General features: G+C 39.9%; 2 protein-coding genes across 2 annotated transcripts; one reads left to right on the top strand and one right to left on the bottom strand.

Moving 5' to 3' along the window:
- Window positions 1–16,435: 16,435 nt before the first annotated feature.
- Window positions 16,436–18,325, top strand: LOC145990087 (zinc finger MYM-type protein 1-like). The gene has a single exon (XM_083125740.1). The coding sequence runs from the start codon at window positions 16,436–16,438 to the stop codon at window positions 18,323–18,325; it is 1,890 nt and encodes a 629-aa protein (XP_082981866.1).
- Window positions 18,326–41,119: 22,794 nt separating this feature from the next.
- LOC145990086 (pickpocket protein 28-like) lies at window positions 41,120–70,436 on the bottom strand. Its single transcript, XM_083125739.1, has 8 exons — window positions 70,405–70,436; window positions 64,030–64,224; window positions 59,453–59,656; window positions 57,582–57,750; window positions 49,506–49,651; window positions 47,689–47,833; window positions 42,637–42,916; window positions 41,120–41,259 (listed from the first exon to the last, which is right to left on the bottom strand). Exons 1-8 carry the CDS (start codon window positions 70,434–70,436, stop codon window positions 41,120–41,122), a joined length of 1,311 nt encoding a protein of 436 aa, XP_082981865.1.
- Window positions 70,437–72,089: the final 1,653 nt, after the last annotated feature.

Below are 72,089 nucleotides of genomic sequence, written 5' to 3'. Positions count from 1 at the left end.
CCTCGTTTGCGTCGATCCAACTTTTTTCCTCGAGTCCCAACCATTTCACCAACAGTTTGTCACCTTTTCTACGTAATACTTTTTCGATAAGATACGTATTGGGGTATTTTGTTTTGGAGAGTTCCTCCTCGTAGAATCGCCCTTTCAAAATTTCGTCGCGATTATCTTTTATTATATACGTGTGACGGTTACCGGGTAACAATCGAGCAACAGTGAAAAGTTCCGTAATCCAGTTTTTGGTAAAGCCTTTTTCAAACATGCGCTTAAATTTACTAATTCTTACTTGGTCTCCAATTTTGAATTTCGGTTTTTTGTTAGTGGACCGGTACTTGGGGCAATAAACAGTAGAGATCAGTCGTGCCTCATCAGACTTGCTGACATCGGCAGGCTTCATGCGTATCGTGCTATGCAAACTGTGATTATAGTCGTTTACGAGTTCCGGAAGCACATTGACCCACTTGTGGTTACCTTGAAGCGTGAATCGTTTCCACATGCGTGTTTTGAGAGTACGGTTAAAACGTTCCACTACGCTGGCTTTGATGTGACTGAAAGTCGAGTAATGTTGAATATTTTGCTTCTGAACAAACCGTTGAAATATCGAGTTGTAAAATTCCTTTCCGTTATCCGTTTGAAGAAATCGAGGTCGCCTGCCACTTTCATTGAAAATAGTTTTGAATGCTTCCATTACGCACACACCTGTTTTAGCCTTGAGGGGCAAAGCCCACGCAAATTTTGAAAATGTATCTATAACAGTAAGAAGATACTTGTATCCTTTGTTGATTTTATGTAAATTTTTTAGGTTGCCGCTACTCATTGCCGCTACTCAGCCTGCCAAAGGTCATCCACGCCTTTGGTCACCACCGCCAGTCGTTTGTAGTTTCGTCGTGCAGGTTTATGCAGCTCGTTCACGATACCCTGCCTAGACATGGCGCGAAAATAAGAATATAGCCTGGATGGGATTTCTGGCTGCAGACAATGCTGGGTTTTCTATATACAGCTTGTCACCTATTTCTATGTCGATAATTTGAGTGGCATCTTCGGCATAGGCAGTCTCGCGACTTTCAGGGTGTGTGAAATCGACCAGCTCAACTCCTCTTATTTTAGGCTCATCGCCAATGTTCGTCACGGTCATGATTGGGTAGTGGGTTGCGTGAGGCAAAGACCAGTAGGAAACCTTGACGAACTGAAGTGTGCCAGCGAGGAAAAATTGATGATAGGCTTTTGCAGGAGTCAACATGTAGAGTTTGTAACCTGGATTGAAAGGGGAGGAGAACTCTCTGTTTGGTATGCTGTACAGTTCGATGACAATCGTAGACTTGAGATTGTCGATGCTGGCATTTAGAGTGTTTACGTTGGTTCGAACCTCAGTCTCCACATCCTCCAATTTGCCATTCACCGATTCCAGGTGTTCCTCGATAGCATGAACAACAGTGTCGTAGTTTGGTTTGATCTTTACATCGACAATAAGGCTCTTGAATTTTTCATTTAAGTCATGTAGTTGTGTGCTGAAATTAGCTATAGTCGATTCCTGACTTGCCTCGATACTCCCAATTTGCTCTTTCACACTGGCAATAATCTGCTGCAGGCTTTCTACAAGCGTCAACTTGGAGCTCTGTATTACAAGGTCGTGGACCTGGGTTCTAATTTCCGCAAACAATTCATGCAGCTCGGTGATGTTCTGGTTGGTAGGTAAAGTCGCGACAGACCCCCGTATCGATTCAATTTCGGATTGGATGTTTTTGATGTCGTCGGATTTGAGTATTCGGTTGAGAGTTCTCTTCACGCTTTTCAGTTCCTGAGAGGTAGGCAGGGTGGCCACCGTGTTTTGGAGCGATTCCAAAGCTTTTTTCACCGCGTCCAACTCGGAGGCATCGGCAGCAGCACGTATGCCTTCTTGCAGTTGCGTTATGTCATCCTGGGTGGGGGTAGATTGTTGCAGGGTTTCCAACTTAGTCTGTATGTCGTCGATCAAGTGATGGAAATGAGACAACTCGGATTCTGCATTCAGATTTTCCAGTTTGGCGATTTGCTGTTGGACGTTGGCCAGTGTATCCCTGATGCCCGGCAGTTTGGTTTCCAGCTCATCGTGAACGTTCGCCAGATCATTTCTAATGACAGCAAGAGCATCCTCAATATGGGTTATGGTGCCTTGCAGCTTCCCGAAATCCTCGTAGGTCTCAAGTTGGAGTTTGATGTTGGCCACGCTACGGGCAATGGCGTTCAGTTCGCTGGACGACGGTAGATTGTTGATAAAATCCTCCAGCGTTTGGAGTTTAGTTTTTACTTCGTTGATGGCCGCATGCAAAGCATCTGTTTGAAGCTCAGCCTTGATGCTTTCCAACGTAGGGATTTCGAAAGATTGAAACTGTTCGCGCAATTTAGCAATACTAGCGTTCACGCGATCGTAGTCGTCTTGTGTTTTAATGCTTTGGATGATAGTTTGCAGTTCGGTCTGGATGTTGCTTGTTTGATCCTGCAAGCGTTGTTTCAGCTGTTCAACGTCTGAGGTTTGCGTTTGTTGCAGCTTCAGAAGTTTGTTCTGCAGATTGCCCACACTCAGTGCCAGCTTGTCGAGATTGTCTATCGACGCGAGGTCGGTGTATTTTTGCAGCAGCGATTTTAGCTCTGCATCAATCTTGAGTACAGGGTCCAAGCACTGAGACTGCAAGCTGGCTATCTCGGACTGGAGGCTGGAGTTGAGCGTGGACTGGAGGGCCTGCAGATCGCTTCGCAGCTTCTTGACCCTGACGTCGAGCATGAGAAGCTCGTCGCCATGGTCGTCGCGTTTTGTATGGCCAAAAATATCGTTAGGCATTATTGTTATTTATTATAGGATAGCTAATTTTCATTTCTATGAAAAGAGGAATGAGTTTGTCGTAGTCGTCCAAGAGCTCTATGTACAGGCGATCGCCAGCAGATACATCGTACGTGGTGGTACTGTTCATCCTATCGTGTTTGATGCGATAGATGTTCTTGCCGGAGGAAATTTTGGCCTCTCCTTTATTCTCGGGATTCATGTCAAACTGCAGTTTGCCGGAGATGGGGAATTGGTAATAATTCAAGTTGTTGTTGAATATGTAGAAAGTCTTGCCCACATCCTCGTCGTACTGGGTCAGGATGCTATTCAAGTGTATAATCAACAAACCGTTGAGTTTAGATAATAGGGAGGGTAACAGGTCCCAGCTTGCAGGTGGCGATGGTGCGCTTTGGGCGGATGCCTCCATAGCCTGCTTCCTGAAGCCAAACAGGTTCATAGGCATTGTTATTTTATTTTATATTTAGCAATTTGTTTCGAGCCTCAAATAATGATTCGAGCGTCAAATGATGATTCGAGCCTCAAATAATAATTCGAGCCTTGTCAGTGTTGCCAATTCCTATTTGTAGGTTAGCTTAGCCAGTGAAAGATCATATAGTGGAATTTTCTTCGGATGGGTTGCCAGACATAAACAGGGGACAATGGGCCCCCCTCATAAAAAGCTACAGTAACCCACAGAGTTTGCAACACTGGGCACACATAGGCCCCTCATAAAAGGCTACAGTAACACAGTGTTGCCAACTCTGTCCTCAAAATATACATCATAAAAAGCTACAGTAACACAGTGTTGCCAACTCTGTCCTCAAACCAACACTAGGCCCCCAACAGTGTTGCCAAACAGAGTACATGGGCCCCTCAGGCCCTTTGAAAGTTTACAGTGAACCCAACAACACTGTCACACGGCAGTGTTGCCAGACATAAACAGGGGGGCCATAGACCCCCCTCATAAAAGGCTACAGTAGCCCACAGTGTTGCCAACTCTGTGCCCTCAACAGTGTTGCCAAACAGGGTACATGGGCCCCTCAGGTCCTTTGAAAGTTTACAGTGAACCCAACAACACTGTCACACGGCAGTGTTGCCAGACATAAACAGAGGGCCATAGACCCCCTCATAAAAGGCTACAGTAACCCACAGTGTTGCCAACTCTGTCCTCAAAATATACATCATAAAAGGCTACAATAACACAGTGTTGCCAACTCTGTCCTCAAAATATACATCATAAAAGGCTTCGAAATATCAGTTGGTGAAATTTTCGTGGGGTGAGTTGGCAACACTGAGCCTCAAATGATGATTCGAGCCTCAAATGAGGGCTTAGAAATCTCTAAATGCTCCTACTAATTGAAGTGAGGATCTGAGCCCTGTGTCCCCCTCCGATTTCCATGATACTTGGCAGGTGTGTGTATAAACGGTCCCAAAGGAAGAAATACGTGTTTTTTTGTTTCGGCTAAAAAACTTTTAGGGGGCAACCCCCCTCAAATGTCAAGATGAGGACAAATTGAAGTGAGGATCTGACCCCTGTGTCCCTCCGATTTCCATGAAACTTGGCAGGTGTATAGTGGGGCCCAATGGAAGAAATACGTGTTTTTTTGTTTCAGCTAAAAAACTGTTTTAGGGGGCAAAACCCTCTCAAATGTCAAGATGAGGACAAATTGAAGTGAGGATCTGACCCCTGCGTCCCTCCGATTTCCATGAAACTTGGCAGGTGTATAGTGGAGCCCAATGGAAGAAATACGTGTTTTTTTGTTTCAGCTAAAAAACGGTTTTAGGGGGCAAAACCCTCTCAAATGTCAAGATGAGGACAAATTGAAATGAGGATCTAACCCCTGTGTCTCCCTCCGATTTCCATGATACTTGGCAGGTGTGTGTATAAACGGGCCCAATGGAAGAAATACGTGTTTTTTGTTTCGGCTAAAAATCTGTTCTAGGGGGCAACCTCCCCTCAAATGTCAAGATGAGGACAAATTAAAGTGGGGATCTGACCCCTGTGTTCCCCTCTGTTTTCCATGAAACTGGGCAGGTGTATAGAGGGGCCCAAAGGAAGAAATACGTGTTGTTTTTTTTTTGTTTCGGCTAAAATACTGTTTTAGAGGGCAAAACCCGCCTCAAATGTCAAGATGAGGACAAATTGGCGTGGGGATCATCTGACCCCTGTGTCCCCCTCCGATTCCCATGAAATTTGACAGGTGTATAGAGAGGACCTATGCCCCCTGTTTCTTCCTATGCCATATTTACGTGGTTTCGGGGTTAGATCCCCACTTCAATTTCTCCTCATCTTGACATTTGAGGGGGGGGGGCTCCTGTCAAGTTTCATGGAAATCAGAGGGGGAGACTTAGACCTCCCTTGTAAGTGTATTAATTAATTACAAATCTCGCACGCACGCACGCGCGCACACACACTATATATATATGTGTGTATGTATGTTTATTATATATATATATATGTATATTAGCAGGTAACAATATGTTATAAGCACATTCTTACATTTGCGCATGTGGGATGGCAAAACGGATCCGGATCCAAAAGTACCGGATACGGATCCGAAAATTCTGGATCCGGATCCGAAAGTTCTAGATCCGGACCCGAAAGTACCGGATCCGGATCCAGATCTGAAAATTCCGGATCCGCAGACCCGGATCCGAAAAATTTTAGGATCCGGAACCAACCGGATCCGGATTTCGGATCCGCGAGGATCCGGATCTGGCCATCCCTAGTTTACACCTTACAGTCCCGCAGAATTAACTTGAGACAAATGGCTGCCGGCGACGCTGCAGGAGTACAAACCTACAGCGAACGCTTGACTCTCACGCGAATCACGGGGAATCAGCGGACAACGGAAGATTTGAAAAATAATTAGGCTACATTGTGTAGTCAGAGTTTTATTTATAAACGAAACAACTGATGCAGTTTTATAGAGCCTAAAATAACCTATTTTGCTTGTTAGAACCTAAATGAAACCTTTTTTTAGGTTTATATATATATTTTACGGTTTTTCAGAATTTTTATGTCACACAGAGGTATTGCTCGGTTTGATACAAAAAAAATCAACGACTAACGTGTTTGAAACATATTTTCTGTCGATTTTCCTCCCTTTATTTTCCACGCATCTTTCTTTGTCTTTCCTTCTTCGATAAAAATAAAAGCTAATAAACTGTGAAAAGCGTTAGTGCATTTATAAATATGTATAAATTCAATGAGATTTGGATTAGTAAAAGTTTCAATTTTTCACGTCTATGCAGAAAAATTCAGGCAGAATGCCCGGAGCCAATAATTCATGGACAATTCCCGGAATTCCCAGTGACTAGACACCCTGGTGTTGTGCAGCAAATCATAAATACTTAATTCATTCTTCAGATCAACAACTAACTTTTGCTAACAATCCAAATATAGGATTACAATAATTTGTGGATATTTTAGAAAATGATGTATGCAAATGAAAATTTCGTTAGAAAATTAATATTTGGTTCTTACATATAGCTATTAAAATTTCTTACGGTTCTTTTGAAATTTTGTTTTTGAAGATGTACCAAATTAGTATTTTTCAGGAGTTTAGAAAGTTTTTAAGTTTCTTTTGGAAACTACTTCACGATTTTTCGTGCCAAATATAATATTTTTAGAACCTATTTTAGGATTTTTAGAGCCTATTTTAGGATTTTTAGAGCCTATTTTAGGATTTTTAGAACCTATTCTAGGATTTTTAGAGCCTATTTTAAGATTTTTAGAACCTATTCTAGGATTTTTAGAACCTATTTTAATATTTTTAGAGCCTATTTTAGGACTTTTAGAGCCTATTTTAGGATTTTTAGAGCCTATTTTAATATTTTAGAACCTATTCTAGGATATTTAGAACCTATTCTAGGATTTTTAGAGCCTATTTTAAGATTTTTAGAACCTATTCTAGGATTTTTAGAGCCTATTTTAGGATTTTTAGATCCTATTTTAGGATTTTTAGAACCTATTCTAGGATTTTTAGAACCTGTTTTAGGATTTTTAGAACCTATTCTAGAATTTTAGAGCCTATTTTAAGATTTTTAGAACCTATTCTAGGAATTTTTAGAACCTATTTTAGGATTTTTAGAGCCTCTTTTAGGAACCTAAAAGCACACTTTTTAGAACCTAAAAATCCGAGGTCTAATTAGAAATATTCTATCTTACACAATAAATGGGTAAACAGTTTATTCTTTACCTTTAATCCGTAATTTGAAAACACCGAGACTGCCCCTTCGCTTGCTTCACCAGTCACTGCACGTGAGTCATTTCAACAGTTGGTAACATATCGCGCGCCCGAACATTAGAGTTTCCGTTGGCCCGTTACAGCGGGAAGTCCCCCGCTCTAGCCAATTCGAGCGCAGTTGCATCACTCACACAGCGGCCATTTCTCTCAAGTTAATTCTGCGGGGCTGTAGACTTGTGGAGTTCGTCCTGAATATTTTCCAACACACTGCTGTAACTACTGTCGGATTAAAAATTATAGATACTTGAGTTTGGACTCCAATTAAAAATTAACCAGTAGACCTACCACACAGCGATGTCCGTTGAACAACGGAAACTGCCGGCGGGCGCTGCGAGTCAGCGCGTGCGGTCTTGCCATGTTCCACGTACAGCTTTACTACGCTGAATAAAAATCTACATAAAATACGTTTCGCTATGTGAATTGACAATCATAATGGATTTTAAAAACAGATGCAAGGAGCTTCAAAACAAGACCAATATTGTATTTGTAAGGCTACCCAATACCAAGAAAAAGTTGTTTCGCAAAATTGCTAAAAACTGTTTTTTTGAGAAATCTTGAAAACCTGAAAATTAATAGTTGTGTTTAAAATTGTTCTCCCTGCAACCTACTAAAATTTCATAACGTTCGGACAATCCGTTTTTGATTTACAGAATTTCAAAGAGAGCGATAGTCAGCAAAACACAAGAAAACGGCACTTTTTTCTTTTCACGACGATAAAAAATAGAAGGCATATTCGAAAAAATAAATGGTTAGCATAGATTAACGCAGAATTGAATGAGCTAAATTGTGATGTAATTCGTTTTTATGTTGGTCTACTTGTTAATTTTTAATTGGAGTCGAAAGTAGAGTATCTATAATTTATAATCCGATAGTAAGACCAGTAATCATCACCATAGACAAGCCTTCATTTCATCGTGCATTTGCCGGACACTGCAACCCTTCAAATGCAGGAACTTCTCCATCTTGCAGGTTACTGATATCCTGTCAAAAAAGTAAACGACACACTACGGACATTTTTACACCATCATGCACAGAAGAACCGGTGGTTATACCGGCGAAATTTCATTCACAGAGCTCAATAACTTCCGGATAATAATTAAAACTTTACGATACCCCCTCGTATATGTCCTTGGAAACCGAGAACGGGTCAGTTGTTTACAACCCTAGACGAAACAGTGCCAAGCTTCGAGTCATTACCATTCCTAATTCGAGAGGGAGAAAGAACTACTTTTTTTTGCCACTGCCGTTTCTCTTATTTCAACTTTTTCGGAGACTTTAGTTGTCTCCCTCGTTCTGGGTGAGGCAGGAGGGGAGTTATTGTGGACTATTTTTCCGAAATCAATATGCCTATTGTCTTTCGCAGCTGATGCTGCATATTGCTGGAACATTCCCTTCAGATGTTACTTCCTGCGTTACAAACAGATTCTTTAAAAAGGCCGAATGTACTACAGAATGAGCAGACGCAGTGTGTCACAACAACAGACTAGATTCTGCTTGCTTATTTATTTATTATGCTACGCACGATACGTGTATGTCTGATTTCAATGCATAGTTGCTAATTAAGTTCCATTTGGTGTCTATATACTCTGTGAACATTTTTTTCGCAAGATAAAACTACAGGGTGAGTCAGAAATATAGATACATGTTTGAAGTAAATGTAGTGTGTTACTGTACAATGTAGAGGGAAATGGTGAATGGTATATTCAATTTTCATTTTATCATTTCAGATAAGAGTCACACGTCCAACCTTACGTCATTAGCCAAGATGGCGCTGTACATGCAGCAGCAAGTTACAGTTGCGACATGGGCAATTCTATACCAGAATGATCGTGAGCCTGGCAAGACGTGATTTCAATCGCAACAATCTATAAAATCATTGGAAATATTAAGTACAAATAACTCCAAATCCAAGACATTTAGCCCTCAATTTTCCAGACAGAAAAAGCATCTGAGGAATGCCTTATCAGACATTGCCGAGCTTCCTTGATCGCCATCGTTGTAAACAGGTGTAAACAATTGCAATCAAGGAAGAGGCTACAGGTAACCGATTCGGTATTATTTAGTAAATTCGATTGGAATAAATGTCTGGGAGGACGGCGATGAGTGGTAAGTTACAAGCATTGCGGAGAGAGAGGCAGAAGTACGGTTTGGGGAAGGACGTGTTGGAGCGAGTCGCGAGTCACTCTTTTGTACGGTCACTGTCATAAGTGCTCACGGCGGAACTTCCATCTCCAAGCACAGACAGGTACACATTTCCAATTACCATGTTGATCTAGTCTTTGAGGGTATAAAACTCAAGTGTTGCGTTTTGCCATGTAAGTGTCTAATTGTTACCTCTCGCACGTTACCATCAAGCTTACCATAAACAGCGAGTATGCCATTAGTTGGGGATGAATGATGAATGAGCTACATCACCCAGATTCGATCCCACATACCGTAGGGTGTGTTACGCAATGTAACATTGTTGCCGTCGATTGTGGTAAAGTTGAGAAAAGAACTGCTTACATCAAATTGTTGTTTTGTTTAAGTCCATTTGTGTACACACGGCTCTCACAATTATTATTGTATGCAATTGCCCACCCTGCAACTGTAACTTGCTGCTGCATGATCAGCGCCAGCTTGGCTAATGACGTAAGCTCGAGCGCATGACTCTTTATCTGAAATGATAAAATGAAGCTTCGAGTTGAATATACCATTCACCATTTCTCTTTACATTGGACAGTAACATACTACATTTACTTGAGTGAAGCCACATTTATGACTCACCCTGTAGGGGGTTGCTCAAAGCCTTAAAAAATGCTCCATACTGGCTATGTGAAGTATCAAACAGTTTCACATATGAAGAGGTTTTTTCGGGATATCACTCTCATCTTCAGGGATTGCAGTTGTGTGAAATGTTGCTCTAACAACTGGGTCAATCCATATGAAGACATACAACATGGTTGCTTGACCATTTTTTGAAAAAGTTCATTTTTTGTATGGTGTGAACCTCATATGTTGACAGTTCAGAACCACTGTTATTTTATTTCTACTATCACCGATTTGAAGATGGCGGTCATTTTTTTTATCATGGCGCGCGTCATTTTCTCCATTCGTAAGCATCAGCGGCAACTATTTTATCTCAGCTCTGGTAAGTCCTACGACAGTGAGACAAAATCTGTGATGTTAAGCACATTATAGGCTACAATTATATTTCTGTGTAATTTTCTAAATATTATTCCTTCATAATAAATTTTAAGGTTGTGTATCTTAATCGCTGAAAATGACATTTTTGGACATTTGTTTTAGGGGGAAGGCAGTTTGTTTAACACTTGAATTTATTTGTGCAAGTACCTATGTACCAATAGAGTATGTCAAAATTATTTGAAGCTTGAGACTTTACTATTTTTTTTTCTACAGGGTCATAAACATGTACTTTTTGTTAAAAAATTCCAAGTTCAGGGTTAAATATCTCTGATGGGCAGTTGTTTAGAAATCTGAAATTTTTACACAATACAGTACTCCATGATAAGTAACTTCAGTAAAACGTTTGAGTTTGAGATTCAATTAGTTTAAGAGATACAAAACTCGTGAAAAATTCAATATTTTGCATTAAATATGGTATGCCTAATTTCATTTCTTATTAACATTTTGTGTTAAAATTTTGCAAACTGTAATTTGGAATGTCAATGAACAACATTAGAATACTGAAATGGATATACAATAAAGTGTATATACGAGGGCGTGCTGAAAAGTAAAGCTTCCTATGTTTTTATTTTCTTTGTTACCTTGTAAACGCATTTTGGATTTTGATCAACAATACATTGCACTTATAAGACTTTCCACCTTCTCCATTGAAGGTTTCAAACTTCTATCGCCAGGGGGTGCTGAACTATTGCGAGGAAAATGGCAGCATGTAACCATGTAATGTTGGTGAAGAGCCTGAAGTAGCGTGCAGTGATCGAGTTTCTAACCGCAGAAAATGTGCTACAAATTGACATTCATCTGAGACTGAAGGCATTTTATGGGGATGAATGTGTAGACATCAGTACTGTGCGATCTTGGCTGTTCATGCTCGTAAAGAAAACCCAAGCTGAACACGATTCCGATTACCTCCATCAGTTGCTGCAGTTCGCGGCCTTTCACTCCAATCTCTCACATAGCTGAGATTTCTTCATCTGGGGTTTTATTTAAGAGCATGATAAACTCAAGATCCGAATTTCCCTGCAATAGGGAAATTTCCCTTCATGTGGCAACACTGCTACAGCTTGACTGAGGCTGAGACAGTAGCCGTTCTTATGACGTTTCTGCGCATTATGACTTCTGGTGACTCGTCTACACTAGTGACCTCAAGTGTAGCAAAAAATCTCGGTGAAAATTTCTATTGACTGAACTTTATATTGATTGGTTCTTGTATTCGTTAATTCTCTATACTTTTATCCCGGACACACTGTATATATTTCATAGATACGATGTTCAGTCGTTAGCATGAGACGTGTGGAAAACAGTTTGGAGAAAACTTTTCCTCTTGATGAGGAAGTCCTTCAGGTGCCAGACAATGTTTGTAATTTGTTGCAATTAACGATAACTTGGTGTCTTCTTCTAATTAATGACTCTTCTGTGCAATTAAGGTTATTTATTAACTAACCGGGATGTGCAAAATACATTTTATGGAAACTTGTAGAACGGAGTTTGAAAGAAACAAGTTAAGAAATGTGTTGTCAGCAGGCTTCAGATAAATAATATAGTATCGATATCTTGACATTAAAAGTATTGGCAGGGCTTCATAGTATACAAATGCCTGCCTAATGTTTTGGTGTATAGTTTTCCTTAAGGTGTGATAATAATTTAATCATCCCTGAGTTTAGTTGAGAAATCATTTTCTGCATTCAAAAAACTATCCAAAAACGAAGTTTTGTTCAGAAAAGTTTGTTTCTGCATTCGAATATGTGAAATTTCTGTCAATGTTAATGAGAATAGCTCATTGTGATAAATTCCTGATGCATCGCATGGTTGCCAGGTGCATGTAAATAACACTATTTTCATGAAAATTTCCAAGTTCCTTTTTTATTGTTTTCAGTAATTACATGATGTATACAGTTTCGAAACACACCTTTTGTGGCACGGAAACATCAGCAGTGTTGCCAATGCACAGTCTTAATTTCTAAAAATCCTAGTTCCCCCTTAAAGACGCCTCATCCGATTGGCTATCGGTAGAAATTAACATTTCTTTTTTCACTGCCATAGATGCCGAGCTAGTCCACCTAACCAAACTGAAAATTACCGACGGAATGTCCGTACATGTGTGTTGTGTGCCATTTTTCATGCTTTGTAAAAAAAAATCATTTACACTTCCCGTTACATCTGGCAACACTGCGTGAGACCCAATGATCTCCTCAAGACTTTTCTTTCTAAACTATCTATCTTACATAGAATTCCTTCTGTAGCATTTCCATATAGCTATGCTGCATCCGTATTCTAGCTTAGGCCTAAAAAAGGTTTTGTAAAATAACAGAATAATTCTTGGGTGAGCACCTTAATTAATTAGTATTTGCTAAAATTTTCAACATGTTGAAAATTTTTTCACCTTTAGCTTGTAAATACCTTATATGATCCGTCCACGTTATTTTCTATCAAAATAAATTCCTAAATATTTTATTTTATTTTGAAATGTAATACCAGCAATTTGTGTCAACGTATTTGGAAATTTATGTTCACTTTTGTTATTAAAACATACAGCTGCTGACTTGTTCTGTGATATGATAAAGTTCATTCCCTCCAGCCAACATTTCACTTCATAAAAATTATTTTCTATTTTCTGAATACCTTCATATGGATTACAAAATGATCCTAATATACACAAGTCGTCTGCATACTGAATTATTTTTATTGTAGAATTATGAAATTGAATTATTCCTCTCATATATATATTAAATAATAATGGACTCAGTGGACTTCCCTGAGGTAATCCTTGGGAAGTAGTACGGAGCCCACTAAGTGTGTCCTGAAACCAAAACAATATTTTCCTATTTATCATCAAGTTCCATATTACACTGGGGAACAAAAAAAAGATTTTATTTTGCGGCATAAAGTTTAATAACAGTTTCAGCACACAAAACAGCTGTGATTGCCAATTGTATGATTGGTTTAGTTGAATTGACTCCAGTTATAAAAATAAACACACCATGGAAAATGTAGGAGGTAAAATTACTCTACGCTTTTCTCGGTAATATCAAAATTTATAATGGGCTGAAATTCCCATAAGAAACTTATTTATTTATTTGTAAATTGTTGCTAGGCAACTTATGAAGCATTGCTAGGCAATATATCGGACACTCAACAAACCTTAAGGAAGAATACCAAAACATAAAAATGGTTTTAGAAAAAAATTGAATATGCTGAACATAAGTGGCTCGTGTGTGTGGATTTGAAGATGGTGAATTTTTTACTAGGACAGCAAAGTGGGTACACAAAGTATCCCTGTTTCCTATGTTTGTGGGATAGTCGTGCTAGAGAAAAGCATTGGACGATAAAATTTTGGCCCCCAAGGAAAAATATTATCGGGAAAAGCTAATATCATTCATGAACCGCTGATAGATAGGGACAAAATCATCCTTCCGCCACTGCATATTAAACTTGGGTTGATAAAACAGTTTGTCAAGGCCTTACATACAAGTGGTGATTGTTTCAAATATATATGCCACACTATTCCAGGACTAAGTATTGTAAAATTGAATGCAGGAATCTTTGACGGACCACCACAAATTCGTACACTTATAAATGATGCCAATTTTACAACTTACATGTCTTACATCGAATCTGAGGCCTGGCTGAGCTTTGTGTCCGTCGTCAAAAACTTTTTGGGGAATCACAGCGCAGAAAAGTACCCCGATATAGTTGGAAATATGTTGTAAAAATTTGAGAAATTGGGAGCTAATATGAGTGTGAAGATACATTTTCTACACAGCCACATTGACAGATTCCCTGAGAACGTTGGTGATTTTAGTGAAGAACGGGGAGAAAGGTTCCATCAGGATATAAGGATAATGCAAGAAAGGTACCAGGGACGGTGGGATCGCCACGTGATGGCCGACTGCTGTTGGAGCTTACAGAGGGATTGTCCTCAAAAGCAATACAGCAGGAAATCGTATAGAAAACGTTTCACATAGTTTGTTACTTCATTGTGTACATATTTTCTTAATTATTTGGATCATAGGCCTATATACATTTATTTTTATAATAATGATTGTAATCACAAAAAGAAATATTAAATTGTTGTTGGAAGTTCATTTATATGTATATCTTATGTTTCCGCCATTTTGGCTTAGTTGCATTTATTTCATAAATTAGAGCCAATTCAGGAAATATATTATTATATAATTATTCAGCAGCATGAAATTGCCCTAAATTAGCTCTCAAACACTGTGCCGCAATTTCACTGTTCCCCAGTGTTATCTTCGTAATTATTTTCGGAGTATTTGTCTGATTTAATATATCAATTAATATATGAGGATTAACGGTATCATATGCACCTTGTATATCTATAAAGTGAGCAAATGTATATTGTTTCTTATACATTGAATTTTGAACATGCAATGTTAATGTTGCTAATGCATCAATACAACCCTTGTTTCAGAGGCGAAGATATAGTACAAGCAATGCAAGCACTGCTTGCATAATTCGAATATCATTTAATTTACTTAATGTTCTAACCGTATTTAGTTTCCATCGCACTCGATTTCGCGAAAAAATGCGGCCGCAAACTCCCCCAGCAGCTCTGTAGCAAGCACCAGCCTCAATGCTTGCAGCCGTTCTGCGGGAAAATAAGGCCTCCGAAGGAGTCACATGGCGAAGCGTGAAATTCTGGTGGAACCCGTCCACAAAGCTTCTACAAAAAGCTGTGCTTTCCGAGCTTGCGTGATTCCCGAAAATAGCCGAGTTCAACCGAAAGCAGAAGGATTCATCTATGGGTACGTTGCCAGCAAAAACTAGTAACGAATATTTGTCTTCATGAACACGTAAACAAGATCGCAAATATAATAATAATTGTTAGTCATAAAATAACTAAAATAAGTTATTATCACTGTTCTAAATTCCATATATATCATATTATATTACAAATTATTTTAGATTTCGCGAAATGTAAAACGCGTAAAAAAAGTTGACATTGGGAGTTGGGGCAGTGGAATTTCTGCATCCCCGTGAAGAGTTTTCTCAGGGAGGGAGGGAAGATTGGACGGACCTTGGTCCTGCACCCTGCTTCCTGGTCGGTCCAGCTCAAATTACGCCAGAAGTGTTGACCGCTACCAGTGTTTGCAACTGCCAAATTATTTACGCAGTAATTCAAGTGAGCTCTTTCACAAATTTTACAATCAATAAATTGACTGCTTTTGAATAAAACTTGGGGTGAAAATAAAGCTATCTGAGAAAGAACTATCTACTGATATTTGTACATGGCATAGAAGTAAATCGTATACATTCTGCATATTATGAGCACAAGAATATGTTTTAATGATTGATTGATTGATTTGTTGTTTTAAGTCCACTTTATGCACAGTAAGGCTAATCGGGACTGGACCTACAGTTTAAAATGGGATCTGAAACACTTGTGCCTCCACCGGGTATCGAACCCGGAACCCCTTGATTACAAGGCGACGACACTACCACTGCGCCATCGGGGAGGCCCGAATATGTTTTAAGTTCTATTATTATGACGCAAGTGGTGTTCCCAGGGTCTTTTTACGGTCCCCATTTTGTCATCTTTTCCTTCCTTTGACGTTTTTTCTAAAGTATATACTGGGCCAAAAGGGAGTTATGTCTACCATCCACCCCCCCCCCCCTTCGTCCCGGGCACGCCATTGAATGACACTTTATTACTTAAATATTAATGTACATACTCGTTCTGCTGAAATGATTCTGATTCCTCCGCGTAATTTTTATCTCCAAACTGATATATCTTTCCTTTGTGACGGATAAAATTAAGGAAATAGGTTGGTATAACTTTCTGTTGTTTCAGAGATTTTCAAAGTGATCTTGTGTGGATGCTTGCATTTGCAGTTGTGGAAAGCACGTGGGATAGTGTGAGTGTTTGTTGCTTCGTGTTTTGTGCTGTGAATTTATCGGAATGAACGCGTATTTAGGAACGGTTGATGTGAAGTGCGGGTGTATTATTGAGCAATTGAAAATTGCTTCGTTTAGCTCGAGAGAGATAAGTGTTAAAATGAAAATCGTGGAAGGGGGTCGACCAACACCGCATTTACCGGACTTAAAACAAGTTAGCCCAAGGGGCTTTGTGCGACATTTCCAAAGCAATTTGTATCACAAGTTTATTTGGCTAGCAGGTTGTGAAGCACGCAGTAGGTTGTACTGTTGGCCATGCGTATTGTTCGCCGTGCACAAGACGAACTCCATGTGGTCAAGTGAGGGATACTGTGATCTGAATAACGTGCACAATGCATTACAGAGACATGAAAAAGCAGAATCTCACATAAGGGCATTTTTAACTCTGAAGGAATTCGGAAAATCTCGTGTGGATTTTGCTCTGGATCACCACAGACTAGTAACAATCGAGCGCCATAACAAAGTTGTTCGTCAAAATCGCGATATTTTAAAGCGTCTTGAAAGTGTAACAACCTTTCTTGGTAGTCAAGAATTATCATTCCGGGGACACAATGAAAGTGAGGCATCATTGAACCGTGGAAATTATGTAGAACTTGTAAATATGTTGGCAGAATTTGATACTTTGCTGGCAAGTCATTTGGAGAATTCTACAACATTTACTGGCTTGTCAAGTGAGATTCAGAATGACCTTATTAAAAGCACGAGTGGTGTCATAACGGACGCAATTAAGGCCGAGGTAAGTGAAACCAAGTTCGTAGCTATTATGATCGATGAATCCTCGGACGTATCACGGAAATCGCAACTTTCGACGATGTTTCGTTACGTGACGAAGTCAGGAAAAATTGTTGAGCGTTTCTGGGGGTTTGAGGATGTCAGCAGGAACCGAACTGCAGCTGTAATTGCTGCCCACGTTGTTGAAACAATTCGAAAACTAGGCTGGGAATCAAAATTGGTGTGTCAAACATACGACGGGGCAGCCGTAATGGCAGGGGATCTCTCAGGGACACAAGCACGAGTCAGACAGATTTTCCCTAGTGCAATATTTGTTCACTGTTTTGCACATTTCTTTAATTTAGTACTTTCTCAAACAGTGAGCAACATTAGTGAATGCAAAGTGTTTTTCTCGACGCTAAGTGGCCTTGCTTCTTTCTTTTCGCATTCGACAAAAAGAAATGCTGCTCTCGACGATATAGTTAAAGCAAGGTTACCTGAAGTGGTTCAGACCAGGTGGAACTACAGTGAACGGCTTGTACAAAAAACGTCCGAAAATAGAGTGAAGATAATTGAAATGTTTGAGGACATTATTGGCAATGCACAAGACTGGGACAGTGAAACAATTTCTTCTGCGGGTGGTTTCTTGGCATTCCTGGATAGTTTCGAAACCAACTTTTTTCTTCTCTTGTTTGGGGAAATATTTTCCTTGACGGGATATTTATTTAATGTGCTGCAAACAAAAACTATGGATATTGGATTTTGCCTCAAAGAAATTGAAAGTGTCAAAAGTGACATTACCAAGAAACGAGAACAATTTGACATAATTTATACAAGGACAATAGATATTGCAGGAGTACCACAGCCGAGAAGGAAGAGGAACAATGTAGGCGACACAAAATCTCAGTACCAACGTATATATTGTGAAGTTATAGACAACATCATAAGCCAACTGTCTTCACGTTTTGAAAACCTTGAGGCCCTACGATTTGTTGAATTGCTCGATAGCGGGAAATTTCGCATGTATGCTGCTACATTTCCAGAAACTGCCTTCTCATCGCTTATGCAACTGTACATCCAGCATTTTGACAAAACCTTGTTGCACACCGAGCTCAGTATTGCCTATTCTCGGGATTGTTTCCGCAATAAGAGTGTAAAGGACATCTTGAAGTTCATTGTAAACAACGAATTACAACAAGTGATGCCCGAACTCCACAAACTGTGTCTGCTAGTACTGACTATACCAGCCACAACAGCGTCAGTTGAAAGATCGTTTTCAACGCTGAAACGTATCAAGACATTCGCCAGGAACAGCATGGGTCAGGAAAGGTTGTCAGCCCTTGCTCATTTGTCCATTGAGAAGGAACTATTAAAGGAACTCAAACTGGATGAAACTAAATTTTACGATTGTGTGCTTAAACATTTTCTAGAGAAGAAAAGAAGAATGGAGTATGAATATCGTCACTAAGGGTGGCATCCAATGGACCAAGAGTTTGAAATTTATTGTGGTGAGTACATCGTCTATGCATGTGTTTCTTTGCTTTGAAATGAATTTTTTATTGTTTGTGTTTAACTTTTTATTTAGTGTTTAAGTTACTCCAATGCGGTTTTTAGGGTGCCCAAAAATACTAAATTACATCATGCAGCGTAAAATAAACAAATGATTCCCATTTTTTTATCTAAATCGGTTTGGTCACCGTTTGACCATATTAAATAATAATGAACAAATAAAGGTACTAATAAGTAAGTAAGAAATTCCGTCTCCCTTTAGTCGTATGCGGAAAGTTCGCATATGCAAAACGTTTAATATCATATGAATAACGTTACCTGGATTTTTTTTAAAAAGTAAATGTGACGTTTGCGGATCATATGGTTTATTTTTAGTACAGTCACTTTATTACGATATTTTGACAAATCCAGCGACTGGGTAAATGAGGCTATAAACCTTGAATCTTTCCCCTCGGCATGTCGTTGTACTACATGTTTTGTTGTACTGAAACATTGCTTGCCTCTTTCGTAAGACTACGCTTCGCTACTGCCTTGTTTATCCTAAAACCGAACTGATATGGATAAAAATATTGTTCTTTCTCAAAATACCACTCTAATCTTTTTAATAATAATCTTTCAAATATCTTCTCAAATGTAGGAGCCAACGTAATAGGTCGATATGATTCAGCTTCTTTCGGATCTTTATTTGATTTAAGTATAGGTAGTATCAGATGTGTTTTCCAGTTTTGTGGTACATTTCCACTTCTCAGAAAATTATTATAATTATTTACAAGTACTTTTAATGCATTGTCCGGTTGATGTCCTATCATTTCATACGTTATTCCGTCGTATCCTAGGGCAGTTGATTTTATGTTATTTAGAGTTTCTCTTAGTTCTTGCAATGTTATTTTTGAATAAAATTCATCATTGGAACTTATATTATTTATAATCTCGTTTTTTTAAATTTTTTACATAACTAAGTGTAAACTTTTTTCAAAATGTTCTTGCCAAATTGTTGTTGTACGTGAAACTCTAGTTTTATGTCCTTTCCTAAGATAATTTATTTTTTTCAAATTGTGTTTGTTTTAACAGATGGTGATAATGATTCACAGAATTCTTCCCATGCTTGCCTTTTTGCTTTATTGAAGATACGTTTTGCTTTAGCTATTGCTTGTTTTAAATTTATCCAATTATTTGGCAAAGGTTGTTCAGCAAATATTTCAGACAATCTTATTCTTTCTTCTTTTGCATCTTGACACTCATAATTCTACCGACTTATAGTAGGAAAGTTATTTTTATTATTAATTTTCCTCCGTTTAGCTACAATATTCATTGCATACGTTATTAATTGTAAATAATGTTGACACGTTACCTATATCTTGTTCCTGTTTAATATCTTCCATTGAGATAAAAGAATCCAAAATTACAGAATATAATTCTCTATCGATGTTTTTAACCTGCCACCTTCTAATTGGTAATGAATATATTTTAGGTACTGAGTGTTCATCATTTAACAGTGAAATTAAAATTGGCAAATGATCACTACCCCTATTCACAAAATCTACTTCCCAAAACAATGTATTTATTATATTATTTGACACAATAGTTAAATATATGGCTGTTGGTGATTTACCATTCCATGGATAATGAGTAGCTGACCCATCGTTCATGAAATGTAATGATCGATCACCAACCCAGTCCAAAATACTACATCCTAATGCATCTCTATAATTACAACCTCATGCTTCATGATATTGTACTGTATCATTTAAATCACGAACTGATTCAATCATATCTGGTAAAAGGTCCAACAATGACTGGTATATTTCCTTTTGTCTACAAAAAACTGATTTACTATCTGAATATCTTCTGCCATTTATATTATCCATATTTTGTATTTGCTTACTAAAAGGGGATTCTCTTAAATGTAAGGAATATTTGTATTTTGTTTGTTCTTTTTTTATGTCTGATTAGGATGAAGAATCTACATTCACATCCTTTTTGTTTTCCCGTGGAAGTTGTACAATACGTCTTGTAGCCGTTTCCATAATCTTCTTTGGAGGCGATGTAACAACTTTGCTGTATTGTACTCTCATTTATCATTATGTACCATTATTCTCCCTTGATATTTTCTTTTGTTCCGCCATTTGAGTTACAGAACTCGCACAATAACTCTCATTTATTTCCTTGCAACTATCACTTGTTGGTACATTCTTCTCATTCACATAACTCTTTTTGATGGGAGGGAATTCCAATCCGTTTCTTCGAACAGTTTCATGTTGAAATTGATCCCTAAATAATTTAAATTTTTTTCACATGATATATTTCTTGAGTTATTTCCCGTCAACATACCTTTTGCTTCATAATATGAAATGTTTTTCTCGGCCGTAATAATTTGAATTTGCTTTTCATCCTGATATTTAGGGCATATTTTGTTGCAAGCGTTATGATCTCCTTTGCAATTTATACATGTTTCACTCAATTCGAAGTTTCCTTCGTGATAATCTTGGCCACATTTATAACACAAATTTTTACCCTTGCACTGTTGACCTGTGTGGGCAAATCTGAAACATCTATTACATTGCAACACTGGATTCACACGTGGCACTACCTCAACTATTTGTTTTCCAACTGCTATGTATTGTGGTAAAACTGTCCCCTTAAAAGTCAAACATAAGACTTGAGTAGTTTCAAGCTAAAATGATCCATCATTCCGCCATATTTTCTTCTTCATTCTTCCCAACTTAGTCACTAGCACTGGGCTTTCTATACTGCTTTCCAAATACTGCATTTCAAACTCTGTGGGTATTCCAAAAACAAGGCTTTCCTTCTCCACTAAAGATTTAGGAATTCTGGCATTTACTCCTAACTTGTCTAACAACACTTTATTTTTCACAAATTGATTAACTTCTTGTGACGGGTTCAATAATGCTCGAACTCTATTTCGTCCACTTTGATCTACATACCTTAATTTCACATTATTATCCATTAGCATATACCCAACTTTAACTGGATGCAAATTCCCTAACTGTTGGTTTCTACTTTCTACTATCACTAAATACGGTTAATTCGCATCTATGTCATATTGGTATATTCTTTTTTCATGATTGGTAATGTGTTCCATCCTAGAACTTTTGTTCCCAATTTCAATTTGTGCTGTATTGTTCTTTCTTTTATTCAGCCCATTTACTTTGTGTGAAATGTCCATAGTCACATTTCCATATTGTTCGTTATGTTTTGAATCAGATGATATTATATCATCAATACTGATATCACTGATTATAGTACTATTGCATATCGTACTATTTCCGTCCTCAACAATTCCCTTTTGATCCATTATGATAAACAAACGAGACAGTTAAAGCACATCTCTTATACAATCCAAAGGGATATTGAACATTTTAAATTGTAATTGACATGATTATTTTCAATTAACTTTTGTTCTTTTCTTTCACGATAGATAATAAACACTCCTTAGTCTTTCTACACAAGTCCTTCACTTAAATTCAATAACACTCGATTCAATCTAGCTAACAATCTTCAGAACTCTTCTAAAACAGACATTTAAAGTCGGCCATCATAGAATCTTACCTCACAGTTATTGGTAAATTATTTTTAATACATAAATAACGATTGTGTTGCTAAGCAACGGAATGTTATTGTTACAAATACGGTCACCGGTAATAAAAATGGGACACCTGTATCCTGAAATACTGGCTACCCTCAAGGCGTTATGTGTGTTGCCTACTGCTATGTCGGTGGTAGAAGTTGCAATTGAAAATTTCCTATTAAAATCCACTTATCGCGTAGAGTTATGCAACACACATAACGCCTTGCAGGGAAGCGAGTATTTTAGTATATAGGTGTCCCATTTCTATTGCTGTGACTGTACACAAAACTATGGTTCTTCAACTCTTAACGGAATTCGAAATTGTCGATTTTAAATGTTGACAATGAAATTACACTCAATGTATCAAGCTTACATTTTCATTCATAGATGGAAGAACGAAATAACAATACTATTAATTGTTAAAGAAATCATCGTAAACCATAGAATTGTTTATTTATTTTAAACTTTTTTCAACTGTAATTCTGTACTAAAACCTGAGGAGCGGAATGCTTCTAATTAATTTATTGTTCGAAATTAGCAATAACCCTTTGAATTCATAATGAAACTTTTAAGGAACAAACATTTGAATAACTTTTCATTTTAGCTGAAAGTGGTTCATTTAGAATACAATTTTCATTTTCGAATGGGAGACATTATAATGTGATAGTTCAAGTATCTTAGGGCAAGAAGTTTTATGAGCACGCTGGCGTTAAGTACAGTTCATTTTTTTCGATTTTAAAAACGATTACTTCTTTTTGGCATTCAATTAACACCTCAACACCAACCTATTTTCGTGACCGGATTCAACATAGAAAATCTACGGAAATGAATAATATTTTTTTGTAATTTTCTTAATTTCAGTCGCTTTTCGTCCACGTTAGATCAATTGAAACTATGTGAATAAATGATTGGGTGAAATCAATAAAGGGGACATGTCCGGACAAGGAGTAAAATCCGATAACTTCATGTTACCTAGCTTCCGTGCTTTTTCCAGGGTTCTAACCCACGATTTATGACTTTAAAGCACGTTCCGGTAACCATTATACCATGAGGACTGTCAAAACAGCAGCTATACATCCTTCCACTGTTTTACTTGTCTGAGTCCACGCTAAGTGTAAATTCTATGAAAAAGGTGTTCCGTATAGGACGCCGAATTTGGCAGACCGGTTGGCAGACCGGTTCTTACCAATGTTGGCATCTGTTGTCATGCCGATTAATGTAGCCCCAATTGTTTTGACTCGTTTGTTGTGGTTTCCTTCCGAAAATCCTCGAATAATCCAGGAGCGTGAAATCCATCCATCCGCTGAGAACGACTGTGTAGCAGGTGGAGTGTAATCTTACACCCTGTGATTTCTTCTTATGGGGGTTTGTGAAATCACAGGTGTACGCCAACAAACCAGCAACCCTTTTGGAACTAAAGGCGGAAATCATACAGGTGACTGGAGGCATCGGGACAGACATCTGCAAGAGAGGTATCAATAATTTTGTGGAGCGTATAAATGCATGCAGACTCAGTAGGGGTGGACATATGCCTGACATTGTCTTTCATACGTAACTGGTAGATGTTACTGCTTACATGTATGTGAAATATAACTATTTTCATGATATTTTCCCTACTTTTATTTAATTTTCTAATTCGGCGTCCTATACGGAACACCCTATATTATAGAATTGATTTTACTGGGTCGTCAATGACGTCATGCCATATTCTTCTGACATCACAACTTAGAGCTGATTTACTCTACGCATCGCGAATGCGAAACCTCAGCTATTATCCAGATGCGACGTTCAATATTTTTTTTCTTCTAAATTTGATCTCGTATATCACAAGGTCATGTCCTTTACATTGGGTAAACTAGAGTCCTGCATCTAACCACTTTCTCTCGCTCGTACTCGTTCGTGCTATGTTGTCCCACTGCGGCTGCAGTCGCGTTTTCCCCACCATGTAACCTTTTCCCTCTAACGGGTTCACTAGTTGAGCTTTCTCGAACCACTACTTGCGCAGACTTGTTTTCGTTCGCTTGCTCCAGAGATTTCCGGGACTAACTGCAAGTGGTAGTGACTCGAGAGTGAACACATGAGAGATGAAGTGACTGCAGCTACCAGCCGTTTGCAGCAGCACGCACGGCTTTGCTCCATCCACTCGCTTTCTCCCCTTTTCTTCCGTTATGTCCGACCTAGCTCCACAGATTCCACGAACAGAGTATAAGTTGGCATTTTGGCGCCTTCTGTAAAGGCCACGTATTACACTCAGATGGACTAATACAGTTGGAAGTTACAATGTTACTGCAGCTAAAGCCATGAAAATACTAGGTCATTCAAATATGAGCGGGTCTGATTTTTTTTTTCAAGCAACCTTCCATGTGCGTCCTTGGGAGAATGGAGCCACAGCCCCATCTTCCCTCCCGCGCAGGTTAGAACCTGCTCAGTGGTGTCTGAGTGTTGCTCGAGTGAAGACGAAGAGCGAACAGACGGTGCCGCGGAGGGTGGAATAACGCATTGTGATCATATTTCTCATTGGAGAAAACGTCCAGCCATCTGAAATTTTGCAGAGACTCAAACAACATATAGGGAAGAGTGTCTCTCACGAACCCGTGTGTTTGAGTGGTGCAAGTACTTCAGAGAGGGAAGAGAGGGCGTGGAGAATGAACCGCATGACGGCCGGTCTCCCAGACCCAAGAAAGCGTGGAGGACCCGTTCGGTAGGAAAAGTGATGGCAACGTCTTTTTGGGACTGGCAGGGGGGCTATCCATGAAGATTTAAGGATTAAGAATGATACCTTCCTGGCCATAAACAACGAGTTAAAAGAAGATAAGAATTTCCTACAAGATGAGGTGAAACGTACTAGAGAGGCCCTAGTGGGTCAAAGCAACTCAGTAACTAACTTTCAGCCATTTTATACTGAGATCTTGAGGACTGGTACTCAAAGTGACCAACCCAAGACACATAACAAGGCTCAGATTCCTACGCTCTTTATAAAATCAAGTGGCAAAACTTCCAAAGAAGTTCAAGAAATAGTGACTAAATTTGTAGATCCAGTGAAAGACAGAATTCGAATTGGAAACATAAGATCAACAAAAAGTACTTTGATAGTTGACGTTGCAACTGAAGAGGAGTCTGAGAGGCTCCAAAACAATGACCAATTGACTACCAGGGGACTTATAGTAGAACCAGTAAAAAAGAAAAATCCACTAACTATAATCTATGATGTCTCGAATACCATTCAAGAAGAAGAATTACTAACAAGTTTACACGCACTTAACTTTGACAACTTATTGTCAAAGGAAGAATTCTTCAACAATGTTAAGTTCAGATTTAGGACAGGCAGGAGAGATGGCCTTACAAGCCACGTGGTCATCGAGACTTCTCCTGTCGTTAGGAAGTTCTACAAATATAAAGAAAAAAAATTCCTTCCATTTACCGCACATAATACGAGGGATTTTCTATTTGTTCTGCAATGTTATGATTGCTATGATTATGGCCACATTAGTAAATACTGCAATAGGGACTCAGTGTGCAGTCGATGTGGCGAACATCACAAGTTGGAGAATTGTAAAGAACATGACCGGTTCAAGCGCTGTATTCCCTGCTCCTATAGGAAGAGGACGTGTACTCCAGATGCCTGTCCCACATTTAGAGATTTTTGGGACAGAGCGGTCACAATAACAAACTATGGCTAATTTTATAAATATATGTCAAAGTGACAAAAACTCTTCCATTGATATACTCCAGATAAATGTGGGAAGATCTAAACTTGCCATGGAAGAGACAATACAATTATATAAAGAAAATAAAACAGACATTATAGCGCTTCAAGAGCCGTACCATCTTAAAGGTCAAATTATTGGATTCCCAAGTACTTCAACCATAATATGCGATGATCAAGAACCATCTTCTGCGATCGTAGTACTAAATAAAGACCTTAAGGTACTTTGGAACAAATGCCTCTCAACTACTCACTGCCAAGTGGCAGAAATAGACTTTGGACACTCGAAATGGACAATAGTGAGTCTCTATTGTCAATACAAGGACCCGATTGAACCGTATATTTATATGTTGGAAAATATTATAGATGCTTATTCAGCATGTCGGATCATCATATGTATGGATAGTAATGCTAAATCGAAGTTATGGTTTAGTAAACTCACAGATGAAAGAGGGCTATTAATGGAAGACTGCATTGCATTAAAGGACCTAACAGTCCTAAATATTAAGTCTGACATTCCTACTTATAGAAACACGCAAGGGGCTTCCTCTAATATAGATCTAAGTCTCGTTAGCAGCAAGGGGAAGTCTCAAAGAATTGATTGGTGGATTAAAGATAACGAGGCAACTAGTGATCATAATACCATTAGGATTAAGATATACAAATAAGGCCATAGTATGCAAAGCACTATTCAGCAAGGAATTGATTGGAGACAAGTCAACAAAGAGCATCTATTCAAGCATATTACTAAAGCGAGTGAAGAGGATTTAAAGGAGGACATTATCAAAATAATTGAGCACTTGTATTCTATAGTTAACCAGGCAATGACTGAAGGACTAAGACAGTCTAGTCAAGGAACCAAAATTAAGGTCGACAAATGGCCTGCGTACTTATTAAAGAGAAGGAACAATACGCGAAAATTTAGGAAGTCATACCAAAAATCGACCACTTATATGGACAAGCAATTATACTTGGAAAAAATATAGAGATTCTAAGTGGATGTTTTCTAATCTACTCAATCAATATAAGCAGAAAACCTGGGCAGATTTTGCTAGGCGAGAGTTGGCCCGTAATCCTTGGAGCCTGCCATACGGGATAAATGCTGGAAAAATTAAGTCACCTGTTTTATTGACATCAATCAAGAAATCTAACAATGAATTTACAAATAATTGGGAAGACACTGCTGCTTATTTAATGGAACAACTATTACCATTAGATGTCCCCAAGGAGGACAACATACAGCAGTCCAACATAAGGAATGCTATGGAATTACCCTACGTTTCAGAAGACCTGATAGTACCCTTCTCTTTTGAGGAAGTGGCGTTAGTCATTGATCAACTCAAGCTAAAGAATCGCCAGGACCAGATGAATTAATTAAAATTGGGAAAAATCATATAACCTACCATCTACAGCAAATATACAACCTGTGCCTTGTGAAAGGAATTTTTCCTACATGTTGTAAAACTGCTGATCTCTCACTCATCTTGAAAGACAGAAGCAAAGATCCATGCGAAGTCAAGTCGTACAGACCAATCTCTCTACTTGACGGATTTGGAAAGATGTTTGAAAAACTTTTAGTGAAGAGAATCGAGGAGAAACTTATTCTAAGAAATCAAAACACGAACCAGTACGGTTTTAAGAAAGGCAGGGCCACAGAGAATGCTATAAACAAGGTTAAGAAATTGGTCCAAGATTCATCTATGAAATACCTACTTGGAATTGCTGTAGATATTCAGGGAGCATTTGATAACGTATGGTGGCCATATTAAGAATCCTTAGGGACGTGAATCTTCCATACGCCCTATACAATTCTTGCATGACTACCTGAATAATAGGAAAGTCAATTATAGAAGCAAAGGCCGACTCGTCTAAAGAGTAGTCAACAAGGGCTGTCCACAAGGATCTGTTATTGGTCCACAACTTTGGAACATGACAATAGATCCATTATTGTCAGAACTCGCCGAGAATTCCAACACCGTAGACGCAGTGGCATATGCAGACGACATAATGATAATCACGGGGGCAAATAATAGAAAAGATCTTGAAGCAATGGCGAGAAATATATTGGACCAACTCAATACCTGGTGCCAAGTTTCAAAACTTTCTATAGCAGCAAATAAGACGGTGATTGCACAGCTGAAAGGCAAACTCCTCAGATCTCCATGTGTAAGATTTAATGACCAATCGATACACGAGAAAAAACTTTTAAGTATCTAAGAGTATATATTGATTCACAACTGAAATTCAGATCTCACGTTGAATATATTACTAGCAAAGCAAAAACCACACTACATAGAGTGTTAAGTCTCGGTAATAAAGCCTTTAAACTTCCCTTTGATACTGCCCTGCTGTATTACAATGCTATTTTTGTTTCGACTGTGAGGTATGCTGCTAACGTGTGGGCTCACCTAGCATTTGAAGACAGAATAATATCTAAGCTAAGATCAGAACAACGCAACGTGCTGTTGAGAATATTAGGAGCTTTTAAAACATCTCCAACTCGCTCCCTGATTGCTATAGCGGGAGTCCTCCCACTGGATTTGGAAGTGCAGCTTGCAGCAACAAATTACTGGCTGAAGAAAAAGTGCTTCGAGGATTTAAGAAGACAAAATATTAATGTAAGTTGTGTAAAAGAGGCTAGACTCTATTTTGAGACTAAGTGGGAGAATGAATGGGAACAAGAGTCATCGGCTCACTGAAAACTCTATATTCCGAGCGTGAGCATACGAAATTCTTGGACACACTTAAACCCGACCAAAGGATTGGTTCATTTTATAACGGGCCACGGTCCTTACGGATTTAAGCTCAGGACAGAAGACAATTGTAAGCAGCGTAAAACCTTGGATACTCCTGAGCATAAAATTCTTACATGTCAAAATTATAATTCCAAATATATTTTGGACCTGAGAAGGAACCTGGGTAGATTTACGACAAACACTGTTTTGGGAGACAGGTACAAATTATCCATCATGAATAAACTCGCAGCTGAGATCTCAAATATTGATTTGTCGCAGTCCAGTCCAAAGACAAAGCCGCAGCTTAGTGCCCCGATGGAACTGGTGAACACCAGGACCTACGAAACTCGCTCAAGAAAAAAGAAAAAGAGCTGCTCCAAGATAGAAGATCAGAGAATGGAAAGATTCTATGAGAATGGTCCAACTTCGATAAATAGACGGAAGTTCTACATTACCTCTTTAAGAGGAAGAAGACGTCCGGAGTAAAGTATGAAGAAGACTTTGGTGTGTGCTCTGTTGTGATTAGTGTTGGAACCATTGGAGGACTTTGATGAAAAGACATCTAGTAACTGAAGACAACTCTAAAAGTGTGTCATAGGAAATCCTGGAAGATTCTCTCCCACCTGAGGTCCACCAGTCGAGAGAAGCTGCATCCTATTCCAGGACCAAGATGTTAGATGGGGGGAATCTGCATCCTATTCCAGGACCAAGATGTTAGATGGTTTCCCCACAAGAAGAAGATGCCTGATGCTTGATTCAGCCAGCTGACAGAAGAGGAAACCATGGGAACACCCCTAACTTCGGGATAGTCCCTCTCTTAATTCTGAACGAAAGTTTCTAGTCTACGGACGATTATAGAAACTCCCAATAAATCTTAGTCTCTTTTTCAAAGATTACACCATTTAATTTTTTAAGACTCTAAGGACTCATAGTAAAGTATTTGCCTAATCATTATATTTAAATTATGCTGACCCAGAGTTATATGTTTTATATTGTAAATAACCGATTCTAATATTTTATTTATATTTATTTACTCGCATTCTCTCTTTTCTCTTTTTCTTTCTGTCTTTTTTCTCTTTTAATATTTTAATCAAAATTAAAGTTCTGAGTAAAAAGCAAATACGCCTTGGTTTAAAATTCTTAGGTGTCAAGGCCTAGTATTCACTCTCCTTGCTCCTCTAAAACTCCTAATCTCCTAATCCTTAATGGGGCACAACCGCTCCCAGCAAAAAAATATGCACACAAGAACGGCAGGCTACGGTAACTGCGCTGGGAGAGAGGGTACTTTTCAGTGCGAGGTGAGAGGTGATTGGAGGACCTCGCCCCCGTGCCCCATCCATGTAGACTTTCTTACGGGTGTCAGAACAGTCACTGCACTTTATTACTCAGAACTCCTGACAACACAATTGAAGGAAAAGATCCGATTCAAGCGAAAGAGAGGTGGAAAGCGGGTAGCCTTCCTTCAAGACAATGCACGGCCTCATACACCCAAAACAACTATGGCAACCCTCAGCAAATTGAAATGGGACCTTCTGCCACACCCGCCATAAGGTCCCGATTTTGCCCCAAGTGATTTCTACCTGTTTGTAAGGCATGCGGTTTGCGAATAAGGACGCCATCATCGGCAGTGGATACGCAGCCAACCGAAAAACTTTTATGAAAAGGACATTAAGATGCTTCCAAACGTTGGGGAAAAAAATGTATGGACTCTGGAGAGGAGTACTTTGAAGAGTGACATGTGCAAAATCAGTCCAGGCCATATTTGAATGACCTAGTAGTCCAGTCAAGGTCACGCCGCTCACCTATAGTGTTGCCAATAAGTAACAATTTCAACCGACGAAATCAACCGCATACGTACACTTCTCAACTTCTTATTTGACCGCCCCGAAAGAATTCTAAGTCCGAAAATCGTAAACTTAGCAACATTGCACTTCAGCGCCAGCTGAGAGTAGCCAACTTTGAGTTCGTCATTCAACTAGACGAAAAACGCTGCGGTGAAAGGATTCCAATTTCGCACATTCCATGAACTTATAAACTATCAATCGCTAATATAATACACACTGAAACTGAAATAGTAAATTGAAATAAGAATAAGAATGAGAATCGTGCGAAATTGTAACAATTCTGCGTGCTCGACTTGATATCACATAGGTTTGAAACACTGAACAGGGGTTTTCTCCACCTGGAGTAAATCGCCATCAAGTTTGAGTAGAAAGAGGCAAATTTCTGAGGAGTTTATGCGACATTTTATTTACAATGCCCTGCACAATATCGAACAGATCTAAAAGAAATCATTTATTTCACGACTTGTGGAGAAAACATGCTGGAACACAGGAAGATCGATTTTATCATAAACATCTACGTGTTTGTAAGGGAATGTTGTCATTAAGTTAACGTAGAGCAGTTGGTTAGACGCTGGTATCCATATTTTTCAACATACTTGAAAGGTCGCGGGTTCAAATCCCACCCTCTTTTTTTTTTTTTTTTTTTTTTTGTGTGTGTGTGTGTGTGCTAAACAGAGACAATTGATATTTCAACACTGTAAAATATCCGATGCACACTTCAAGGGATGTCTCTTCTGCACATTTTCTCCCTAAGAAGGTTAATGCTTATTCAGTTGCTTGCCAGGATTTAAGGTTAAAACTTTTTGTATTTTAGCTATTCGTCATAAGCTGAGTTAACACACATTATGACTAATTTACATATAATATATATGCATTCAGGATGATGTAGGTAATGGTATTTAATCCTGGGTTCGAATCCTGGTCAGGCATGGGTGTTCTTTGTAAGTGTTCCTTCATCAATTTCATCATCCCATCACCCATTCTCATCTTCGCGATGAACCAAAAACGTCACAAAGGCGAAGTAAATTAAACCAAATCATCAATCAAGTAATGGAATTTAAGATAAGTATTGTGTACGCTCTTCACTCCACAACTAAAATATTAATTATTTCAAAATACTAACACACAAACACACACAATTATAATAGGAAATAATCCACTACATTGATGTATTGAATTTTTGTAACGAACGGGAGAGTTTAATGTATTCAATTCGCTAAGATTGGTTATGTGATGTCGTTTATTTAGTAATGACTGTTCTTGTTCCCCTCACTTCGATCTTCCAATGCATCTAAATCTAATAATAAATCCCCAATAAACGTAAGTAAATACCTTTTGCGACCGAGGCCGATGCGATAAAAATCTACTAATAACTATTTATATATTACGTGACATCTAATAAATGCAAAACTTGAGAATGATCATTAATTCGGCACTGCTTTATATCCAAAATACTTGTCTAATTTCAACAAAATAATACTGTTATTTCAACAGAAAGTATATCTAACGAACTTTCCACCAAATTCGCAATATTCAAAACAGCCACCCTCAGACTTGCTTATACGTTACTTGATTCTGCCATTCCACGTGGCACGTGATTCAGTAATATAATTGAAATGGTTTCCGAAAATTCTAAACGCTTCATCATTACTGCCACCTCCTGATATACACAGAGAGATCATCCAAGAACAGTATATATATATTTTACGTCCGATGCCATACTCCTTCCGAAAATAAAATTCGGCAGCATGAGGAATCGCAGTTACGACCACGCTTACCAGTAACAAGCACGTTATCCGTCATCCCTTCAATCCCTGAAGATAAAAGAGCTCTCGAAACCTCGGAAGCCTATCCAGAAATAACCTCGTTGATATCCCGGTAAATCCTCTTCATCAAAGTTCGCATGAGTTTAGGCAAAATTTGAGCTAAAATACACTGCAAAATACCGGGCATTTGTGTAGAGAGGAACTTATCCACAATCTGTGGCAAAGAAATGTTTGGAGCACTGGCAGGTGGTTGTTGCCGCAACCATGTTAGGAAACTTTTTGTCTATTTCCTTGTAGAACAGTTGGTAAGACGTGTATTTTTTTTATCTAAAATGAAAGATCACAGGTTCAAATCCTAGCCGCTCAATTTCTTTTCTGTTGAAGTGAACACAGAAGTACGATATTTACTGAATACAAAAAATTTGAAATAATTAACCTTGAATATAACAGATTAACATAACCCCACAGCTCTACAGCACCTTGGCGGGCCTTGGCTTACCTACCGACTGCTGGTCTCCCTCCCACACTGAATATAACAGATTACTCTATGAAAAACAAATCGCATGATTACAACTCTAGAGTTTCAAGAGTATTCCTTACGCATACTTTCATTCGACGTCTTGTGTATATTTCTATAATAACATGAGGTTTTATATAAAGCAATGTGTCCCCAAAACTGTTTATTGTTCAATTTCCAACATGAACATTGAAACTTGAATGTTTCGGTGATGTTGCATTAAGACCCGAAGGAATCAATTTTATGAGTGGAATAGATTTATTATGTGAATAAATATGATGTTGCAATTATTGTTTTGGGGAGAAGATCGTTTAATTATTGTTTTTATTGTTTTTTTTGTGGACGAAAAAATTGTGACAAAAACTTTACTAAGTATTACATAAAAAAAAACGTGAAAGCTGAGCCGGGTTTGAACCAATACCTCAAAGAGAAAAGATGAACGTAAGAAGATGTATGCTTGTCTGAAACGTTACAACTACGCTACAGATGTTCCGAACGTGTGTGCGTGTTTAGTAATACCAAATACTTTTACACATGGATGTAAAGAGCACTCGTTGTAGCACATTTGTCATAATTATTCTTTATTTATTTGTTAAATGAAAGTAATGTAATTGTAAATAATGGTTAAATTTATTTTATTATTCTTGACATCCTTTTCTGGTATGAATTCGTACGAAACTTTTCATGGCTGAATGTAATTGGAAGTCGTCTTTGAACCAACTGCAGCATCACGTGATTAACTATACCAATAGAAGACCTTATTTCCTTTGAACTACGCTCTAAACAGAGGCATGCAACATTTCTTTCTTCAACCTCGCGAAGAATGGAGCACTACAACAAATTCACAAGAGAAAGAGTGATCGGTTTGATCGAGGGAGCTGGATTGTCACCTGGTTTAGCTGGCGAGCAGTATGGCGTTCCATCACGGACAGCAAGGAGGTGGTGGGCTCGATACGAAGAAACTGGTGAGGCATCACGGAAAAGACGCAAGAGCTGGGGCCGTGTTTCGACACCAGTGCAAGACGATCGGCTGATAGCGGAGTGTGAAGCCAATCCATTCCAGTCAGCCACTCAACTCAAGGCAAGGGCCGATTTTCCTGGTTGCCCACAGACAGTTCGGCGGAGGCTGGCTGCTTCTGGTTTACGGGCACGAAGGGCAGCAAAGAAGGAGGTCTTGACGGATGCACACAGAACTGATAGGCTAGCATTTGCTGAAGAAAATATTGATAGGATTTGGGATAGAGTAATCTTCTCAGACGAGAAAGTATTTTCTACTGCAAATGATGGTCCGGTTCTGGTCTACCGGCGTCAAGGACAACGATTTGATCCCCATTTTTTTGCTAACTCACGTCGGCGTGGACGCGTGAGCGTGCCTGTCTGGGGTTGGATATCTCTCGGTGGCGGAGGTGACCTACACCGCATAGAAGGACGTCTCAACGGGATACAGTATGTGCACATTTTGGAGCATGTTATGGTTCCTGGCGTGCGAGCTTTGTATCCCGAGGGAAATATTGACTTCCAGCAAGACCACTCCTCCATCCATGATTCAGCCATCGTTCAGCGTTGGTTTTCTGAACGAAACGACATACATCTAATTGACTGGCCACCCATGGGATGCGACATCAACCCAATTGAAAATATGTGGGCCGAGGTCGTTCGATGTTTGACAGAAAGCTGGCCCGATCCACCACCTCGCAGAAGTGATGAACTATTTGACCACGTCAACAATGCCTGGAATGAAGTGTGCACTTCGCACAGGTATATTCGACATCTTGTGCAATCCGTTCCTCGACGCCTGAGACATGTCATAGATGCAGGTGGCTACTGGACAAGATATTAAATAAATGTTCAATTTTCCCAAACAGTCCTTTTCAGGACTAACAAATTTAAAAAAAAATACACTCGTGTAAGAAATAATTTGGAACCTTTCATATATTATTGTCTTACAGGCCTCAATATAAATAAAAATATCCAGATGAAGTGAGGCTCGAACCCTAATCAAAGACACAAGTGGAACTGGAAATGGGTGCCTTTACCGGATGTGCCACATAGCTACAACAGAATGAACTCCACAGCTAATACAATATCTTAATTTTTGTTTTCTATTCATGCATACACCTATTCTATCTGGAAAACGGTTTTCTTTTAAAGATTTAGATCACCTATTTTTAACCCTAAAGATCGTAAAGCATAACCATTCATTAGTTATTTCCTTGCTTTGTTGGGGATTTTCCTGTAACGAAGGCACTGAGTGAGAGAGAGAGAGAGAGAGAGAGAGAGAGAGAGAGAGAGAGGAAGAAGTTGTGTAGCTTGTGGAAAGCAGGCTAGAATTATATTCAACACTTCATAGAAAAATATATTGAGAAACTGGAAACTATGGAACGATGTTTTCGCGAAAGGAAAACTTATGTAAGAGGACAGTGAACATGCAGATAGAGTAATTTTAATCACAATGCCGAGCTGGACACAGTAACGACGTTACAAGAAAACAACCTCGAGTTACCTTCAGTACAGAAACGTCTTGTCAATTTCTTAACTTATTATTATTGACTCATAATGTGTGTTAACACAACTTATGACGCACAGCTGAATGAATTTGATTGAATTTCTGACGAGTATTGACGAGCATATAGGGCCTTGGCCTATCTCCCGACTGCCAGTCTCCTTCCCACAATTCTACCTAGAGGTGTGAGTTCTTCAACTGGTATGAGGTGACGTGGGGTCAGCACGTCGAGCCCTCAGCCGTTATAGAAGATTTTTATGACCGGGTTACGCTACTCACTCGTAACTTCCAAGCAAAGAACATTCTATTTGTATCAGTGGTGTATGCTGGTTCTAACGAGTGGGTAATCTCCGACCTTTTGATCCTCAAACTCCAAAAGTTTCCGTGCAATTTATGTCAAGCTCCATATTGGATTTAGGAATATTGTGTCGGAATATTTGTCTTATTGCTACGATCACAATCAATTAATTCTCGTTATTGCAGTTTACTATACGTGTAGAATTTCAAATAATAAAACAAGACAGTATTATAAAGCTATAAAAAACAGCCTGTGAAATATAAAATGAAAGACGTGCACTAGTGAAATAAAAACCCGCAATATTAATTTAAGTGCAAAATTCAACTTACTCCAGGACCCGATTACTTGTGCCGTACCACATCCAAAGCACGCTGTTTGTCCAGTTCACGTCAATACGTGTCTTTGCGAAAGATTGCAGCTTAACAAAGGAAGTTATGTGACTTTTGGATTTTTCATGTTTGACACAAGTGTTGCAAAGATTACAGTATCAGCCACGCGTCCATACATTCTTTTCAGCCCCGAAAAGTAAGCACGGCCAACAAAAATGCAAAGCTTATTAACACTTATACTTCCTGTCAACCATGGTATTTTGTCATAATTTGCTTGCGAATATGCCTCACATATTCCCGATTTTTGTCTTTGTGTGTAGAAATAAGTTCAAGCGATGACACTGGCCTACCTGTATTAACAATTTGCAACTTCTCCTGAAAAGATCTTGTTCCAAAAGGTTTCACCAGCAAATCTTGTATCACATCCATTACCCTTTAACACAGCACTATCACGACAAACACTAACACCTTAATAAATAATAAACACGAAGCCAACGACTACACGCATTCAGTTTCACGCGCCAAACTTCTGTTGTTGTGCTCCTGGCTCAGAAAGAAATTCCCTATGAATGATAAAAAAAAATCCCTTTCCGAGCTCGAAATGATAGTTTTTAAAAGTTCGAATCATTGCAGGTCAGAGCCAGAATTTTATTTCGGGATGGGGATCATCCCTTATTAGCAGCCGCCACATAAAGTTGAAACAGTGGGGTTAGAAGTCCTGAAGATGAATCTCAGATTATTACAACGTATTATGCAAAGTGTTTAATCCTGCTAATGAAGTAAAATTAATTATCACTATACACTTTTTAAATTAGATATTTGTAGGATTTCGGGGAGGGGGGGTTTCAGCCCTCCCGAGTCCTCCACCTGGTTACGTGCCTGATGTGTTTTTTCGTTTATGTTTAATTCGTTCATCTTCATCACTATTAATCTAAACAGGCGGAATATAGCAACTTAAATTAACTAATATATATAATTTATTTTTCATATCTTTCCCTTTAAAAAATATTCAGTTCCGTGAAAGAAGTATTCTCGCTGCTTTTGAAGATTAGAGAGGAGAAACAATCACTATTTTTGTAAATACAAGGATTGGGGGGAGTCAGCAAATAGGTGCTTTAATTTCTTAAGCTTTGAATTTTAATTCAGTTTGCTTCATCTTCAATATTTAAGTTTTTCCCTTTTGATAAATTTATGTTCAAGTAACAGAAATCAGCAAGACAGAAGCAAATGTAAAGTGAAAATTAGCGTAGAATTGGTTTGCCCATGTTATTCAGTTTTCCTGTTCTGCGCACTCTACCGGGTATGTTTTCCCTATTCAGCGGAGGGAATGGAGAGGCTCTGAAGGTTGAGAGTACGACCGGTGGACTCTCACAAGAAGGAGCTTACCCTGGGCACGGAATCACCGCGCCTGAAAAGCAATGTTTCCTCCCCCTCTTTCCTTTCTCCTCCCTCCTCGCCAAGGGTTACAAGGGAAGCGGGAGGAATGACGTCAGGGTGAGATTCCCTGTAGACATTCCACCGGCTGGAGAAAGGTTCCCGGACATTCGGCGGCAAACGATTGGAAGTATTCGCGCGCTGGAAGCAAGGAAATGTATGCATCGAAATTGGTTTCGAAGAAAATTGGGAAGAAATGTGTATATATATACATTTTTTTTTAAAAAAAAAAAAGAAATACAGCCGGGTCATCTGCTATTACCTAGATGACCCAGAGTATACGCCGCTGATTTGTATATGTTTCTCTATTGTTGTTTTAAGTCTACTTGCTGCACAGACAGACTATTCGGTACTGGATCTATATTTTAAACTAGAATCCGAAGCAACGTGCCTCCACCGGGTGTTGAGCCCGGGACCCCTTGATTACAACATCCTGTTTAAGAACAGATTTTAATGACATATAAGTTCTTAAATACGCGTATGTGTTAACATAACTTATGACAGCTGAATGAAAGGATAAGTTTTTCCTACATCCTGCCAATCACTGAAAGTTTAAGAACATTAGTAGAAATATTACTTGAGGCATGCACAGTGGCAACGATTAGACGGGGGGGGGGGGGGGTAGAGGAACAGTTGCCCTCCCACTATGCTAAACCTTATCTCCCAAGGGAAACCCCCAGTTTTGACACCTTGCCCCATCAGTTTTGGAACTCAATCGCCGCCACTGAGTATGCATCGCATAAATATTTACAGTAATATCATATAATCTTATATTACGTTATTACAACACTTCGTATTCGGTAAATAAAAAAGAAAACATAATCAGGAAGGGGTGGGATTTGAACCTACGATGTTTCGATCTTGACGAAAACAGTAAAAAATGAAAAGTGTTGTCATCTAACCAACTACTCCAGGAGATTTCTAACGAAAACCTCAGTAAAGCACGTTGATCTCAGTTGAAGAAACCTTGTGCCGGAGTTTCGAACCATTTTTCGCCAATAACCAAGGAAAAGACACACTTTGCAGAATCGTTTGGTGTTGTGCAAGGTATCTTTCATAAAAATTTCGTATAAAATCATCATGAATTTGCCTCCTTGCATTCAAATGTGACGGCAATTCTTTCCAAGTGGATGAGAACTTGTTCAGTGTTTCAAAATGCACATAAATTTACCTCTTTTCAAATTCAGAGCGAGGAATCTTGAAATATTTTCAACATTCGTATTTCTACTTAACATTTTTTTGTCTACTCATGTATTTTATTAGTGCTTTAGGGTATCTTTACTTTATGGAATGTGAAAGAATGAAAAAAAAAATTCACGAGCGTTTTCATTCAGGAAGAAGAAATGTTGCAAAGTTGGCTACTCTTAGTTGGCTCTGAAGCGCTATGCTGCCAAATTTACGAATTCCGGACTTTGAAATTTTTCAGGGCGGTCAAATAAGAAGTTGCGAAGTGTACAACGCGCGAAGTGTCGACTGAGCAACTTAGAAGAAGTGAGGCAACCTTGGAGGACCAGGGGTGTGGAGGAGGCAAGGGGAAGCTTCGACCTTGACTGTCCTATTTTCGTGGAGAGAGAGCAATAATGCTTTTCGTATACCGTATCTGCATCCTGTTTCGTGCGTTTGCGACGTCTGGAACACCATATATAAACCGTAATCTTAACTTGTTGGAAGCTCATACCACAACTACCACTTCAAGCTCGAGAATGCTTTGATAACTCTTCAATATTTTACAAATAATCAACACAGCAGGAGAGAAACAATAATTGAATTGAAGTAGCATTTTATTCTGTGTAATCCAGAACATTCCCAGATTTTTCCTTCCATTTTGCGTTCAAGAAATTATTTAACATGGGATCTGTGACTTTATTTCGCCGCAGATTAGCTACTTTTCTAGCTTCAAATACATTCTTCATCGTGACGACAAATCGGAAACTATAGTAGATCAGCTCAACTGCACTCAGGAAACTGAAACCAATGAACAAGCTGGCGATTCCTCCAAATGAAACTGAAATAGAAGAATAGGGCATGGTAGAAATTTACTATCTATTGTACACTGATAAAAATGACAGTCAAGAGTAACTATCACATGTTTTATTTACTTAGGCTCGAAGATTTGCTCCGCAAAAATATTTTTTTTGGCATTCTCATAATTTCATAAATTATATTAATTCTTGTTTTATTGTAGTACCACGCATATATTTTTGAAACTTACATGTACTTGCAAAGCACGTAAGCTGTTTTAAGCTTTGAAACTAGCAGTTTTTCATGCAACCAACGTTGAAATAAATTGGGACTATTTCTTACAGAGCAACAGTACGGTGGCAATGATAGCGGAAGGATACATACAATGTTCGTGAAAGAACTCAATGACTGGCTGTTACTTTTCGCTGTTCGATTGAATTAATAGTACTTAATTTTTATTCAGTTTTGACGAAATTGTTAGTGTACGAAAATTAGTTTTCGTCTCAATTTTTATATTGCATCCCGTACAGTGATTTCAGACCATTGAAAGTCTACAATGAGTTCACGAGGAATCTTGATGCAAGATGATTGGTCATGTTCTCGCACTTACCAATAGAAAATTCTGTAAAAAATATATTGGTGTTAAAGCAACACATACAGTGATTCCAGAAGGTCCACACCACATTTGGTTCACTGTTTAACCTCGGTGGTGTTAAAATAACAGATAAATGGTTGAAATCAACACCATTTTAGCACCACTTAGGTTAAACGTTGACCTAAATGTGGTGTGAACCTCCTTGGACCACTGTCTGTCGCTCTAACACACGTGTTTTCTCAGCTTGAGGCGTGATTTCTACTTACCTAGCATGTCTAGATAACCGAACTTAACGTATCTGCTGTAAGTTACCGCTCCTAAGTTTTTGAAGTAGACGTCAACATAGCCATGGAAATCCTCAATGAATGCAGATGGTCTGGAAGAGATACACAACGAATCAAAAATCATGTTGTGTCTTAATACAGCGACGGGTCGGTTTAAAACTGGTATTTTTGTTGAGCACCATCCAAAACCACTAGAAAGATATGTTGTCTCTGTGTTATATTCGGTGGTCTTCGTAACTGCGATGTTAGCGACATCTATGAACTGTCAATCCGACTATTTTCGTCCACACTCGAATGGTTTGTCTACTGTCTTGCTAGATGGCAGGTCTCAAAGGTCAGAGACCTGCCGATGGCGTAGTGGTAACTTCGTCGCCATTTAATCAAGATGTGTCGAGTGGCCTGCTATCTAGGGTAGATCTATGAAAATATGTGAGACTGGAAAGCGCATAGCTTGGATCGACAGTTGTTAGATGTCGCAGAGGAGACTAAAGCCCAGAATGCGTCATTTAAGTTTCACCCCCTGGACAATACAAAATCAGGACAAAGAAAATACCAGACTACCTTTGCCGCATCGTTCCCTCCCCTCCCCTCTTGTTAACAATAGATTACAATATTGGAAGTGTTTGTTCATTATTGTGTTTGTCGCTGTGCCACAGAGATTTTGAAAGAAACTCCAGATCGTATTCTAACAAGTGACTCTAGCATATTTATGTCATGGCTCTGTCCAAAAGGCCCAAAAAGCAGTCTTGAAGTATGGTTTTGTCGGAAGTGACGTCACCTAGTGCAGTCCGAAAGCTCAAAGGAAACGAGCAATCGAGACCGTAGCGTGGAGCACGCAAAGTTCCAGGCTTGAATATTTGAATCGTGCACTTGATCTTCATTTGTTTAAAATCATGAAAGTTGAAAGTCAGCCACATGTTGGTTTTAGTTCTTCTAGTGCGTGGAAATGTAAGTACAGGAACTTCTTAAAATGCTATTTGATTTCTATGGTGCAGAACGAGTGTTTATAACTCAGAAAACAGCGTGTTCTTAGTTTTATCTACAGATCGTATTTGGCGCTGCAGTCGAAGTGCAATTCGAAAGACTATCGCTTCAAGTACGGTCTTAGACCTTTCGGACACGGCCAGCTTATCTAAAAGTTATTGTGGGCACGAAATGGACAAGTTAGAAAAGAGAGAAAGTGTATCCAACCTACACATCAGTTAGGTGGTGCTCCGTTATATACCCCACCTGCGAACATGTAGGGAGGCAGGAGCAGTTCATCCCCGTCTGCACATCCACCAGGTGGTATCCAGTTGTTCCTTCGGGAGGTTTGTTGTTCCTCAGTTGTCCTGTAGACCAAGGAAGAATATTACATGGTTAACATACCATCCTTTTTAAAAGTCAAACATTTATGGAATTCAGCTTTAGTGAGCCACAAACATCTCACATTTCTGCGTTTATCATGTGACTAAGGACACCTCAATTGAAATCAAACAATCGATTGATCTCAAAGAGCAATATTTTGTTAACCAGTACAGAATAGTAGTATAGGAACATGACATGACGTAGAAGTGTGTTAAATTGTATTTTAGACTCCATGTAGAACCTAGGAAAATACATAAAGAGGGAGAACTGAAATCTTATATCACACAATAGCTGTTCCCGATTGTAGTGGACGTAATGACAACAAGTTTGTGTTGCTACGGAAAGGAAATTAATTTTATAGTCTACGAAACAATTTTTGTTGAAATATTTTCATTCAATTTTTAGCTATTATACTCACGGTTGACATCGTGTAGGCACTGCAAAGTAACGTTTGATACTCCACATTCGATGTTGCTATCTGAAAATAAAGATACTATCAGTGACTTCCAGGGACGGTTTGTAGTGGAAGCAGAGAAGGTGACTATAAAAAGCTGTCATCCCTTAATTTTTTAAATGACAGTTCTATAATTTAACATTTGTTCATAGATCAGATGTTTCTTTTTTTAACACTCATAACATGTAGGAATAATGGTGGTAGCATAAGCTGAAAGCAATACTATGTGGAAATAAAGCTCTGGAAGAAGTACGGAATGCAGTTGCTTGAAATGGAGGTTTACTCACACAAATTAAGGAAGAAATAGGACCTGGAGTTGCAGGAAATGGGCATTGACTCACAGAAGTAGGACATGCAGTTGCAGGAAATTGACATTGACTCACAGAAGTAGGGCATGCAGTTGCAGGAAATGGGCGTTGACTCACCGCAGTTTGGGAATAAGTAGGATGTGCAGTTGCAGGAAATGTGCGTTAACTCACCAAAGTCAGGCGAAAAGTAGGCCATGGCAGTTGCAGGAAATGGGCGTTAACTCACCAAAGTTCGGTAAGAAGTTGCAGGAAATGGACGTTGACTGACTGGAGTTCGGGAAGAAGTGTGACATGTAGTTTCGGGAAATGAGCGTTAACTCACCGAAGTCAGGCGAAAAGTAGGACATGGCAATTGCAGGAAATGGGCGTTAACTCACTAAAGTTCGAGAAGAAGTTGCAGGAAATGGGCGTTAACTCACCAAAGTTCGAGAAGAAGTTGCAGGAAATGGGCGTTAACTCACCAAAGTTCGAGAAGAAGTTGCAGGAAATGGGCGTTAACTCACCAATGTTCGAGAAGAAGTTGCAGGAAATGTGCGTTAAATCACCGAAGTTCGGGAAGAAGTAGGAAGTGCAGTTACAGGAAATAGCTGTTGACTCACTCAAGTTGGGGAAAAAGTATGGCGTACAGTTGCAGACCTCGTTGAGCGTCATCATGCGGCATTCCGTGAGGCAATTGCTCTCACTGTAGACCCTGTCTAGGAAGAGCTCCTTCTCTTCCGGGAAGATGCATCTCCTGTAACCCACGTCCAGCCTCTTCAGCCCGCCCTCGCTCTCCACCGTCGATGGGGACACCGAGATTCTCAGAACCTTCCCCCGCTCTTCCGGGAGGAAAATGGATCTGGAGACGTCTGGAACGCTCGCCGGGTGGTGGACTATTATCTACAACAACACATTATATTACACTGGTCTGCCATGCTACGTTATGAAATTTTTGTTATTTTAATCTACAACAACGCATTACATTACACTGGTATGTTATGCTATATTATGAAGTTTTTTTTAATTTTATCTGCAACAAAGCATTACATTACACTGGTCTGCTATGCCATATTATGAAGTTTTTGTCGTTTTATCTGCAACAAAGCATTACATTACACTGGTCTGCTGTGCCATATTATGAAGTTTTTGTCGTTTTATCTGCAACAATGCATTACATTACACTGGTCTGCTATGCTATATTACGAAGTTTTTGTTATTTTATCTACAACAAAGCATTACATTACACTGGTCTGCTATGCCATATTATGAAGTTTTTGTCGTTTTACCTGCAACAACGTATTACATTACACTGGTCTGCTATGCCATATTATGAAGTTTTTGTTATTTTATCTACAACAAAGCATTACATGACACTGGTCTGCTATGCCATATTATGAAGTTTTGTCGTTTTATCTGCAACAAAGCATTACATTACACTGGTCTACTGTGCCATATTATGAAGTTTTTGTCGTTTTATCTGCAACAAAGCATTACATTACACTGGTCTGCTGTGCCATATTATGAAGTTTTTGTCGTTTTATCTGAAACAACGCATTACATTACACTGGTCTTCTATGCCATATTATGAAGTTTTTGTCGTTTTATCTGCAACAAAGCATTACATTACACTGGTCTGCTATGCCATATTATGAAGTTTTTGTCGTTTTATCTGCAACAAAGCATTACATTACACTGGTCTGCTATGCCATATTATGAAGTTTTTGTTATTTTATCTACAACAACGCATTACATGACGCTGGTATATTATGCTATATTATGAAGTTTTTGTTATTTTATCTTCAACAATGCATTACATTACACTGGTCTGCTATGCTATATTATGAAGTTTTTGTTATTTTATCTACAACAACGCATTACATTACACTGGTCTGCTATGCCATATTATGAAGTTTTTGTCGTTTTACCTGCAACAACGTATTACATTATACTGGTGTGCTATGCCATATTATGAAGTTTTTGTATTTTATCTGCAACAAAGCATTACATTACACTGGTCTGCTATCCCATATTATGAAGTTTTTGTTATTTTGACGAGGAAGAAGAATGATGATTAGCTAAATTTGTTGACACACACACAAAAACAGCCATGCCAAGGTAAAGACTCTCACCTGGAATCTTTGCACATGCTCAGTCACTTGTTATTGGGATGCACAATTCTACATTCTTGGTGTTTGTATCAAGGAGTGTATTTGTGTCAAGGCGCTGTCCAGGTACTCGTTTCCTACCGAGGAGGGAGTGCCTTGCTTAATTCTTTCAATCTTTTCACCATGGGCTGCACTAGCAGTCTACGTTTATTGTGGGTATGTGATATGTCACCGATACTGTTCACTGGAATTTTGCTGCTTTTCGAATATCTTCTTAATTACAAAATATACTCAGGCAATTTCACGCTTTCCAACGTGACCTTCGGCCACGCTTTTGGTTCCTCAGTACCTTAATGTATTGTTAAATGTCAGCATGTATTATTGGAGAAAGGGAACGAGTGTGTAAAAAGTTTAGAACGTAACGTTATGTGTGTACGAGCTCTAATATTCTAATATATAAAACTGTATGTATGTGTGTGTGTGTGTGTGTGTGTGTTTGTTCCGCCATAACTCTCGAACGCCTGGAGCGATTTCAACCAAACTTGGTACACGTATCACTAGCAATATGTAAAGAATTACTGTTGTGTAAGACACCCCTGTCATCCCTAGGGATGGGGATGGGAAGGGGTAAGACATGTAAAAATAATAGAAAACGACCGATATTAGTGTGGAATCCATAGTTTTCGGGGTCGCTAAGATGAATAGTGACACTCCCAATGCCGTTCAACTCCAAGACACATCTGGCACCCCTAGGGGTGGGGTTGGGAAGGGGGTGACATGTAAAAATAATCGAAAACGACTGATATTGTTGTGGAATCCATAGTTTTCGGGGTCGCTAAGATGAATAGTGACACTCTCAATTCCGTTCAACTCCAAGACACATGTGGCACCCCTAGGGGTGAGGTTGGGAAGGGGGTGACATGTAAAAATAATCGAAAACGACCGATATTGTTGTGGAATCCATAGTTTTCGGGGTCGCTAACATGAACAGTGACACTACGAATGCTGTTCAAACCCCTGACAACTCTTGGGGGTGGGGTTGGGAAGGGGATGACATGTAAAAATAATCGAAAACGACCGATATTATTGTGGAATCCATAGTTTTCGGGGTTGCTAAGATGAATAGTGACACTCCCGATGCCGTTCAACTCCAAGTCCATTTTACACTATAGTTAGAAGAATTCATTATTTTCCTGGCTAATAGAAGATTGGGATAAATAAATACCCGGGCAACGCCGGGCAATCAGCTAGTATTATATAAATACTCAAAATATTATTTTCTACTTTCTTAATAATAAACTGGGTAAGTACTGTCCTTTTTAAAATAGTTAGTTAGATGAAACGAATTCAATACCGACACCAAATTGGAAAAGTATCATTCGCTTTGTTTGTAATTTTTACATTTTAAAAAATAATTGAAAAAAAAATTTTTCGCCATTTCCCGCATATTCCTACCTTACCTCCATAATAAATTCTGAGGCTCACATTTTGAAATACGAAAATTCAGGTATCACTCACTTACCGTAATTTTCGGGGTGAAAATACCCTTTCTTTTGGTTCCCTAGCAACTCGAAAGTATTGTTACACCTCTAAACAATAACCATGATGTAGCAGCTATTTTCGTATTTTGTGTACTAAGTTGTATATAACTGTTTATGTAATCTCCGGACTGAATCTTCTTATGTAGATGTCCACTCTTGTTTGATGCACGTTCTCTTGATGCACTTATACATTCTAACTTGGAATTTAATCATCTGCGTTGTTGTTGATCTCGAGCATAAAGTATGAGAAAAATGTATTTTTTTAGCCCTGGAAACGAACGTTGCTAAGGACGCGAAACAAGACATTTTCACCCTCCAAAAAGGGGTAAGGGAGAATTTTTTTAAAAATTCTCTGTATTTTGAGACAATTTTGTGAGAGTTCGTAATGGAGCATTTTTTTTTGCCTCCGGGAGTTCCTTCGTGGAGAACATTTGTGTCAGTGAGTGGTAGGATTGTTACTATATACATTGGACAAGTTCTGTTAATCAATATATTAGTGAGTGGCCGTATATAAGGAGAAGGCTTAACGGGTCCAAACCCCTCCCATTAGTTTAATAAACATTTCGCATTAATGGAATAATCGCAACATTTGATCAAATCAATTTAGATAATATTTTACATCATTTTCACAATATAACTTACTGTTTATAGTTGGCCCAGACATAACGAATGGTCTTTTATTTCTCATGTACAATAATTTTATTTCATTCATATCTTCAGAATAATTTAAGGCAAACCTAAAGAAAATTACAAGATGTACACATTTGATGAAAATGCATAAACTTCATCAGTAAATCGCTCATAATGGCAGATTGTATAAAGCAGATTAGCAAGTTCATTAACACTTATCTGAAAATTGAAATTCCACTTACGAGGCATTAGGCATTCAGCCAAACGATCCGGTGACATGCAAAATGTACATTACTCTGAGAGACGGTCTTCGTACTAACGAGCAAGTTAAGTGCAAGTACACAGTTTAATAAGCATTTCAGGTCTCTTTTACAGAAGTAGCACCCTTGCGAAGCTTGTTTCGAGTTTGTCTATGTACGTCATCAGAGCGGCTATAGTTAGTTATCTAATGAACGACAGAAGCACGAAATGCAATGGATTGATTAACAGATAGTAATGAACCAAGGTCACTGTTACACCAAGCGTAACTTGAAAGGATGCTAAAGTTGTTGCAAGGGACTTTAACACTCCATACATCATACATCATGAAAATTGTTAGGGGATTGCAATGTACCAGACACTATATGTATCAATATACTTGCTGTGTTAGTGCTATGCCAGAATGTTATCGACCACATTAAATTCGCACCTTTGTACAGTGTCCCTTGTATGATTGAAATATGGTGAAATTTGCATGACACAATAAAAATCACGTAAAGTACTACAGTTTCATTATTTCACAACTTAATATACATGAAAAATGAGTTTAACATGTCATTGTATCCACTTATAAGTAATTTAGTAATTTCGGACAATACTGGTGCTATTATGAGTATGTACATGTGTGTAGTTATGCATGTCTGTATATAGATATGTATCTTGTTCTACCTCTGTAAATATCATTTTTAGATTTATGTTCTCTATAAAATTTGTGCTAGTATTCTTTACAAAATGATTATTGTATTTTTGCTCTCTTTCTTCTTATTTTGTTTTGTATTGTTGAAATTGTAATTCTTTAATTGTTTAAAATATATGTAAGCCTATTGTAATTGGAGCGAAAGCTCTGTTATAGGTGAAATAAATAAATTATAATTATGAAAGTTATGTTGGTTGTGTTACGTTTCCTAGTATTAAATGAGGGCACCAAAAAAACGTTAATGCTATTTCAGTTACTCAGCACTCGCAAATCTGTATAAAGATTAGCTACTGTTTTTAAAATTTCCATGCCTGGCCACGTCAATAAATGGGAATTTGTCTCTTCTGTGCTACAGATACTGTAATATGCTTTTCTTAATCTATTTTCTAATTCTTACTAACAGTTCAACACAAGAGTCAAGAAATAATATACTATACTTACGTTGTAGCCTTTCTTGCGCGTGTCGTGAGGGAAGTAATCATCTTTCATGGAGTTCATCATGACCTCGAACCCAGTCGTCACTCCAGCCGCATTGTTGTATAAACCTTTCGACGTGTTCATCCGATCCTTCCGGCGTTCATCCGAGCTGGAACAAATAGACACTTGCGAATTTGCAGAGATGTGCAGAAGAACGATTATAGAATGGATAAAGCAATAGAAAGGCTAAGGTCGTTCGTCTTTTGTTTTAAGCAAATTGAACGTCACATCTTGCCATACAATTTAAGTTGACTTGAAGGCGTCCCTTCAATCAGAAAAACAACCGGCTGTGTGAGCAGTTTACGTGGTTTTTTCTCCGCTAAACGACTATTTTATCAAGAGCTGTAGTAAGTCACAATTTTGCTTCAGATGGGAAAACCAATGTGCAAGTTTCGTTTTTTGCTTTGGTGTGATGCAACGAAATCGGGCGCTTTTTGAAGTATTTGAAGACACACTATTATTGTTATTAGCTAGTAGCTTTATTTACAATAATAAGTATTATTATTATTAATTACTAGAGGAAAACATGAAGATACAATACTACTGCACAGCAAATTATTGATGTTCTCACACTAATAACTTTTACGAATATTCACTGCTGGTGCAACTGAATTATTTTTTCATTCATTAATTAAACCTTGAAATCTTATTGATCTATAAATATTGCTATACATAGAATGCAGTTTTGTTATACATATTGAACTGTTTTTATAGATCTGATTTCAAAATTAATTGAATATTTGCTCTTCTTTTTACACATTGGTAACTGTTTTCATATAGCTAATTTTGAAATTAATTAAATATTTACGCGAAACTTTTTATACATATCTAAATGTTTTTGTAGAACTGATCCTAGTCTTGTACATTGTTAACGGTTTTTTATAGGAACTAATTTTGAAAGTAATTAATTTCTCCTGACTTTTTTATATTCAGTTAAATATTTTTATGGAACTGATTTTAAAATTACATAGTATTAACTGTTTGCACTGTGCTAATTGCACTGTGCTTTGGGCTCCGACTGCGGGACGGCATGGGCTCGAATCCGCCTGAGTTCAGTCTCTGGGTTCTCGGCCTGTGCATGGAACCGGTGGCAACCCACCATCGTGAGGAGATTGAGGAGTGAGTAGCGTAGAACGGTCTCAGAAATCTCCTACAACGGCTGGGGTTCGACGTGCTGACCCCACGTCACACCATTACCGGTTTAAGAACTCCACACCTTTAGGTAGGATTGTGGGAGGGATTCTGGTAGTCGGGAGATAGACCCAGGCCCTTTCGAGGGCTGTCGAGCCATGGGTTCTTATTATTATTATAGAATTAATTTCAAAATTGATTGAATATTTACTCCAGCACTGAACTTAAGAAAATCCAATTTGCATGTTTGTTTCGCGTAAGAGATATTTTCAGGGTTGTTAAAGGTACAGGAATTTTAAATAAATTCAATTCCGGTCCAGGAGAGAAAATCAGCAAGTGTAAATGGGTTTTAGGCCGTAAAGAACCTTTTTATGCATAAAGTATTTCAATTCGATCCAGGAACCTTTTTTCAAGATGAATTTAAATACGGTCCAGGAACCTTTTTTCCGGCTCAATTTAAATTCGGTCCAGGAACCTTTTTTCAATGAAACAATATGCAACTTGGACCGAATTTAAATTGTGTTAGAAAAAAGGTTCCGGTCCTGCAGCGGAATCTAATAGAACTTATTAGAATTTATGGTTTCCTGGACTTTTAACAACCCTGGATATTTTTATATGAAGAGGTTTGTAATTTAAGGAGTTAGTCTCACCCTGTGTACCACTGGTCAGACGTGTGAGAGTTGAAGGAGTAGCAGAAGCCTTCCTCTGTTCTCTGGACCCTCATGACCTCCTGGCAAGGATATTCTCGTCCTTTCCAGTAGCAGTGGTCAAATAGCTCTTCGGTTGTAGGCATCACCTTAAACGGAGACTCAAAGGAATTAACACTGTGAACAGGGTGGGCTACTTTTCCTCCAGTAGGTAAAGTTACCCGTACACATGGCACCGTGCCATGAAGGCACATTTAGAAGATGTGGGTAACACATTCTCGATCTCGGCCATTTTGGAAGTGACTTGATCAGCACCACGCTCCGGTCGCCTTTACACCCCCCCGTACCCATTGAGGCTGGGGGAGCCCCGGGGCCGCTTAATGCGGGGACGAGGTCGGAAAAATTTCAATCACCCACTCCGGGAATCGAACCAGGGTCCCCCCGCGTAGCAGTCAGACGCGCTACCGACCACCGCGGCTTCTATACGGTAGGGTCTCGATAATCAAAATGATCTTGCGTAGTCGGGTTTCTTTTTAGAAGAGCCGGCACCAGTGGCGGGCGGAATGTTTATCACATTGCGCTAAGAGTCCCGGGTTCGAATCCCGACCTGGGCATAGGTGTTTGTGAGTGTCCATTCATCAATTTCATCATATCATCACTCATCCCCATCTTCGCAATTAGCCAACAGCGACACAAAAGCGAAGTGAAATAGGTAAACTAATCAATAAATCAAGCAACAAAAATCCAAGTTTTCTTCTGATAAGTACTCACATAAATATCTGTGTGAATGGAAAAAATGCAACGTTCTGAACCAGAAGTCAATTGGCCATTTCTTTAAATTTAAAATTCAATATTGTTAACTACTTTTTCCTAACATCATTGTTACTATTGTACTGATCAATGTAAGAACAATATACAGGGTGTCATTTTAATGGCGCCCACGGACCACAGATTCGTATAGAGGACATCAAAACAAACAACTTTTCTCAGTAACATTTTTCTCGTTGGTGCATCATTTCGCCGCTACAGCTGTTCAAAAAAGACCGTTTTGCCGCCTGGATGCTGGCAACCCAACCCAACATTTGATCGTATCTGTGATGTCATTTCCTGCGCCGAAACAGCGCACGGCAGGGTTGCAAGGAATACACAAATTTTGTGAAAATCGACAAACTACCAACCACATGATTAAGTGTAAAACAAAGCGAGAAACGCGTCCAGTAGACCGAACATCATAGCCTACCAGCCAGAAGGTCAGCGGTCATCTCAGGGGAAGGGGGAAGTGAACCAACGATATGAGAAATGGTAAAAACGTATTCAAAATGAAGTGTCAATATGGGATTTTGTCTCAGCCTACATGTCAAATATCAACAACAATATATTTTATTGAACTTACAGCTTACATGTGGCTGTTTACGCCCAGTTACATGTCAAATATTTGCAAATCTCGTTGCAAGGTTGATATCTACAGGTGTGTGTCCAGATGCTTTGTGGTACTTTTGTGCTGATAACGGAAGTTTCCGAGGTTCACGTTGTTACATTACGGCTAAAACACGTACAACCACAGTAACAATCTAATTATGAATCAGTAGCGAATATACTGCCCTGTTCACAGTTGCAAACTATTACATTACATGTGTATGCGGTGCATAGATAAACACAGTCGTCGGACAGCTTGTATTACTACTACTTATATCCCTGTTTTTTTTTTCAACCACTTTTGTCACTTGCCTCATAATGCCCTGAATATACAGGGTGGCTCAATAAGTCACTTAACACCCCCAGTACAAGGCCACTGCGGCATGGGACGTGAAAATGGCGATGACCAATCGTTATCAGGCCAAAGGGGAACCACATTGACGTCACCCGCATGGTCGGCAGCCATCTTGATGTCCGCCATCTTGAATTCAACTTCAGAAATTTAAATGGGAAGGCGGTCGTGCGACATATCAAAATGGGCTAGAATTTCACCAGGAAAACAACTGTGACATTTGTTTGTACCTAACTTTTATTTTTGCAGAGTTAACAATACCACAAAGTTATGGCTCAATAAGTCAGTTAACACCCCCAGTACAAGGCCACTGCGGCATGGAACGTGAAAATGGCGATGACCAATCGTTGCCTGGCCAAGGGGGAACCACATTGACGTCACCCGCATGGTCGGCAGCCATCTTGATGTCCGCCATCTTGAATTCAACTTCAGAAATTTAAATGGGAAGGCGGTCGTGCGACATATCAAAATGGGCTAGAATTTCACCAGGAAGACAACTGTGACATTTGTTTTCACCTAACTTTAATTGTTGCAGAGTTAACAATACCACAAAGTTATAACACATGCTCAATATGACGTCCCTCTTGCGCAACACACACGTGTAATCGTCTCTCCCATGACCTTACCACATTCTGAAGAACCTCAGGAGTTATTGCAGTACAGGCATCCACAATGCGTGTGCGCAAGTGGGCCAGATCCCTGATTTTCGTAGCATACACCATGGCTTTCAGGTGTCCCCAGACGTAAAAGTCCAATGGTGTCACGTCAGGTGAGCGTGCAGGCCATTCCACAGTCCCTCGGCGACCAATCCAGTGGTGAGGGAATTGTTGATCCAGGTACTGACGGACTATCATCCCATAGTGCGGTGGAGCACCATCTTGCTGGAACCATTCAGGATAGCTTCCATCCTCGGACAGAAAGGATGGCAAGATCTGCTCCCGTAGCAGAAGCAAGTAGCCCTCTGCATTTAAGTTGCCCTCAATGAAAAATGGACCAACAAGTCGGGAACCCCAAGTACCACACCACACCATTAGCTTCCCGCCTCCCGTCACCTTGCTGGGATCTGTCCAATGTGGATTTTCGGGTGACCAGTACCGCAGATTTTGCTTATTCACCTCTCCCGACACATAAAAATTAGCATCATCCCTGAACAGAATCTTGCTACCGACGGCAGGGTCACGTTGCAGTTGCGCTTTAGCCCACTCACAAAACTGCAAACGCCTGTCTGGATCGTCCTCACTAAGGTGCTGCTGCAGCTGTATCTTATACGGATGCCAGTGGTGGTCACGTACAATCCTTTGAATTGAACCCCTACTGACACCGCTTTCCAGCGCCAGTCTCCGTGTGCTACGGGTTGGGGACTTTGCAAATGATGCCAACACCGCTACAGCAGTACCCTCATCCGTGGCTGTTTTCGGACGTCCATGTCGCGGCTTGTCATCCACAGATCCAGTATCTTGGAACTTTGCCAGCAACTGGCTGACGGCCACATGTGACAACCGGTTGTCTTGCAGGATTGCGGTTATTGAAGTCTGCGGCAATGTCTCGCGTACTTCTCTCCCCTGACATCAATGTGATGGCAATCCGTTCCTCACGTGTTAGTGGCATTTTCGTTCAGATCAGTGAAAAAGGAAATATGCTACTCTTGACACGATCAATTCACATCATCACTCTTTTAAACTTTTATGTAAAGACAAAACACAATCGTAATTCCCATGCCAACCAATACTACAAGATATGTACATACCGGTAAGTCAATATCCGGACATTTTCAGTGATTGGTCTAACAATAAATACCACATAATCACATATTAACGATAATTTGAACAATAAACATTTAAGCAAAAAGGAAAGGACGTGTCACTCTCCCATGCGGAAATCGCCCTTAAATTTAAAGCTAGGTGAAAACAAATGTCACAGTTGTTTTCCTGGTGAAATTCTAGTCCATTTTGATATGTCGCACGACCCCCTTCTTCCCATTTAAATTTCTGAAGTTGAATTCAAGATGGCGGACATCAAGATGGCTGCCGACCATGCGGGTGACGTCAATGTGGTTCCCCCTTGGCCAGGCAACGATTGGTCATCGCCATTTTCACGTTCAATGCCGCAGTGGCCTTGTACTGGGGGTGTTAAGTGACTTATTGAGCCATAACTTTGTGGTATTGTTAACTCTGCAACAATTAAAGTTAGGTGAAAACAAATGTCACAGTTGTCTTCCTGGTGAAATTCTAGCCCATTTTGATATGTCGCACGACCCCCTTCTTCCCATTTAAATTTCTGAAGTTGAATTCAAGATGGCGGACATCAAGATGGCTGCCGACCATGCGGGTGACGTCAATGTGGTTCCCCCTTGGCCAGGCAACGATTGGTCATCGCCATTTTCACGTTCAATGCCGCAGTGGTCTTGTACTGGGGGTGTTAAGTGACTTATTGAGCCATAACTTTGTGGTATTGTTAACTCTGCAACAATTAAAGTTAGGTGAAAACAAATGTCACAGTTGTTTTCCTGGTGAAATTCTAGTCCATTTTGATATGTCGCACGACCCCCTTCTTCCCATTTAAATTTCTGAAGTTGAATTCAAGATGGCGGACATCAAGATGGCTGCCGACCATGCGGGTGACGTCAATGTGGTTCCCCCTTGGCCAGGCAACGATTGGTCATCGCCATTTTCACGTTCAATGCCGCAGTGGCCTTGTACTGGGGGTGTTAAGTGACTTATTGAGCCATAACTTTGTGGTATTGTTAACTCTGCAACAATTAAAGTTAGGTGAAAACAAATGTCACAGTTGTTTTCCTGGTGAAATTCTAGCCCATTTTGATATGTCGCACGACCCCCTTCTTCCCATTTAAATTTCTGAAGTTGAATTCAAGATGGCGGACATCAAGATGGCTGCCGACCATGCGGGTGACGTCAATGTGGTTTTCCCTTGGCCTGATAACGATTGGTCATCGCCATTTTCACGTTCCATGCCGCAGTGGTCTTGTACTGGGGGTGTTAAGTGACTTATTGAGCCATAACTTTGTGGTATTGTTAACTCTGCAACAATTAAAGTTAGGTGAAAACAAATGTCACAGTTGTTTTCCTGGTGAAATTCTAGTCCATTTTGATATGTCGCACGACCCCCTTCTTCCCATTTAAATTTTTGAAGTTGAATTCAAGATGGCGGACATCAAGATGGCTGCCGACCATGCGGGTGACGTCAATGTGGTTCCCTCTTGGCCAGTCAACGATTGGTCATCGCCATTTTCACGTCCCATGCCGCAGTGGCGTTGTACTGGGGGTGTTAAGTGACTTATTGAGCCACCCTGTACATTATATTATGTGTTGCTTACCTTTGGAATTTTGAGTTCTTTCATTTCTATTTTGTTATCTGTTCAGTGTGTCACAGACAACTAGTATCAGAAGGACGAAGTGGATAGACTAAATTGCAGATGCCAACTTAGTAACTAGATTTGCAAATATTTGACATGTAAGCTGATACAAAATTCGTAATGACCACTTCCACTTGAATTCTGTTTTCTTTCTACCAGTTTTCGTGTCGTTTGTTTACTTCCTGTTAGGTTAAAGAACGTGTTTTCTCGTTTTCTTTTACGGTACATAATGTGGCTGATTGTAGCTATGTCATTTTTCACAGAATATGAGTGTTCCTGGCAACCCTGGAACGCATCGCTTCAGGACGGGATATGACGTCACAAATGCAATCAAATGTTGTGTGTGGTTGCCAGCATTCAGGCGGCAAAACGGGCTTTTTTGAACGACTGTGGCGCCGAAATGATGCACCAACGAGAAAAATGTTACTGAGAAATGTTGTTTGTTTTGATGTCTTCTATACGTTTCCGTGGTCCGTGGGCGCCATTAAAATGACACCCTGTACATACACATAATTATATTCCTTTTCAAGTACACGTACTTCCACGTTAACTTCTTTTCATCTCTAATCTCTATTTCTCTCTCTCTCTCTCTCTCTCTCTCTCTCTCTCTCTCTCTCTCTCTCTCTGTCTCTCTCTTCCCTTCTCTTTCTCTTTTTCTTTTAACTCTGTTCCTTGTTCTCTCTGTTTTCGCCTTTCTCTGTCTTTTTCTTAACATCTTTCTCTATATCTTTTCATCTATCTCTCTGATTCTTTCTTTTCCTCTCTTTCTTCTCTCTCTGTTTATCTTTTCATCTTTCTCTGCATCTTTCTTTTCATCTCTTTCTTCTCTCTCTGTTTATCTTTTCATCTTTATCTGCAGCTTCCTTTTCCTCTTTTTCTCTGTCTATCTTTTCATCTTTCTCTGCATCTTTTTTCCTCTCTTTCTTCTCTCTCTGATTATATTTTCATCTTTCTTTTCCTCTTTTTCTTCTCTCTCTGTTTATCTTTTCATCTTTCTTTTCCTCTCTTTCTGTTTATCTTTTCATCTTTCTTTTCCTCTTTTTCTTCTCTCTCTGTTTATCTTTTCCTCTTTTTATTCTCTCTCTGTTTATCTTTTCATCTTTCTTTTCCTCTCTTTCTTCTCTCTGTTTATCTTTCTCTGCATCTTTCTTGTCCTCTTTTTCTTCTCTCTCTGTTTATCTTTTTATCTTTATTTTCCTCTCTTTCTTCTCTTCCTGTTTATCTTTCTCTGCATCTTTCTTGTCCTCTTTTTATCTGTGTCTATCTTTTCATCTTTCTCTGCATCTTTCTTTTCCTCTCTTTCTTCTTTCTGTTTATCTTTTCATTTTTCTCTTCAGGGAAATACACGCCATTTGTTGAGTCATCTCTAAATATACAGGGTGTCATTTTAATGGCGCCCACGGACCACGGAAACGTATAGAGGACATCAAAACAAACAACTTTTCTCAGTAACATTTTTCTCTTTGGTGCGTCGTTTCGGCGCTACAGTCGTTCAAAAAAGCCCGTTTTGCCGCCTGAATGCTGGCAACCACATACAACATTTGATTGCATTTGTGACGCCATATCCCGTCGTGAAGCGATGCGTTCCAGGGTTGCCAGGAACACGCATACTCTGTGAAAAATGGCATAGCTACAATGAGCCACATTATGTACCGTAACACAAAACGAGAAAATACGTTCTGTAACCTAACCGGAAGTAAACAAACGATACGAAAAATAGTAGAAAGAAAATAGAATTCAAGTGAAAGTGGTCATATCGAATTTTGTCTCAGCTTACATGTCAAATATTTGCAAATCTTGTTACCAAGTTGGCATCTACAATTTAGTCTATCCACTTCGTCCTTCTGATACTAGTTGTCTGTGACACACTGAACAGATGACAAAATAGAAATGATTGGTTGATTTGGTGTTTTAAGTCCACTTTGTGCACAGTAAGGCTAATCGGGACTGGACCTACAGTTTAAAGTGGGATCCGAAGCACTATGTGCCTCCACCGGATATCGAACCCGGGACCACTTAAAATAGAAATGAAAGAACTCAAAATTCCAAAGGTAAGCAACAGATAATATAATGTATATTCACAGCATTATGAGGCAAGTGGTAAAAATGGTTGAAAATACAGGGATATAAGTAGTAGTAATACAAGCTCTATGACGACTATGTGTTTATCTATGCACCGGATACACATGTAATAGTTTGCAAATGTGAACAGGGCAGTATATTCGCTACTGATTCATCATTAGATTGTTACTGCGGTTGTACTTGTTTTAGCCGTAATGTAACAACGTGAACCTCGGATACTTCCGTTATCAGCACAAAAGTACCATAAGGCATCTGGACACAAACCTGTAGATATCAACCTTGCAACGAGATTTGCAAATATTTGACATGTAGTTGGGCGTAAACAGCCACGTGTAAGCTGTAAGTCCAATAAAATTTATTGTTGTTGATATTTTAGATGTAGTCTGAGACAAAAGCCGACATTGTCATTTCATTTTGAATACGTTTTTTACCATTTCTCTTATCGGTGGTTCACTTCCCCCTTCCCCTGAGATGACTGATGATCTTCTGCCTGGTAGGCTATGATGTTCGGTCTGCTGGACGCGTTTCTCGCTTCGTTTTATAGGTAATAATGTGGTTGGTAGTTTGTCATTTTTCACACAATTTGTGTGTTCCTTGCAACTCTGCCGTGCGCTGTTTCGCCGCAGGATATGACGTCACAGGTACGATCATATGTTGGGTTGGCTTGCCAGCATCCAGGCGGCAAAACGGTCTTTTTTGAACGGCTGTAGCGTCGAATCGACGCACCAACGAGGAAAATGTTACTGAGAAAAGTTGTTTGTTTTGATGTCCTCTATACGAATCTGCGGTCCGTGGGCGCCATTAAAATGACACCCTGTGTATATATTTTTTTTTAAATACAAACATGTTCTCTCACCTCTAACATAATATCCGAGATATTTACGTTCTCAAGTTCCATGTGCTGGAGATTCTTGTGAGCCAGGAATATCTTCATGTGGTTGTAGTACGGATATCTCATTATTGAAAGAATCGTCATTGTGTTCAGGAACGTCTCTGATGTTTCATTGTCTGCATTGGGGTACAGTCTGCAAGAGAAAGCGTCAATATTTACAGAGTTTAACAAACGAACGTGCACAAGTAAATTTTAAAATTTATTTTTTATTAGTTAGGTGTAGCAATATCTGCAATATCATATCAAGAAACATATATCGTAAGTATTGTCACTACTTTCTTCAGCTACATTCTTGCAATATTCTACCTGAAAGACTAAGCTAGCATTCGAAACAAAATTTAGGGCAGGAACAAAATACAATATCTGTAGTTACACACAAATGGACGCAGCAAATGGTTTCAAACACACGCATGGCTCATTTGAATTAACAGCTTTTAAGCCATGCTCTGGATGCATCCCATATATACAATTTTTAGACCTTGTTGCGTCTGTAAGCGAATGTTAAGCACATTTAATGCAGCTTTGGCGCAACAGTTGCATACTCTGGATTCATTCAATATTAGTGGCACACACACACACAAGCTAATTAGATTCTTGTTAATCTCAAAGTGGATGATTGATACCGGGATTCGGGACAAAATTTCAGGAATGGATTCTTCATGTGCAGAGAAGGGGGAAATATTATTCAACACGGCTTCGGAAATACATATTTTTTTATCAATAAGGCCTGCAAGTATGATCGTATGTGCGTATATTAGCTGGAACAAAATCCGAGTCATAATGTTAAATAATGTGACAATGTGTGACCTCTCACGTGAAACGGAATATAGCGACTCTTGTGGATGATCGAGCAACTCTCCATGTGCGAATTGTAGAGGCCTGTCACGCTACTCCACTGCGTCTTGGTATACATTGTTATCATGGACGTCCGCAGAATGTTTTTCAGGGAGGGGAAAGCATTTTTTTCCCAAAGGGAAGCAATGAAGCCATATTTCTCCCGATAGTAGCGATCCCCTCAAGAAACACTCAGTTTGAATGTATCATGTTCCGGCAAAGGTCCTTATTGTTTTAGGCTGACATTCATTATCCGGGAAGGGACGGGCCACACCCCTATCCGGACGTTCATGACTGATCATAATATCGTCTTATTAGTCAGAAATTATGTATTTTCAACCTCATGTTCATGCAACCTTTCCTTTTCTATACTTGGGAATTAATTTCTACAGTTTTGCCCCGTATTTTCGTTACACCCTCATATATATAATATAGGATGCATCCAGCCAGAGTCTCAACTGTTATGCGTCGTCTCCTTGTAATCAAGGTCTCTCGGGTTCGATACCCTATGGAGGCAAAAGTGGTTCGGATCCAACGATAAACTGTAGGTCCAGTCCCGATTAGCCTTTCTGTGCATAAAGTGAACTTGAAACAACAAATCATTCAATCCATCAACTGTTATGCTTGAGCTACACTGAGCGTATTTAACATTCATTCGCTTTGAGATGTAACAATACTAAAATAAATTGTGAATATGTAGTATACCATAAATATTGGTTGCATCCAGTGCACGCAGTTGTTGCGCCAGAGCTGCACTAAATGTGTTTAGCATTCGCTTACAGCTGTAGCAAGGACTCAAAAAATTGTATGTACTGGATGCATCCAGAGCATGGCTTAAAAGCGATTAGATCAAGTGAGTCATGCGTGTGTTTGAACTCATTTCAGGTGTCTGTGTGCGTGTGTATATCCAATGCTTGTGTACATACATACACAATCTATTTAGAGTCCTTGCCCAGTTGAACGTAATTAAGTAGAATAATTAGGTTACTGGTGCAACGTGCCTGCTCAGAACCTTCCTTGCTTTTGACGCCTGCACTTTGTTGACGCCGCACACGGTGACTGCGGGGAAGGGAACCTTCCACAAGGGGTCGTTGGGGTTCTCCACCACGGTGCTCGTAGGGCTGCTACGGAACTTCACCCACACCTCCCACATGATGACGGAGGCGCACGTAATGGCCCACGCACAAATGAACGACCACACTACTCTGAAAAGAGAGAGTCATGCTCTAAAGCAGTGGTTTCCAACTTCAAAAGGTCCGAGGGCCAAAATTATATCCAGCAGTTGATTGGCGGGCCGCATTTTTTTGGGGGTGGCAGATTAAAAATTACAAAAATTGTAAGTACTGAACTGAAAATGTAGTAGCTACTTTCGCATGACCTAAATTTCTAAAATGAGGCAATAAAAACAATGGAATCACAAATCAAAATTGTATAATTAGAATTTATTACACAAAAATCCAATACTTATGGATGAATTGAAAGAAATGAAAAACACACCATACAAATAAGAATCCTTCATAGTAAGTGTTCAATGTGAAAACTGAGGCCGATCTGCTTCTTTTATTAAAGTTGGAATGTCCACTTCAATTTCTGTATTTGAAAGTCTCAGAAGGTGAAGCAGTGAAGAATCTGCCAGTCGGCTTCTGTAGCGGTTCTTGATGAACTTCATTGAAGAAAAAACACTTTCACACGTGTATGTCCTGCCGAACATCGATGTCATTCTTTGCCCAAAACCACGAAGGATTGGATAGCGTTCCTTTGAAAGGTATTTGAAAAACTCTGGCCCCTTTTCTTGCCTAGTTTGAAGGAACACATACGAGGGACATTCCGAAAGTAAGTTTCGTCATTTTTTTTTCACAGGGAAGCTGTATTACAAAGTGAAAAAACACATTGCCATAACAAAAGACAATCTTTCCTGAATTCACAATGGGAAAAGCGAGAGCAGAGGAGCGATTGCGATTGCGCAAAGTGCCGAACAATAGAGATAAGCAGCAGACCGACGTGACGTACCCGAGCTCATTCGAGTGCAAACCAGTATGGCAGAAACGTGCTCAAAAATGGAAGTGCGTGCTGTCGTACGCTATGAATGGGCTTTTGTCAACCTTCCAGTCTTGTGGTCAGGCGTGAACACTTGACGCGGTACGAGCGCGAGAGCAATGACTTCCTCTTCAGGTTTTGTTCTTGGACGACAACGCAAGACTCCACACAGCCTACAGCCCCGATCTTGCCCCATCAGACGTCCACCTTTTTCCTGCGTTACTTCGGAAGCAACGAAGAGGTGCAACAGGCTATGAAGAACTTCCTTAAATTCGCTAGGCACAGATTTTTATCAGGAGGGTATCTTGAAATTGATTTCACGTAACAATAAATGTATCAACGTCGGTGGCGACTATGTGGAAAAATAGCCAAAATATTGTATTTTGTTATGACATTGTATTCTTCTGTTTGTAATAAAGCTTCCCTGTGAGAAAAAATGAAGAAACTTACTTTCGGAACGTCCCTCGTACATCGCCTTTCAAATCACACAATTCAAGTTGGAGAGAAGCTTATTGTTCTTCGATGTTAACGCCAAGAGCAAATAGCTGGATGCTGATTTTAAGTTCTCCAAAATCTTTAAATCTGGAGTCACACTCATCCATTATTCCTTTAATATTTTCACTGAATTCAGAAAAGCCCAGTGTTTCTTCATCTCCTGGTAGCCACCGACAGCTTGGAAAATGGACCAGGTTATTCCTCTCCAAAGTAACGTTGAAAATATTCAGTTTATTACGAAACCCATTTATGTTTCCCATTAAATCTGACACCAGCTGGTTTCATCCCTGCAGATTCAAGTTCAGTTCGTTCAGATGATCTGTGATATCTGTTAGAAACGCCGGTTGTTTAAGGAAATTCATAAATAGAACGTATTTTAATAAAAATCCATAAAATTAATGTATTTTGCAAACTGGCTTCGCGGGCCGCAAAGAAAGACATCGCGGGCCGCCAGTTGGAAACCCCTGCTCTAAAGGATGCTAATGAATGTACCAAGGGCTGTATTCATTGACATATACCGGGTGTCCGGCACCGGAGAGCAGTGATTTATCCACACCCACCCCAATAAACCCACCACCTAATTTATTTTAGAAAGGTAAAAGTTATGACCCTTTTATTTCTAAATTAACCCTTACGCTACCCTAAATTCAAACCTACATTCCCCTAGATTGAAAAATTCTGAATAAACCCCTACCAGAGAATGGAACAAATATTAAAACCAGTGTTTTGAAGTAACAATTACTTTATTTAAGGAATTTTAACAAAGTAGTTACTTTTAAAAGTACCTGCAACTGTAACAGTAGAAGTAAAGTTATAAACAGTTATAATTACTTTAACTTGAAAATTTGCAACGTGGGGACTAAAAATGGTCACTCTATTTCCAACTATGTGTCTTTTCTGGCTGCTAAGGTGAAAGGATTCTCGTGGAATCGCCTAACGCAAGGAAGCTAAGCTTCGTTGCATTATAAAATTAGAACATCCACGCTTTATTGCAATTCAACATGTCTAATCTCAGACATCCTCTTCCATCCCACGTACGGTTTACTATTTTGTACCACGGGTAAAATAAATTAAACAAATGTAAGATTCCGATATTTTTGGTACCCACACCCTGTATTTTAACACCTTCTCCTTTGAACTACAGCACATGGAACCCCAGCATGGGGCGTGGCAAAAGTTTCTCTTTAGGATGATTTCACTTCACACCAAAGTGACAAGCAACACGAGGCATATGTCGCTTCAGAATGAACCAATCAACAGCAACGTTGTAAACGCTTGACACGCTCCGCAAGTCTGAATTCAATTGGTCGATCCTCAGGTGACGCGTGACGTGTCACAGGCAGTGGTGTGCGTCTACGCGTAAGCAACGATAATCTACATTCTACACGTAGACTATTTTATACACTATATGACGTAATCTATGTAAACAACATGGCGAAATGTGATAACTTAGCAAAGGGCGCTGTGGAAGTAAAACAAAATTATACTGCGTATCAGTTGGTAACGTGTGAGAAGAACCTTTCATAGTCTTCCTTGCAAATTCGAACAATTTCTCACCTAGGAGAAAACTTAACATAGGAAGTATTCTAGTGTTTTATGATAAAAAGACTACTTTTGCCTCACGACTGCCATCTGTTGTTTCTTTTGCATACTATTTGTCTTCTTTCATAGTTGATGATAGAAGAGAAGAGACATTTTGTTGTAAATAGAATTCTTGTCAGTTCATTAGGAATCAATACAGTTGAAAATGTCAATTTCCTTTCCTAAAAGCCTTGAAAATTAATTTTAGTGTACTTTAGATTGTCTACGTAGTCTATGTAAACTACAACCCAATGTAATCTATGCGTCGATTACGTGTAGACAACACATATAAACGTAAACTTATAGTATACGGCACATCACTGGTCACAGACACATGGCATATCCTATGGCCGTGTCCGAAAGCTGTGAAGCGAACATACTTCGATTGATTGATTTGCCACTTTTGGCTAATCGCGAAGATGAGAATAAGTGATGATATGATGCAGTTGATGAATGGACACCTTAAACAACACGAATGCCCAGGTCGGGATTGGAACACGGGACTCTTGGCAACATACTTCGGGAATGGTCTCCCAGTTCATTTTTGACGTGTCTTCCCGTTTCGCCCAGTACCGAAAAACTTGTTTTATTGACCCAAGTGATAACACGCGGCAGAACGGAAATACCGTTTCGCCCAGAGGGAATTTTTAAAAGATGGTTTGAATGTGAAGGGAAATGTGAAAGTAAAAAGCCAAATAATCAGGTGTAGCTTCCAAAGGAGAGCCTTGTCGCATTGTTTAATGCATTAATAACAGAAATGCAGATACTTGTACGTACATAAAAATACACAGTAGGTTAGGTTAGGCAAACACAATAGTTGCGCGACATCCTTCGTTGCATTTCCTGTACGATTTGTTAGAAGATCGCGAGTGAATTCGTTATATATGGCTCTACAGGATTGGGACTTTTTACTTTGACATTTCCCTCTGGGCGAAACGGTACTTCCGTTCTGGCACGGGTTATCACTTGGACCAATAAAACAAGTTCTTTGGTACTGGGCGAAAGGGGAATGTGCGAAACGAGCATCACTCATTTTTGAACCTTGGATTGGAGCGAAAATCTTTCGAATTACACTTCGATTTCAGCACCTAATACAATCAGTAACTAAAACTAAGAACTCATTGTTTTTCCCGCGTTATAATCACTTATTTTTCACTATTTAAATAACATAGCATTTTAAAAAGTTCATACACTTACATTTCCACACAACAGAAGAACTTAAACCAACACATGGCTGATTTTCGATTTCCATGATTTCAAACAAGTGAACAACAAGCGCACGAGTCTAGTAAACAAGCGTGCATTGACGCTTACAGCATGCTGCGGGCTCGATTGCTCATTAATTGACGCTTTCAGACTGCATTAGTTGACGTCACTTCCGACAAGACCATACTCCATGCCGGCTTTTTTAACCTTGCGGACACAGCCTATAACTCATAGTTATGAGTAACAAGAAGATACTTACCTTTCGCAAGTAGTCCTTCCCGTAGCAGCGATGAAACTGAGGCCGTGAAGAGAGGTCGACATGCAGTACTCCCTAATGACATCCCAGCAGAGAGAAAACCTGGACTCTCCATTACTGTGTGTTGCACTGGTCTTCCTTCCCATGCTGCTGCATGTAGGGACCTTCATTACGAGCTGCTGATTCGATGGTTCGCACCTGTAATGACGAAAGTCGTGTAATCTGCGAGGAATGTTATTTATATATCTATCCGCGTTCGGCTAGTCAGACATTTTGAATTCTTTAAGTGTGAGTTTCTGCTTTAAGGTGAAGAGTAACAATTTCGCACCAGGTGTAAGCTCGACACGATGTTTTAAAACATGATAAATAAGAACTTTCAGATCCCATTCACTTCTTATAGAGAAGAAAACGCAACAACTTCAAGTTATGACTAATCAAATGGGAGTTTTCAACTATCTTCTGTGACAAATCAAATCTTCAACGTGCCCTCTTTCCGTTCATGTGTTTTTCTACGCCGTCAGGAGTTTGGTATTCCAAAGAGAAAGAGTAATATAATACTCCCATAGGCGTAAGATTTCCCCAATTCGAACGACTATCCAGCGCACAGACATCTTTCTCCAGATCGACGCAGGGAAGGTCGGTGGAGGAGAAGCGGGTCCTCACGCTTGGCTGGACAGAATCTGTTCCTCGTGCCCTTAAAGTCCACTTTATGTGCAGGTTAATCAGGACTGGACCTACAAATGAATGTGGTATCTGAACAACCGGTACGCCATCGGAAGGCCAGTTCAAGTCAACTTGCAGCTCTTGTGTGTTTAATGTTCGGCATTTCGGACGACTTGAAGTTGTCTTGCAAGATGGTGGCACTCATAGAGATATGAAGTATCGTTTGAGTAGAACAGTAATTTATACACACTCTGTCTCGAGGATCTGTGGAGCAAGGACGCGCGTAACGACAGATAAGGGTAGAAAGCGAGAGGGCGGAACAAAGCAGTACGCGCTTCTGCAAACGGCTGGTAGATGCAGTCGCGTTTCCCCCTCCATACACTCACTTCCCCTCTCACGCGTTTATTAGTCGAGCCCTCTCGATTCACTATTTGCGCAGAGGACTTGCTTGCTCCAGAGATTCCCGAGACGAAGTATAGAACACATTCGAAAAGAACACTCTTCTAATAAAAAAATAGGTAATTTATACTTTGCTGGTGTGAGGTACAGTGGGGTACACAAGTATTGCTCGACAAATTGTCCATGAATGTTTTCATTAATTTTTCACTTGCGTAAAGCACGTTTGCAGCAATGCCATCTTGTGGTTGATACAGCTTTTCGGGCTCGTCACAAAGATCCTGAAATGCTTTTTCTGCAAGGAAGATGGCTTGACGTGTTGAAAGTTTGATGCAATCATTGAATTTACAGTACAAATCAGGCGAATGTTTCCTTTTATCCACTCTTTCAAGACAAGTATAAAGGATGTCCTATTACGTAATGAAAAGAAGATCCTTTCAATTCCAGTTGCACATGTATTCCACGCTAAGAAAAGTTATACACTTACGAAGCTCATTCTCTCCAGCATAAATCATAAGAAACATGAGCAGTCCATTTGCAGTGATTTGAGAGTCATTGCGATACTGTGCTGATCGCAGGCCCAACTGCTGGCTGACCTACTTTTTGCTACATAGCTCTATCTCTCCATCAATCGTCTTCAGGGGTGGTTGGCTAGATGAGTGGCAACAACCTCAGTTCCGAAGTAAAAGCTGTAGTGGTAACATCGCTTTCCCGTTACAACTTTGCCAAGCGTACGTCTGCTGTTTTTATTAGCTTGTCTGTACAGTATTTGAGTATTTTTGTACTAACTTTCCGTGCTTTGTGTACTATTGCACAACCTTAATCCAGTAACGGCGCTGGTCAACTCCCCCCTCCCCCCCCGTTTTACAGTACGTTTCTCAACGTGCTGTGTATCCGACGCTCATTTGTTTCGTCCCGCCAGCAACGTTCGGGTCCCTTGTGACACGAAAATGCCCGATGTTAGTCGAAGAGAATGCGAACAGTATATTTAGTCTGGAAGGAATTAATTTTTACGTATGCTCGTGCAAAGGTTGTGGACAACCATTTCACTTGTACTGGATCTTTCGTCTGCTCTCAAAAAAATTATTTGATGGATTCTGAATTAATGAATGCTAAGTATATATTTCCACAATCCCGTAAGCTCTAGTGTTTCACTAAGTGAAAATTATTTTGATTGAACTCAGAATATGCAGAAACTGCATGAGTATGAAAGTGAATCGGAGTGATATGTCCATAACGTTCAAATTTGATTTTATTAATGTGAATTCATGTTAACATAACATATTCATATTGAGCAGCTTCATGGGAATAGCAAATTTTTCTCTCTCCAAAGTAGCCTATTTTTTCCCCGTGATTTTCAATTCTCAAAACACCTACAGTTTAGCCATAATGCTTCTTGTTTCCACCTGTTCATGGTATTAAGTTTTATCGTTTGGCAATCCATCTAATACTGTCTTAAGCCGGATGATATTAATGGCATATTTCCTCTCAAAGTGAGATATAACTTGGTTATCTGGTTTGCCGAACACGCCTATTTATAAGAAAGAATAATCGTGTTGTATTTTTATTAACAATTTTGTGTAATTTACACGACATGGATATTAATGTTTAGACATTTGAATTCAGCGGGAAAAATGGATCTTTAATCTGATTGATTGAATTGATTTATTTTACTTCGCGTTTCTGCCAGTTTTGGCTAATTGCGAAGATGAGGATGAAAGGTGATGTGATGAGATGAAGGAAAGAACAATCACAAGTATGTATGAACGGCCCACAACACAAGTCTCATGCAGGATTATACTGTCCACGTGTTATTTATTTTCTATTTTAGGTTATGAATACTACATTTTTCATTTGGCATTTTTGAGTATGAAATGTACGTATGTGTGTGTATATATATATATATATATATATATATATATATATATATATTCCATTTTTAAGACTGAGGCTTTGTTTCCGAGATAGGAGCCTCGCAAAAGGTGACAAAGTGAACGTCACACCTAACTGGGACTAATACTATCACTGATAGAGAGGCGGTTCCAAGGGAATCATAAAGGAATCGTATGTGCTCAGTCCGGAAGTCACTATGAAAAGTTCACTGTACGCATGCGCAATGGAGTCCTCAAAGGAATTGGGGATTTCCAGCAAGAACAATGCATGGAAAGGGTATGTAACGCAGCACGAAGGACCGTGACAATGAGAAATGCGTTAAAGACAACACATCCCGACCTCAAACATAAAAACATGAAATCGGAACACAAAATCCGAAAAGTTGAGCACGGTTGCATACCAGTTACACGAGAGGAATGAACGAATCATGTCATGTGGCATACGAGAGACAAATTACTCCACCAGGAGGAGGGAAAGAAAAACACAATATCAAATGACTGCGACATTTTGTATTTTTACACGCGACAACTACATAATATCACCCCCCCACACACACACACACAACAAACAACAAATGCTACAATGTCTTAGGCACAGACAGTGCGTGTCACTGTACACCAACTGAAGATGTCACTTTCACCACATAAAGGGGGTGGGGAGCAATACCAAGAGTGTTCTCACTGGGATTTGCCGAGGGCGATAATCACAGATGGTTTTCAAAATGTCTGCCGTTCACTTCTACGCAGAGATGACACAAACGAATCAAGGATTGTCGAGTACGAGGAAACAAGCTAGGTGTATCTGCTACCGTCGCGGCGGCGACGTTGATGCGAGAAACGAGGTCCTCAACTGATGTGACAGGTGTGTCGTATTCTGGCGACCTCGGTGGCCAAGGCACAGGCTCATCCCTACCAATGAACCTATTGCGAAACACGTCATGCAGGAAATGTCGTACATTACGATCGAAATGAGCTGGTGCCCCATCGTGTTGGTACCACATTTCTTGCCGCAGTTCCAAAGGTACGGTCTCCAACAGTTCAGGCAGAACCTCACTAAGAAATGCATGATACGTGCGACCATTCAGGCGAACAGGGAGAATGTATGGTCCAATTAATTGATCATGTACTATCCCGCACCACACATTCACTGAAAACCTGTGCTGGTGATGGGCCACAAAAAGTGCATGTGGGTTGTCAAAGTCCCAAGCATGACTGTTTCTACTATTGAAGACATCCATCCTGGTGAAAATGGCTTCATCTGTCCACAATACCTTTGCCCCGAAGTGAGGGTTTGCTGCAGTTGAAAAGGGTGCATTCCTTCCTCTGACAACACTCACCAATCATTCACATGAGAGGTGTTTCGTGGCCTAGCGAGCACGCGTGTACTGGTGCCAGGATGTTCTGCGACTGCTGTTAACACATCTTCTGGAAACTGATGTGTGCGTAAACTTCGGGGTCTTCCAACTTCTTGCCGCAGTGGTAACACTGACCCTGTTTCACGCAGTCGACTGTCCACTGCCTGAAAGAAGGCGTGAGATGGTAAACGTCTTTGTGAAAAGCGTTCTCCATACAGACGCCTTTCCTCATGGCTATTACCACGTGCCTCCCCATACATGAGATGCATGTCTGCCAGCTGCTGGGTCGTATACGCAGCCATCTGTGATAGGGAGCTGGAACTGCAAAGTATCGTTTTTGTTTAACACTAGCACACTGCAGTCCACCACGTCAACTTCTTTCAATACAACATACTAGTACTCTTCAATGACAACCTAGAGCGAACTGCCGATCATATCCCAGCACCTGCAACACGACTGGGACGACTGCCGGAGAGAACCAACCCTTCGAGCTCCTCTCGCGGGTACAGAAGTCATGAAGCTCAGACAAACGTAGACTACGAGAGCCAGACTTGCCTGCGCAGCGCTTCCACAAATGGTCTCTTTTACGTCACAGTGATCGTGTGCGAACACTCTTGGTATTGCTCCCCACCCCCTTTATGTGGTGAAAGTGACATCTTCAGTTGGTGTACAGTGACACGCACTGTCTGTGCCTAAGACATTGTAGCATTTGTTGTTTGTTGTGTGTGTGTGTGTGTGGGGGGGGGGGTGATATTATGTAGTTGTCGCGTGTAAAAATACAAAATGTCGCAATCATCTGATATTGTGTTTTTCTTTTCCTCCTCCTGGTGAAGTAATGTGTCTCTCGTATGCCACATGACATGATTCGTTCATTCCTCTCGTGTAACTGGGGTATGCAACCGTGCTCAACTTTTCGGATTTTGTGTTCCGATCTCATGTTTTTATGTTTGAGGTCGGGATGTGTTGTCTTTAACGCATTTCTCATTGTCACGGTCCTTCTTGCTGCGTTACATACCCTTTCCATGCATTGTTCTTGCTGGAAATCCCCAATTCCTTTGAGGACTCCATTGCGCATGCGTGCAGTGAACTTTTCATAGTGACTTCCGGACTGAGCACGTACGATTCCTTTATGATTCCCTTGGAACCGCCTCTCTATCTGTGATAGTATTAGTCCCAGTTAGGTGTGACGTTCACTTTGTCACCTTTTGCGAGGCTCCTATCTCGGAAACAAAGCCTCAGTCGTAAAAATGGAACTCACACTTTTTGATTGTTTTCGTGAATCACCTCCCAAGCGTTGTAAACGACCTTTAGAAACACCCTGTATATATACAGGGTGTTAATTTTAACTTGACATATGAAAATAGCGGGAGTGATATGCATGTGAGGAAAATTTGGTCCAAACAAACCATGATCCTTGTCGGGGAGGAAAGTTAATGGCGTACAAATGAGCCCCCGCACAGGAACCCCCGAGTTTTGTTTCATTTTGGGATTCGCGGAGTCAAAATAAATAATAATTATGCTTGACATGGGTGCAACAACATGCGAAATAAAAAAGATATGGCCTTGTGTATGTTTGGAAACACCTAAATGTCGTGCATGGAAAAACGGTAACAGGCCCCCACGAAAATACGAAGAATGGCGTGTGTAGAGGAAAATTTCATTGCTGTCGATGGTGTCATTGAAGTACCAAAAGAAGAGTGAAGAGGAGATAGGGGGAGGGGGCAGCATGCAACGAACAAAGTGGAAATACATCTGCTGGATTAATGCAGATGGTATGGAGATGAGGGAAACACAAAAACGTATTCAGGGATGCCAGAAAAGTGTAGGAGATGGGAAGGATGAAATGCAAATACTATTACCCTCGAACCTGTGGGGTGCTTGTTTCATGGGAGTTTCCTTGCCTCTCACCTGTGGGGTGCTTGTTTCACGTGAGTCCCCTTGCCTCTCACGTGTGGGGTGCTTGTTTCAAGTGAGTCCCCTTGCTTCTCACCTGTGGGGTGCTTGTTTCACGTGAGTCCCCTTGCCTCTCACCTGTGGGGTGCTTGTTTCAAGTGAGTCCCCTTGCCTCTCACCTGTGGGGGTGGGGTGGTGCGTGGGCATACATGGCTTACCCAAGCAAATGCTCGAAATGGTGACCATGAACGTCGATGCATTTATTTATTCTTGCATGAAATGACTGTTCACAACGAAAAAGTGTGGCGGCATCAATTTGTGTGCAAGCATTTCGTATTCGTTGCATCATGTCGTTGCGCGTTGTTGGTACAGTTTGATACACCATTCCTTTAAGAAAACCCCACAAAAAGAAATCTGGCGCAGTAAGGTCTGGTGATCTAGCCGGCCAATTGACAGGACCACGTCGTCCGATCCAGCGATGATGGAACTTGCGCGTTAATACTTCCCGAGCTATGGCAGCATAATGCGCCGGACAACCATCATGCTGTTACCACATGGCCTGTCGCTGTGCAAGGCTTAGATCCTCCAGCAATATCGGTAGTTCGTCCTGCAAGAAATTGCGATACTTTCGCCCATTCAATGTACCGTCAATGAAAAACGAACCAATGAGTTTGGCACCCATGATGCCACACCATACGTTCACCGACCACGGGCGTTGATGTTCAACTTCACGCAACCAGTGTGGGTTGTCGGCACTCCAGTAGTGCATGTTGTGCCGGTTAACCTGGCCATGGTTTGTGAATGTTGCTTCGTCGGAGAACAGAACGTCCCGAAAGAATGCCGGATTTCGATGTATTTGTCCACGTGCCCATTCACAAAACACCATCCGTGCAAGGAAATCATCACCATGGAGTTCCTGGTGCAGGGACACATGGTACGGGTGAAACTTGTGCCTCTTGAGTATGTTCCAAACACTGACATGGGACATCCCACTCTGGCGAGCTATGTTACGCGTGCTGGAATGGGGATCATACGCCACTGCAGCTAATACAGCGATTTCATTATTTTCCCCAGTGACAGTTCTTCGACGCCGTCTTTGTTGCGGACACACGCTTCCTACTGTTGCAAATTGCTTGACAACCCTGGCGAAAGTCGACCGCGAACGCACTCTGTTCGGATAGCGTCTGGCATATTCGGTGACAGCATTGTCCACATTCCGTCGACATTCACCATACATGAATATCATTTCAATTCTGTCTTCCACAGATACACGCTCCATCGTCCTAGGTATACCTGCACTTTTACCCTGCACTCACTTCGAACACGGGCACGTCAACTAACCTTCTGAAGAACTCACGCCCAATAACCACCTATTTCCCCAAGCAAACACGGGCACAGAGAGCTGACTTCAGCGCAAGGTCAAATGGCCTAGTTTGTACCTTACGTGTGGCTGGCGTCTGATAACACAGCTGATCCGACAACGTCGGTGCCGATAACATACTCTTCGCGTGAGTTCTGGAAACACGATTTACATCCCCTACCCCTTCACTTTTCTGGCACAGACACAGTTCGTTATTTTGTTTCCCTCATATCCTTGGCATCTGCATTAATCCAGCAGATGTATTTCCACTTTGTTCGTTGCATGCTGCCCCCACCCCCTATCTCCTCCGCACTCTTCTTTTGGTACTTCTTCCACTCTTCAATGACACCATCGACAGCAATGAAATTTTCCTCTGCACACGCCATTCTTCGTATTTTCGTGGGGGCCTGTTACCGTTTTTCCATGCACGACATTTAGGTGTTTCCAAACATACACATGGCCATATCTTTTTTATTTCGCATGTTGTTGCACCCATGTTAAGCA

The sequence above is a fragment of the Lepisma saccharinum genome, chromosome 7 (assembly GCF_977018435.1).
Source record: "Lepisma saccharinum chromosome 7, izLepSacc3.1, whole genome shotgun sequence".
NCBI classification, from domain to species: Eukaryota; Metazoa; Arthropoda; class Insecta; order Zygentoma; family Lepismatidae; genus Lepisma; species Lepisma saccharinum.
The sequence above is the reverse complement of the archived record's forward strand: the minus strand, read 5'-3'. Positions and strand labels throughout refer to the sequence as shown.

Bases quoted from the DNA above. Each gene is read 5' to 3' on its own strand.
- LOC145990087 (XM_083125740.1), top strand. From the start codon at position 16,436: ATGTGGTCAAGTGAGGGATACTGTGATCTGAATAACGTGCACAATGCA.
- LOC145990086 (XM_083125739.1), bottom strand. From the start codon at position 70,436: ATGTATGCCCACGCACCACCCCACCCCCACAG. The intron at 59,657-64,029 runs GTAAGTATCTTC...CTCTCTTTTCAG, and splicing joins GGAAGGACTACTTGCGAAAG to AGTAGTGTGGTCGTTCATTT. The intron at 49,652-57,581 runs GTGAGAGAACAT...TCTCCGTTTAAG, and splicing joins TCTCGGATATTATGTTAGAG to GTGATGCCTACAACCGAAGA.